We start from the raw sequence: 72,089 nt of genomic DNA, 5'->3' as shown, positions 1-72,089 counted from the left end.
GTTCGAAGGACTAAGGCAACCACCACCACGGTCCTAACATTTTGGGAACTGTTTTAGGGAACAAGTCTGAATCTTCTTACATTGCTCAGATCCAAATTCATGGCTCAATCTTGTAGCTATAGCTTACTCTTTATGCATTTCTAGTTCTATTTCTATCACTTTTACCCTAGTTTCAACAATTCAACTTACAAAAGAGGTTTTTATTAATTCATATCATCAAAACTCTAATCCAATTATAATTCTCACTCCTAATCATTTTTAGTTCATGACTAGATCTATTTGATTGCAATTCTCTTTTGAATGAAATGGTCTTCAAGCAATAATATTAGCAGTTTCTTCCTTTTATGGTGGAAACCTTAATTTTTCACCATTATAGAAACCCACAAAAAAACCAAAACAATCACCTAATAAAGGCATAAAGAGATGGCCAACTACATTGGGAAATTTTAATTTTTCCAATCCTAGAACAAACTTAATACTTCATCCAAAAGGGAGATTTTTTTGCAAGAACCAATCCCACAGCCAGATGACACCTAGGCAGGATCAGGGGTGGATTTAACCAGAGGATTTGTGGGGCTTGAACTTGGAATCGAGGCCACTGTGCATTTATGTTTCTTCTCCCTTTTTTTGTTCATCTTGGTCTAGATAGTTTGGATATCCTGCAAGAAGGCATTATGCATATTGACCATATTCCTACAAGGAAGGTGAGCCTCCTCAATTTTCTTTTTGAGGGCCACCTGGGATCTCTTAATTTCTTCATTAATATGTATAGTTTTTGCTATGTGTTAAAAAAAAGGTAGTAATAGTTTCTTATTATGATGCACATATTCTAACTCCATAACTCTTTTACCTCATGACTCATTGATGGATTAATTAATACACTTTAGGATCCCAATGTATCTATTGGTGTAAACTATGTCCCATAATTACACTTTACTTAAGTTGACTTAGGATAATGCATCTCATAGTAGTTTGGATATGAGACACTTAGGGAAGTGTGCACATAGGGAAGTTGCTTGTAGTTGAAATTCTATCTTTTGTGGTTTTATCTTGTTGTTACATTCCACCTTCGGTGGGACATCCACCTCTTGTGGAATACTTTATTATTTCTCCTATGTACGCTCACCATCCTTATTTCTCATTGAGCCACATATCATGGTTGTGTGCTCACATATTCATAAGGTCTTTCCTTTATAAGTAGGCTCATCTTCATTGTATGTAATTTCAATGATCGAATTGATCTTATTTTGCATCTTGATTAGAATACATTTAATCTTATCAATATTTTTTCTCTCTTGTTGTACTATTCATTGAGCCTTCAATCTCAGCTATATTTGAGAAATTCTTGCATGGTATCATAAAGATTGCAGCTTCATTGAGTAGTCTATTTGGAGACATTTTCGAGCATTTGTTTTTCAGATCTAAAGAGCTGCACATTTTGGGGGCAGCGTTTGACGATTTCAACCTCATCATTGAGTCTGGAGGTTGTTTCTGCAAAAAATGTTAACTTTCAATTATTTTTTTATAAATATTCGTAGTGTTTTTCTATATTTAATAAGTTTTTATTTTAAAAATTATCAAAAATTCTCAAAAAAAATTATTTTACGGGGGGTTTTCACCCACACTAAAATTGTATTGTAGCCTTAGCTACTCTGTAGGGAGTACACTATGTCACACCTCCATCAAGTCCTTTTCTGACAACCTTGAGTGTCATTCTAGCTATATTCTAGCACTATCGCTTTAACCCTTCACCCCATCCGCCACCATTACTAGCTCTCGACGTAGACCCTCTCATCCTTGATGCCCAGAAACCACCTTTCTTCTCAATCACCTCCTTTCTTGGCACACTAGCTCCTCTTCTTAGCGCTTCACTCTATTCTCTAGCACTACCATTCAACTGCGCTTATTTCTTATCTGACAACTATCATTAGCAACTTCATCTTTTCGACCTACCCCACCAATAGCAACCGGTGCTCTCAAGCTACCCATTGGTCCACGCGATAGTGAATGAGACCCTTTTCCTCAGGCCACCACATGACAGGCGATTACTAGTCCATGTAGAGCACAGTCGGCAATAGATCACCAAACACGTGGTAAGCATTCATTCATTGAACCATTCACAACAGGGGACACATGGCATAATTTTATTAGCTAATGGTGCATAGTCAAACCACCACCTCATCTGCCACATAGACTAGGTGTACGACACACGACAGTATTTTATTGGACTATACCTACCACATAATCTACCATGTAGCATATAGTCATTATAAAACTACCAACTCAACATTCTACGTCACTTGATATGTCATATTTCCATACAACCAATTGAATCTGTATATCCACATGTCATCATTTTATTTGGCCATGACATCATCTATACTATATGAACATGCCATGCAACAGGGAGTATTTTTTGCCATGACGGCTAGATGGAAATCAAATTTAAGCCATATGATGCTGACATAAGCACCACATCAGGCCAAATTTGAAGATTTTCTGCCCCTCACCAATGAGATTTTTGGTTTCTTAGTCCAACTTTGGAGGCTCGTAACTTCATCATTTTGAGGCCTTTTTGAGTTCAATTTCTTTTTGATTTGGGGTAATTTTTCATGCTCTCCGCAGTGGTGTTTTTTTATTTTGTGGACAAATTTTTTAGATTTTTTGTTTTTTAGAAGTGTATTTGTCTAATCCTTGATTTTGCAACTTCAGAGGCTTTGTTCGGGCTCATACGACATCCTTTTTAGGTGCCATTTGTTTTAAAATGTATATTTTTTTATCTACTTTCACATGGTGCTATCAAATTTACATCATTTTTTAGTAGAAATTGTACTTTCAATATTTCATCATTTTTTACCTATTTGGTACTTATAATTTGCTTAGATCTTATTTTAGATCTCTTGTAATATTGGTTTGAGTCTTGTATAGCCCATTTGAGGCAAATGTATTTTGAAATCAGAAATCCACTTTTCCCTTCTTTGCAAGTGGCCCATCGTATATGCACTAAGTATAAAGTGTTAAATCATCTCTTTTTTTTTTTTGGGGGGGGGGGGTCTTTGATTAAGTGAAATTAGGGGATATATTGTGTGATTATGCCTCATTTTTCTTTGTGCTCTTTCATTTTTTTCTATGGGTTCTCTTAAATTTCCACTTTTTACTCCACATAACTATCTCTCATGGAAAATTGATGTATGGAGTAAGCTAATGGAAAATGGATTAACTCATTATATTGATGGAATTATCACTACACCAACTAATCCTAATGTGCACATGAAATGGCTCACTAAAAAAATTATGACTATTGGAGCATTGAGGTAGTATATATCAAAGGATCTCATATTTCACATTGAAAAGTGTAAAATAGTTAAGGATGCATGGGATATCTTGGGAAAGTTGTATGGTGAAATTAATGAGATTAGGGGCTACCAACTTTATAATGATGTCACAATGTTTGATCCCAAGAACTTTAATACAATCGAAGACTATGTCACTAAGACAAAAGAGCTAAGAGCGCAACTTAAGGATTGTGGCATTAACAAGAAGGATGCACAATTGGTCTACAACTTGTTGGAAAACCTTCCATCAAAATATGCATAAGTTGTTTGTAGCTTCCAAACTCATCATTTGACAGTGGGTAGTTCTTTCACTATGCCTTCATTTGATGCATTCATAGAGATGTTGATGTTAGAGAAAGTCAAGTTGTTGAGCATGGGGATTCTGAAGCCTTCACAATCCATGGCTTTGGTGGCTGATCAAGGGAATCAAGGAAAGGTCTCTAACAAGAAGCAGAAGTAGTTCAAGCCTAAGACACAACAAGATAGAGCACAATCTTCCTCTCACAACAAAATGATTCTACATCCTCACCTGAGGGAAAACCATATAATGAGAGGATTTATTTTTCATATTGTAAAAGAGTTAGTCATGATGAGCATCGTTGTCACACTAAGAAAATAGATGAGTTGAAAAACATCATCAAGGAGAACAATATTGATTTGCCATCTACTTACAAGAAGAAGGATTCATCTCTTTCCCTTCCTCGTTGTCACAAGGAAAGGGAAAAGCTTTTTGTGCTATGTTACAAGTCATGATTTAGGGAGATGGATTCTAGACTCATGAGCTTCTCATCATATGACATCTTCACAATCTATGATCTCTTCATTTGAGACTTGCAACATGTGCCACCTATTTTCATGGCCAATAATACATATATGAATGTTATTGGGAAAGGATCTATTACTATTGGGTATAAAACCTTCAATAATGTGTTGTGTGTACCTTACTTGACAATATTCTTTCCATCTATCAAATCACTCATGGGGCAATAGGGAAAACTGTGGAGTTCACACCCAATTCAGTTATCATTAGAGACTTGGAGACTAGAGCTATTATTGCTATAGGGGTGGTCGATCATAAATTTGAGTTGTACTCCTTTGTATATTTTGTTCCACTTGATGAGATTGATTCTTCACATGATAATCACACTTATTGTGTGGATTTCAATATCGAGGAGAGCTTTGGTTACTTGAACTTGGGTGTTCTTACATGTCATTCAGTTCTTCTGAATAGCATTTCATCTCGTCCTCTTGATATCACATCTACTCTTGCACCTGATGATGCAAATGTTGCTATAGTTTTGTCTCCTTGTGATTCAGTGTAGCAAGGTATACCTTGTCTTCCAGATTCAATTTCTTGGGATGATTACTTGATAGACATTGCAAGTTTGTTTATGGAGTCCTACATTGCAAATTTGGGAAACATCACTATTGACATTCATCTTCTCTTTGATGAAGATTATCCCTCTTTACTTGTTGCAAGGGAAAACTCTGACCCTCTTGTTCATTCTCTAGATGATCATTCTTTCAAGGTTGACATGATTGTGTATTCTTATGTACAACACTTGGAGAATTTCTCTTTTTCCTTAGAGGAGACATTTGAGTCTTTGGATCATGTTGTACATTCATCTTCCTTAGATCTTGGAGTATCCTTTTTAATAGTGTGGTCCAATACACCTTATTTGGAGGGGGGAAATTTTATCATCGACATGGGGACACTTGAGTAGTTTTTAAGGACTCCATACATTTTGAGGTTTCTTCCTACATTTTCACTTCATGATTTGGGAGACTTCATGGATACACCTTTGGTTTTGTTTCTTCCTATGGGGAGGAACATTGTTCAATAATTATGGAATATCTTCTTCATTTATTTTTGGGCTTCTACCATTTGTGCACATTCTAAATTGAGAGGGGGATACTTGGTCTCTCATCTTCTCTCTTATGGGGGGGACTTTTTCCTCACATGGGGTTTTTTCCTTCTCATTCTTCTTTGAGAGTTATTTGGTACTTTCATCTCTCTTTTTGAGGAGAGTTTTTTCCCATAAGTTTTTTCTCTCTTTCTCTATTTGTGAGAGATTGCATTGCATTTGTACATGGGTACTTAACATGGCCTTGCATATGGGACCCATCTTGCATTGTTAGCTTGAGTCTACTTTCCCTTAAGCTGCACTTAAAGGCAAGTGTTGGTGTAAATTATGTCTCATAATTATACTTTACTTAAGTTGATTTATAATAATGCATCTCTTAGTAGTTTGGATATGAGACACTTAGGGAAGTTTGCATAGGGAAGTTGCTTGTAGGAGAAATTCGACCTTTTGTGGTCTTGTTGTTACATTCCACCTTCGCTGGGTGATCCACCTCTTGTGGAAGACTTTATTATTTCTCTTACCTACCCTCACCTACTCTTGTTTCACATTAGATGACATGTCGTGATTGTGTAATCACAAATCCATATGGCCTTGCCTTTATATACAAGCTCATCTTCATTGTATGTAATTTTAATGATCCAGTTGATCATATTTTGCATCTTTATTAGAATAGAGTTTATTCTTATCAATATTTTGTCTCTCTTGTTATACTATTCATTGAGCCAATGATCTTGGCTATAATTAACAAATTCTTACAATATCTATCTACACTTTGGGTATTATTTAAATTAAAATACAAAGAAATCATGTCTTTGGATAGCAACACATGCATTACTGCAAAAATATTGTGAAGGGGGATTCAAATTTGAAGACACTAATACATTTAAATCAATATTATTTTTTTGAGTTATCTCTTTTGGTTGTCTCCTTGGTCCATATTCATTAAGATATTAGGCATTAGACATGATTTTTATGTTCTTATAAAAAAAAATATTTGTTGCAAGTTAGAATTTGTTTCTAGATGTGATGTGAGGTGTTGGGAACAATGCGACAAACTGGGGGGGTGGTGAATCAACTTGCTCACAAACTCTACACAACTCAAACTTAAATTCAAGTATGATGATTAACAATGAAAGCAAAAATCAACACCACATCAATAACACACATAACACCAAGATTTTTGACGTGGAAAACCTATTTAAGGGAAAAATCATGATGGGAACCTACCCGCAATGAGATAATACCATTTTAGGAGAACAAAATATTATAATGGGCAATGTAGATGCATTCAGGAACACTGCCTATAGAACCTTGTTTAAATCACAAAATAAGAAGGCCAACAACCTTAAGGAAGACTCACTATCTTACAAAAATATATGGATTACATTCGGAGAATCATGAACTGGTGAAATAGCATCTCCTCATGCATGGTTATAATTTCGGTTAAGCACACTATCTGATCTTCTCTACCACACACTTCTTCAAACTTCAAAAGGATCAAAACACTTTCTTGCACACTTATTTTATCACACACACTCGCAGATACCACAAAGATACATGTATCAAATGAATATTACATTTATTTATACAAATCATCAACCTATATCTCAAGGTCAGCTAAAACCTCAACACAAATAACAACAATATAACCACACACGCTACAAAAACACATGCAGACCAAAACAATGTCATCCAAGACATAGTATGGACCTAAATCACCACTGCAAACAAGAAACACCTCCAAGAATTATGCCTCAAACATCTACAATGCGCTACATAACCATGAATGTCGCATAGCATGAACAACACCACTGGATCAAGAAAATGATCAAATAATGCACACAATGATCAATGCAGACCATCAACATAGATAGAAAATGATCTAGAAACATCCACAAGCAACATGAATTACCACATCAATGATCGCAACATCACCACTTACTAGAATCTCCATTATCATTATATCGAACCTCAAGAACACACACTGAACTAACTGACAAATTGAAAGATTCATTTGTGGAAATCCAAATCATGGACCATATAAATTGAAGATACATATGAACGTACCAAATACTCTACCAAATCCACAAACCAAGATATAGCAATTCCTGAACAATACAGAGTACAAACTAGAACATTGAACAACATGAACAACTGAAATACCAACCATAATACTGGACCTGAAAAAATTGATCAAATTATCATGTAGACCACTGACACTTTCACTGAAACAACTAAATATACGTATCTCAGAACCCATTAAACCACAATAGCTCATCTGCAACACAGTAGCCAAACTAACTCAATCAGTCTAACTACAATACTAAAATACACAAGAATATGTTGGCATCAACGACAACAACACATTCTAGCAAACTTCTCAACCATATCCAACAATCTCCCTCTTTGGTGTAGATGACAACATATGAGTGTGAAAAATATTAATGCAAAGAAAGAAATGATCAACAACCAACAATCTTCCCCTAAGATCATGGACACAACTCAACATAGAACTCTCCACCAAAGGTTTTTCACATGACTCTCTCCCCCTTTGACATCAATGCTAAAGGAACATATGACACAAATCTTTCTCAAACACTCTCTCCCATTAAACTAGCAAATCTAAACATCTAAACCACCACACTAACTACTCCTCTTGAGTAGCAACCACCTCATTATTTCAGATCACATGATAGAACTGTGAAGTCCACCAGACTAATGCAACTCAATTCATCTTAGTTCTTATTAGGATGCGCAATCAACTCAATGCATCTTAGTTCTCTCTGAGATACTCAAAAGTATCCTTAGGAAAAGGCTTCATGAAGATATCTGCAATCTGTTCTTTTATAGGCACATACTCCAATCTGACTTCCTTCTCATTCATCTTCTCTCTCAAGAGATGAAACTTGATTGATATATGCTTAGTCTTAGAATGTGGTAACAAATTATTAGAAATATTGATAGCACTTGAATTATCACAATATATAACAATAGGCTCATAAAAAATAACTTTGATATCCTTCAACATCTACTTCATCCAAATCACCTTAGTACAGTTTTTGATCAAGTGAAAAGAAGGTTTTGAAGGGGCCCCGAAACCCTTTACAACAGGTTAGAAAATAGATAAAACATTAAAGGTCTAGCTAGATAGAACATAACAAGAAATGGAAAAAGCTGGCAAAAACAAAAAGTCAGCAAGAGCACCAAAAGTGACAAAAGGACAAAACAGTAACACCTAAGAGACAACCAAGAGCACAAAAAAATAGAACTAAGAAAAATTCTTGAGAAGCTCCACTACTTCTTTCTCCAGTTGGATGATTGAGGTAACAACACTCTTAAGATCATCCAACTCTTTAGCTTGCTGAGCCATCTTCCTCATACTTGCCTGGGTTCTTTTACCATGTCGAGTAGCCACACCCTCAAGGGTCAGAACCTTATCCTAATAAATATCTATCATTTTCTTTTCTAGCTAAATCTTTTCTAGTTTACTAATCATCACACTAAAGTTGTCGACTGAGGCTTTCAGATTTTTTTGGCATTGTTCTCCAATTTTCTTCAGCGTATTCTCATGGTTGAGAACCCTCTTTTCCAACTCATTGAACCTAGCCTCCATAGCCTTAAATTGAGAGCCATAAGCTCTAGTAATAACCTCCACATTACTGATAGCTTTTTGTTAATTCATTTAGATAATTAGGCAAGGAGTAGAGATTACATGTCCCGACAACTTCTAAAGTGTCCACTTTCCTGGAAGAGTCCGTCTATTTAGTCTTAAAATTTTCAATCTCTGACTAGACCCGTTCTATGATCTTATAAAACTCCATCACCCCATTCTTCACAGTATAAAGCATACCAATAGGAGAATCGCTACTATCTTTGTTGAAATCTGGAAAGACAACATTATTCTCCAGGGTCTCCACATTAGCATCTATGACTATCATTTGGAGATAGAGTCTCACCTTCCCCCACCTTCTTCTCTTCTTTCTCAACACCACAAGTTTGTCTATTAGGGTCCAAAGGGGTAGAATGGGTCTTTGAGGTACCATCCTCCTTCTCCGAGCTGATTTCAGTAATAACAGGACTACACTTGGTTTTTTTCTTGGGTGGTGGGGTAGCATTTTCACTTTTAGTCTACATACCATAGTCATCCTCATCATCTTCTTCAAACCAATTGTCTTCCTCCTGCACCTTTTTCCTATTTCTTTTAACCCCTTTACCAACAGTCTTTCTGCCTGACATAGAAGCCATATCTTTATCCTTCCCCTTTCTAGTTCCTTTAGTGGAGGTATCCTTGTTAAAATCATCTTCCAACTCCATATGTGACCCCTCATCTTCACTATCATCTGAGTTTTTAGACTCCTCTTTAGAGCTTGAAAGCTCAGTGATAGAATGCTAAAAAGGGGAGGCCTTGACATTGTTGTATAAAAGCAACATTACTGCTTCATGCATGGGAGGATTGCTATTCAGGTTAGCCCTAAAATCCTTTATACTAGTGTTTAAGGAACTATACAGGTAGAAAGGAACTGGCACCATATCTTTATGATGGAAGTGATTCAAGACCACAAAATGATATCCATAAACATAAGAGTATCTACCATCAAGAGTGACATATTGCATCACAACAAACAAAACCCATCACCATACCTTTTAATCACCTTCGGCGAGTAGTAGGTCTTGCTAGATTTCACCAATTTGGCTTTCTCAAAGTCTTCCTTCAAGAATCGCATAATAGGAGCCTCTGTGAGCTTTCTATACCTGTAATTTTTTTGCCCTCCATTGGCATCCCAGTAACTTCAACAATCATTCCTTCATTGATTTCCACCTTTCTCCCGCCTATGGTGATTTTGTCCTCCTTCTAATTCTTCTTGAATAATCTAGTAATAGTAGGGTTTTTGCCTAGAATTCACTCCATATACCCTATCTTTTTTAGCATTTTCCAAGATAGCCCACGCTTTCAACTTCTTCTTCCATTCATCACAAGTAAGCGACTTAATCCTTTTCCTATTGCCTCCCATAGTATCAACGACATAATTTCTCACTCCCTTCACAATGCAAAATAAGGCAAAAATAGAGGCCAACATTAAGAGCATAGAAAGCCTCAAAAAATAAATGGGCACCCAAAAAGCATGCAGGGTCTTGTCCGCATTAAATGCTAACTCGTCCTTCAAGCACTGCTCTTTTTGATTCATTATGGAAGCTTTCATTGATAAGTATTTTTTAATCATCACTTATTACTCCCTCTTTTCCATGCACTCTATCATAAATGAGGATGACATGAGCCTCATGAGGAAGATCCAACTCACCTCTCCAGTTTATCATTTGATCGGCACATACAACCATGTTGGCAACCTAGTCAGCCATGGCATTGGTCTCTCTATAACTATGTGAGATAATACATTGCTTGAAGGACTTAATTATATCCTTGGCTTGAGATATAAATTTTTTGATGGTCCATGATGAGGGGGAAAGACCCTTTAGGCATCTTATGATGTTATTTGAATCTCCTTTGAGCCAAACTTTATTAAATCCCAAAGATTTAGCAAGGGCAAGAGCTTGGTAAGATGACATGGCTTCAGTTAAGTGGTTGGTCTAAGATCCCATGGGGATTGCCACCACCACAATATAATAGCCAGCTTCATTTCTTATCACTCCCCCACATCCAACTGACCCCAGGTTCCCCTTTGCCACCCCATCAAAATTAACTTTGATCCAACCCATTGAAAAAAAAGACCACTTACTATTCTCTCTCTTATCCTTTTTTTCATTCCTATCTAAAGAGACATAAAAATTCCAATTATTGAATAGATCCAATTCATCCTTGTTCCTAAAAAGAAGAGGCTTACCATCAGCTTTCAAATTTTCAAAAATGGTCTGCTTGATTTAGTAAAAAACATTTCTAGAGAGGAGTAGCAATCTCTGAATATTTTGTTGTTCCTCTCTTTTGAAATTCCCCATACCACATGAGGAAGAATGAAATCCTATAATTGTTTGATATAATTGTTCATGGAGAGGCATCTCGAACCAATGAAGCACTCTTGAAGAGAAGCAGGAAAGACCTAGTTCAGATTCCATAGCTGCAAGATCTGTGACCAAATAGTATGGGAGAAGGAACAATGAAGAGAGATATGGTTAACATTCTCTTCCTCATTTAGGCAAAGGTAACACCTATTGGGGAGATGGAAGCCTCCTCTTTTGCAGAGATTATCATTGGTGAGGATTGTATTTTGTAGAAGGGTCCAAAAAGGTATATTGATCTTGGGAATTAGGCCATGAAACCAAGCTTTAGACCAGCAAGGGGATGGCTCTTGAGAATGGGATAGAAAGAGAACAATATAAACCTCTGAGAAACTACCAGAAGAGGTACCAGCCCATACAATCCTATCCTCAAGTATAGGCTCTACCAATACAAAATTAAACAATAACATCATAGGGTTAAGGGTTGGGTCTATGGAATTCGGATTCACCCACTAGTTATCCTTGCAATAATCAGCCACCTTATATCCAAATCTGGCCTTGCACACAAAGATAAAAGGAGAAAAACAATCCTTGCTAGAGAGAGGGGTGTCCAACAACCAAATATCCTCCCAGAAGTGGAATTTTCTGCTGTTACCAATAGTCCATCTTTTACCAATTCCAACAACAATTTTAGATTGAGCAACATTATTCCAAATCTTCGAACCAGAAGGGGCTTCAAAGGATGTAATAAACTCTGCAAGAGACGTCATCAACAATGTATTCATCTTCTATAGTAGATAAAGAAATAGCATTCTACTTCTTACTCGTTCATGAAACCAATCTCTTACCTAACAAAAATGCACCACCACTAGTACTCTTTCTGTCATCAACATCACCTTCCCAATCAACATCAGTAAAAGAACTCAAAGTAAAGTCATCATCTCTAGGATACCACAAACCATAATCAACTATTCCTTTCAAATATCTGAATTTTTTTTTAACAACAACAACATGAGATTCTATAGGATTAGCTTGAAAGCAAGCAACAAGAAAACAAACATTCATAATATCAAGTCTAGTTTGAGTCAAATACATGAATCCACCAATCATAGATCTGTATCTAGTCTGATTTTCTTTGGGAGAGTCATCATCCTTTGTCAACTTACATTTGGTCACCATAGGTATACCAACAAGCTTTTAATCATTAAAGACAAACTTCTTCAACAATTTGTTCACATATTTAGACTGAAATATAAAAATACCTTTATCCAAATGATTAATTTGCAATCCCAAAAAGAATTTCATCTCACCAATCATAGATATCTCAAACTCATTCAACATATCATCACCAAAATTCTTGCACAAACCATCATTTTCTCCAAAAATAATATCATCAAGAAAAACTTCAACAATTAAGATGTTATCATTATCAATCTTGAAGTACAGATTACTATTAGCAACACCTTTATTGAATTCAAACTTCATCAAATACTTATCCAATCTATCATACCAATCTCTTGGGGCTTGCTTCAATCCATAGAGTGCTTTCTTCAATCTGCAAACCATATCTTTATAATTTGTCAACTGAAAACCATCTGGTTGCTCAATGTAGACTTCTTCTTCCAACTCACCATTAAGAAAAGTTGACTTGACATCCATCTAATACACTTTCAAATCTTTTTAAGATGCATAAGAAATAAATAATCTAATAGCTTCAATTCTAGCTACCAGAGAAAATGTCTCCTCAAAATCAATACCTTCCAACTGACAATAACCCTTACAAACAAGTCTTTCTTTATTCCTAAGAACTTCACCTTGCTCCTTCAACTTATTCCAGAACACACATTTAGTTCCAACAACATTCTTATCCTTAGGTCTCGGAACAAGAATCCATGTATTATTCTTTTCAATCTAATTCAATTCTTCTTCCATAGCTTTAACCCAATTTTCATCTTTGCATGCTTCATCAACATCTTTAGGTTCAATATTAGAAATCAAGCAATAATATTTAACAATTCTTCTCCTACTCATCACACCTTTATTCTTATCACCTATTATATGATTCTCTTAATGATTTAACCTTACATACCTGGGAGTCTTAGGATTTTTTCTGATTTTTACTCTTGAGCTCTTTCTTCTGCACTAGCACTTGTAACTTCTCCTTCACTCTCAGGCTTTTCCGAAGCAATCTGAACTTGATTTTGGGTCTGCACTTGCTTTCCTTTATCTGAACTGACATCTCGATAATATGAATCATATCTGGAGCATCTATGTTGATACTCATTTCCTTCATCAACTTTTATATTAGAACTCTCAACTATCTTTCTCAATCTCTTATTACAACACTGGTAGGCCTTGCTCTTAGTAGAATAACAAAGAAAAGTTCCTTCATCACTTCTACCATAAAAACTTTCCTAGATCTTCATATCTTTTGATATAGCATTTACTTCCAAAAATTCTAAAATATCTAATTGTAGGAACATGACCAAATCATAACTCATAAGGAGTCTTACCGGTATCACCTTTGATATTCACCTAATTAAAAGTGTAAAAAAAAGTACTCACAACTTATCTCCAATAGATATACAGAATATTTCCTTCAATCATCATCATCCTAGTAGCTTCCTAAATTGTCCATTCTTCATCTCCACAACACCATTCTATTGAAGCATCCACAAAGCAAATAACTGTCTCTTCACCCCATGCTCTTCACAAAAAGAATTGAAATCACTGGAAGTAAATTCACTACCTCTATCAAATCTCAAACACTTCAACTTCAGTCTAGTCTCTGTCTCAAACATAGCTTTGAAAATATTGAACTTCTTCAATGCTTCAAACTTCTCCCTTAAGAAAGTAACCCACATCAGATGTCCTTGAATAGTCATCAATGAGCTACATGAAGTCCCTGCCACCTTGCAAGCTTCTCACTCTAGAAGGACCACATAAATCAGTATGCACAAGATCTTATATTCCATTTGAAGTATATTGTTTCCTTTTGAAAGTAACTCTTGTCTTCTTCCCTAATTGACATTCCTTACATACCAAATTAGTAGGCTTTACCAACTTAGGAAGATCTCTCACTGCTTGAGTGGAACTTATCTTAACCATGCAATCAAAATTTATATGACACATCCTTCTATACCATAACCAACTTTCATCAACCCAAGAAATCAAAAAACTTTTACTAGCATCATTCAAGTGAAAGATATTACCTTTAGTCTTTATACCTGATGCAATCTCAATTCTAGAGCTACTTAAGATCTTACATTTTCCATTTTTGAATTGCAATTCATATATTGCCTTATAAACCATCTGTCCAATGCTCAAAAGATTATGCTTTAGACCTTCAACATACACGAAATCATCAGTGTAATCCTTACCATCAAGAGAAAGAGAACCTCTACCACAAATTATATCATCTTTGTCATCTCCAAATCTTACTACACCACCATCATACTTTTCCATACTCACAAACTTACTCTTATCACCTATCATATGATGAGATAAACCATAGTCAATAACCCATTCATCTTTCTCTTCAACCTTAGCAGCCAAAAGCTTTCTCCTCATTAATGCAGCTAGCAGAATCAACAGGCACTAGATCATCTTCCTTGATAGCAATAAATACCTCCTCATCTCCTAATTTCCCTTTTTAGATTAATCAGTTGTCACACCTTCATCGACAACATAATAACAAGTCTTCTTCTGATATTTAGGCTTATATGACTTTGATGGCTTCTTAGAAACACTTTTAGGACACCTTGAGGAAAAATGTCATATCTTACTACATGAAAAACATTTAAGAGGTGACTTTCCTTCATACTTTCGGGCTCCTTTTGACAATCTTCTAGAAATTAGGGCTTCAATCTCTTCAAGCTCTCTTTCTTATTCTTCAAGCTCTCTCATCTCCTTCTCATATCTGGACATACTTGTAGAGTTTTTGCCCTGATCATATTTCTACTTCCCAGATAAAATAGCTTTAAATACAAATTAAGACCTAGGAAGAGATTCACCAAACTCTCTCAACTCAAAAACAACAATATTTACAATCAGCGTGTCTTTAGTCACATTTGTCATCATCCAGATCTCCTCAATAGCAGCAAACTTATTCTTGTAAATAGGAGGCAAGGATATCAACACTTTAGCTACAATCTCTAATTCTTCCAACACTCCACCGACACATTTGATATTCAACACAAGCTCATTCACTTTGTACAGAAAGGAGGTAATGTTCTCACCTTCTCCCACCTTAAGTATCTCATACTTTCCCTTCAAGCTCTACAACTTAGCAACTTTCACATTACTATAACCTTCGTACAAATTATCTTTCTTCTTCTAGATCTCATGAGCAGTCTGCAAATCCATCACATTAGTCATCTCAGAATCATTCAAGGCATTCAGCAATACTTCCTTACCTCTAATATTAAATTCACCTTCCTTTATCTCATCCAGAGATGAAGGACCATTCAAAGGGACATTATACACATTATTAGTAATCTTCCAATAATCTTTATTGATGCATCTCCAATGACATTCCATCAGGTTCTTCCATAAAGCATAATTTATTCCATCAAATCTTGGACTATCCTTTTTAAAATCAAAGTTTTCCATCCCGGACCACCTCAAGCGGTCAAGCTTCTTCTAGAGGATCTAGATTTGATACCAATTGTTGCCAACAATGCAACAAACTAAGAGGGGGGGGGGGTGTGAATAAGTTTTCTCAGAAACTCTACATAAGTAAAACTGAAATTTAGATCTGATAATTAACAATAAAAGAATAAATCAACATAACACCAATATTTTTTATGTGGAAAACCTAGTTAAGGGAAAAAACCACGATGGGAACCTACCCACAATGAGATAATACCCTATTAGGAGTAAATGAGATATTACAATTGGGAATGCACACACATTCAGGCACATTGCCTAGAGATAACTACTCAAATCACAAAATAATCAGGGCTAAAACCTTGAGGAAGACTCACTATCTTACAAAAACATTCGAATTACATCCGAAGAATCACAAATTGATGAAATAGTGTCTCCTCATGCCTAGTTATAGTTTCAGTTAAGCACACTATCTCATATCCTTTGCCACACACTTATTCACACTTTTGAAGGATCAAAACACTTGCTTGCACACTTATTCAATCACACACACTCGCAGATACCACATAGATACATCTCTCAAATGAATATTACATTTATTTATATAAATCATCAACCTATATCTCAAGGTTGGCTCAATACTCAAACACAAATAACAAGATTATAACCACAAATGCTACAACAACACATTTAGACCAAAACAAAGTTGTCCAATACATAACATGGACCTAAATCACCACCACAAACAAAAAACACCTCCAAGAATTATGCCTCGAACATCTGCAACATGCTACAATCACCTTGGATATTGCATAGCATGAAGAACACCACCAGATAAAGAAAATGATCAATAACACACACAATGGTCAATGCGGACCATGAACACAAATAAAACACAATCTAGGAACATCCACAAGCAACATAAATTACCACAGCAACAACTATAACATCACCACTTACTAGATCTCCATTATCTTTATATCAACCCTCAAGAACACACACTGAACTGACTGACAAGCTCAAAAATTCACTTGTGGAACTCCAAATCATGAACCATCTGAATTGAGGACAAATATGAACGTCCCAAACACTCTCCCAAATCTGCAAACCAAGATATAGCAATTCCAGAGAAATACAAAACAAAAGTAAAAACACTAAACAACATGAACAACCAACCACGATATCAAACCTAAAAATTCAATCAAATCATCATGCAGACCACTGAAACTTTAGCTAAAACAACTAAACATACATATCTCAAAACCCATTAAACTACAACAACTCATCTGCAACACACATGCCAAACCAACTCAATCAATCTGACCGTAACACTAAATCACACAGGAGTATGTTGACATCAATGACAACAACACATTCCAACAAAGTTCTCAACAATATCCAACATGAGAAATGTTTGAATTTCTTGGAATTTTTCTTGGAGGGAACTTTCCTACTGAAAGTTGCTACAAAATATAGGCTATCATTTAACTATCTACTCTATCTCATTCCAAATGGCATAACTAATTTTTTGGGGACATGAATATGGTTGAACAATGAGTAAATCTTTCTTTTAGGTGTAAGATAGGTTTGCTAACTAATTGTGTACTTGCAAGTCCACTTAAAGAAAATCATATTAAACAATTATGAAAAAGATCTAACTATAATGACAATTACAAAATATTAATGTTTTAGAAGGCATACCAATAATTAATTGATTAATTACAATCTTAAATATCAAGACAAAAAAATCATCATACCTATCTTGATATGATAAAGCATTTTGTTGTCAAAACTAGTTTTGAAAAGTGTTGGTGTAAATAATTATTCATCATAGATATTATTACACTATACTTAAGTTTACTTAGGAAATGCATTTCATAGTAGTTTGGGTATGAGACACTTGGGTGTTTGTGCCACATTGGGATAGTGTGTGTAGGAGAATTTCCACCTTTCATGGTGTTGATCTTGTTGTTACACTCCACATTTAGTGGGTGATCCACCTCATGTGGAATATTATATTGTTTCTCCTACCTACCCACACCTATTTCCTACCTACCCTTGTTTCTTATTGAGCCACATGTCATGTTTGTGTGCTCACATATCCATATAGCCTTGCCTATATAAGTAGGCTCATATTCATTGTATGTAACGAATGCTTAATGATCCAGTTGATCATATTTTTCATCTTGATAGAATATAGTTTATTTCTATCATCTATTGCAGCGAGTGATTCATCGTCATCGACTTGGTACCTAGTTTTGTCACACTTTGACATTATTGGTGCAGCATTGGCTCTCTTTCTTCCTTATGGGGAGGTATTTTGGTCATCATCATTGGACCATCTTTGCAGGAGATTCAACATTGACGGGGGGCTTCATGGTCTCTTCTTGTCTCTTATGGGGGGGACAAAGTTTGTTCTTCTCATTCATCATTGAGAGCATTGTGTGCTTTCATCATCTCTCTTTTGGGGGAAGGGTTTTTCCCATTGGGTTTTTCTCTCTTTCCCCACTTTGTGAGAGATTTCATTGCATTGGTTTTCATGCATTTGCATTTGTACATGGGTACCTAACATGGCCTAGTAGCCGGGACCCATCTTGCATTGCTTAGTTGCATTGTAGACTTAAGTGCATTCCCCTAAGTTGCACTTAAGGGGGGGTGTTGGTGTAAATAGTTATTCATCATGGATATTATTACAATATACTTAAGTTTACTTAGGAAATGCATTTCATAGTAGTCTGGGTATGAGACACTTGGGTGTTTGTGCCACATTGGGATAGTGTGTGTAGGAGAATTTCCACCTTTCATGGTGTTGATCTTGTTGTTACACTCCACATTTAGTGGGTGATCCACCTCATGTGGAATATTATATTGTTTCTCCTGCCTACGCACACCTATTTCCTACCTACCCTTGTTTCTTAATGAGCCACATGTCATGTTTGTGTGCTCACATATCCATATAGCCTTGCCTATATAAGCAGGCTCATATTCACTGTATGTAACCAATGCTTAATGATCCAGTTGATCATATTTTTCATCTTGATAGAATATAGTTTATTTCTATCATCTATTTTGTTCTCTCTTATTTATGCTTTCCATTGCCTCTTGATCTTGGCAAAATCTCTCAAAAAGCATGAATATTGATATGGCTTTAACCCACTCTCAAACCTTAAGTGAAATTTTATTATTACATCTCACTTAAATTATGATTTTGGAGCTTCTCTTAAGTTATTTATGTATAGTATACCTATCTAGAACAATGGAAAAAAAATCATTTTAAGAGGGACAAGTATGATAAGAACAAAAGAAAAGATCAAACATCTTTGCAATCTAAATGTGAAAGAAATGCAATGGTTGGAGAAGGGTATGAGGAGGCAACAACTTTTTCATAAGATGGCAGATCATCATGATAGTCTTCTTATGGATATAATCAATTTTAAACCTCATACTAAACAACCAAAAGTTGACTCCTTAGTACACTATCTTCTAAGACTAGAGGGATTTTTCAAATTGGAAAAGAAGTAAAAATAGGCTAGAATATCCTACCTTCAATAAGTAGGAAGCTACCTTGACTATTGCTAATTTATTTTTTTCTCCCAATTCATATATTCTCCACAATGAAGAAATATTTCAAATGTATGAAAGTTGTGAGGATTTCCTCAACAATCCCCTATGAATTTATTAAATATAGGTTAGATTGCCTCCAAGGCACTTAATTAGACTTCCAAAGTTCAATCCCCATGGATTGGATGCAAATAATTAGTATGAAGTCTTGTTCACCACATGGTTAATAACAACTAATGGTAAACAATCATGAAACCAGTAAAAGAAATTGAAACAATACTTCAAGGATAACAAATAATTTATATATTTAAATTCTTCTAAAATCCTCCAAGTTGTTGTCTTCTACAAGTATTATCACTAATATTATGATTATCATATCCAAAATAATTTTTATGGAAATGCATGAATTCTCTCTATATGAAATCAATTGTGTTGCAGGAAAAAACATAATTACAAATAACCTTCTAAAGACTAAAACTAAAACATCAAAATAAAAATGATTATAAATAACCTTATAAAGACTAAAATCGAAACATAAAAAGAAAACTGTAGAATTCTTAATTTTGGTTTCGACCTTTTAGCATATACCATATTCAAAAATAATTCACAAGTCTAAACTTGAGTTTAATAATAATATTTTATAAATAGAAGAATGTTGTTGTACATGATCAAATTTAACCATTGATTACTCTTATTTAATTAATTTAGCAAAGTAATTAGAGTTATAGAGACACAGTAAAAGTGGCAGGAATGTCATGCAAGTATCATATGTAGGTGCTACAATCAACATTACCAAGACACCTAATAATTGAATCTTAAAGTATCCAATACCATTTGTCACCACACCAAACAACTCCCAAAAATATACATGGATGTAGATCTATGCACTCATAACTTACTGACCAAAAACTAAGGAGAGAAAAGAGGATGTATATAAAATAGAAGGCATAAGCTACCAAGCTTCACTGTTGGTTGGCATAAGGTATAAATGCTCGTAACAAAGTTGTGCATGTCCTTGTGCACCAGATGATTGTCACTCCTACCATGATTAATGTAGCAATTCTTGTAGTGTGAGGGATTATCAAGAGTAGAGAAAAAAATATGTGCAATACTAGAAAGTAGTAGCCCACCAACAAAAGCATATGTAGAGGTCGTATATGTCTATATTTTCTATCTTAGCAATTCTATTGAGGTGGTTTGTGGGGAGCCATTGGTCCCTTGGTTGTGTAAACAAGATGAAGATTTTTAGTGGGGAGTTTAATAGAGAATTCCCCTAAGACTATGTCTAGTGTCTTAAAGGCTTTTGTGGTAGGTCTTGCTTTGTGGGTTGACTAAAATGAGGGGGCTCTTGTTGACTTTGTAACCTTAGTATGCACTCATACATAGTGTACCGAGGTAAATTTTGTTAAGAGTTTTTCACTGGTACTAGCCTTATTGAGGTGGATTTCATTTTGGGATTTGGTGTGGTTTGGCATTTGCATTGGAAGGAGATGGTTGGAAGATCTTATTTTGTCAAAGATCTTTACATAAGGGTTGTCTTGGCTTAAGGATTCAGTTTTGTGGAAGTAAGTCTATTATCTTTTTGGCAAGATGTGTCTTTTTTGTTTTCTTCCTTCTTTTATTGTCTCGATAAATGCTTTCTTTTGTCTTTTTATTTTCTTAGGAGTTCTTCTTGGTTCTTTGTTGGTCCTAACTTTTGTTATTATGTTATAGTTCAAGGTGTTTTCTTTGGTAATGGGTTTTGGGTTTCCTTTCAAAATCCAATGTTTTATCCATAGTTTTAATAGAAAAGTTTAAGTTTTAGGTTGGGACCCTTGTTTCCCTTTGGCTTGTTGCTTCAGTATAAAGCTTCTGGTTAGTCTCACTCCTTATGAGACTCATTACTCAATCCTTTTGATTGTTTGGCTTCTAACACGGTTTATTTTCACCTTAATGATTGTTCTATAAGTGTTTTGAGCCCTCTCCCACTTAATCAAAATATTATTAACAACTTTAATTTTTATTAGAACATTGATAAAATAATGTGAAACTTAAAGCTGATAGCTTGTACTAACGCAAATTATAATTAATAAAAAGTAAAGTGAAAACAATTGTTTATCTACCAAAAACAAGAGAGTAATGATAAATTGAAAACTGACATCAACTGATACACCGAACATATCAAACAAATCTATAATGTTTTAAATTAAAAGGCGTGGAAAATATCAAAGAATAGCTTTGGCGGCATACTTATTTCAGAAGTTTAAATCCATTAAAAAAATAATAATTCGTGTTTATGTTGATTTCAGATTTGCTCGGAACCTTACACAGACAGGACTTCAGCTTGCATGTCGTTTCCATCACTGGCAAACAGTTTTTTTCTATCTAATTGACACGTGTAAGACATAGACTGGCTTAAACATTGTGATTTCCAATAACTAATTATTTGATTACTTTCAACCGACTTTCTCTTTACTGCGATAAGATTGAATATTTGGAACTATCTTGAAGCTCAAGGCAAGGCAAAATTGTCTTGTTTGTACTCAGCAGTGTCCTACTCTGCTTGGAATTTCGCCCTAGCAGTTAACTGCTTTACACGAATTGCAATTCACTCCAGTAGCTCTCCCTGATCCCTGAAATATACACAATAAATCTTCTCTAAAAAGACTATTTCAGATGCTCAATTTCATTTAAACATTAATGTCCGTTGAGTAAACAAGAATGAGAAAACAAATGAAGACAGAATAAGAGAACAAGTGAATGGTTTTCTTTTACCCCTCAAAAATATAGCCCTTGATATATGAAACCTCACAAAGTGACTTCTTCCATTCCTCAAGTACATGGCTCTCAAACCTTTCAGTGTGCTTATGAAATGTCCGAGCATACAAACCCTCTTCGTTCTTCATTCGAAGCTCGGAAGGCTGAACTTTATAAAACACAGGAATGATGGGAGCCCCTGTTTTGAGTATGAGCTGGAGTTCCTTCAAGCACCAAACTGACTCTGCATAATTAGACGAAAAGATGACAATATGAACCGAGGCTGAGTGAATGGCTTCCTCTATTGATCGAGGTACGTTTTCCCCGGCTTGTATTGAGTTCTTGTCGAAAAAGACCTTCAATCCTTTGTTTTGAAGGTTATGAAAAATGAGACTGCCTACACTTTCCTTAACATCTGCTCCTCTGTGGTTAAGAAATACGTCATATCTAGTTGCAGTGGGAAGCCATGAATAATGCACGGAGGATTGATTGATTCCAATCACATCTGCTCCTGTATGGTTAAGAAATGGTTCAACCTTGGTGAGAAGCCCTGAAGAAAACGATTGATTCATTCCCATTACATTTGCTCCTCGATGGTTAAGAAATTCGCCAGTCTTGGGGAGAAGCCTGAATGAATGCACAGAGGAATAGGATTGGTTGATTCTCATCATTTCTGACTTGGCAGAAAGCCATGAATGCTGCACAGAGAATTGATTTTTTCTCATCACATCTTCTCCTCGGTGGTTAAGAAATGTGTCATATTCAGTTTTGGCAAGAAGCCATGAAGAATGAACAGAGGATAGCTTGTTCCCCATAGATAGAAAGCCAAAGGCACCGGCAAAACCCAATTCTTTGTTCTTTCGCCACTGGTAAACTGAACGAGCACAAACAAAACGGGCAAATAGTGGCAGAAAAATGAACAAGAAATGGGAGCTTCGTATCTCGCAACACCAAAGAATTGAATTAGGGGGAAACCTAGAAACGAGCTTTTCAATTACAGAGGAGTGGGGCAGTGCACATGTGGATATCAGTATGTATATTTTGCCTTTTATAATGTGTGGATATCAATCACACTGACGTCCAGGAGGATGCATAATCCACACAATATGATGGGGAAAGTGCTTATTGATATATGCTAGAAGAAATGTAAATTAATAATTGTTTTGGTCAAATTTATACTGAGATTCCAAGGTTCCATAACACAATTTTGGTGTTAGAATCGGTGTTAGAAAAGCGATTCCTGCCTGCGAGAAATTCTTTCCGCCATAACCAATTCCTATTGTTGTTCTTAGGTTTTGTTGCCATGGTGCGGGTCCGACTTGTATATACAAACCATATTATATGCTCAGGGATTCCATCCAAGTGAGTAATCGAGGTGGAATGGAGAACAAATAATTGTTAGTACGCAATTACCTGCCGCCCACTGGATTATACGGATGCTGAGAGAAATTATTATTGGTATGCAATTAGTTGATTATAGTTCTTAATGGTTATGGTATATTCTTTTATTATGCCATCATTCAAACTTTTAAGAGGTGTGATTAATAAGGGATTGAATTAAAGTTCATATCGTGGATAAATTTGGTAAAATAGATGTCTTTTAATTTTTATCTTAGAGTTAAAAGAAAATGATTATTCATACAATCTAGGTTCACTCTTGCAATATCAATAGACTGTGATAGAACTTCTAAATAAGAACATAACACAAAATAAAATGTATATTTGATATTATGAGATAATTCAATAGTTATAACAAATTGTTGGTTTCATTGATCTTATTAAAAATTCATTTTGTTTCATTTCAATATAATTGATAGATTCATTACTAGTACATGAATTTATAATATGCTCGAGTTATTGACTTTCATTTATAGGAGGCAAAACATATTTTAATGAGATGTTCGATAAAATAAATAGTTTGTACAGTTAAATTGATCAGTTTAGTAGTTTTCAAGTTGAATCACGATCTATATAGAGTTTGATCAATTATCATTGCTAATAATTTAGGATTGCATGTCTCATGAAAGGTCATTCTATTCAGTTAGACATGTAACAAGGAATACAATTAGGAGATTATGCTTTTGAACTACTAATTTGTGCAGTGTGTCTACCACTAAATGTTATGAACATGTCCCAACTGAAAGAGCTTTAATGTAGTAAGAAGAATGGATTTTCCTATAAACTGAAACAATTTAGATCACAATATTTTTCCAAATAAAGAAAAATGGAAATTGATTTTATTGGCTTTAAAATATAGAGTAAAATATTGAGTACAATGTTAAAAGAGGGAAAAGTCCCTTCCAATAAGACAGGAAGGGGAAGTCAGCTGACCCACCTTGATGAAATGTCTCGCATCTTGAAGAGAGCTTTAAATTGATGATACTTACTCTAAGTGAAGGGTTTGGTGAATATGTCTGCAACATGCTCCGCTATAGGACAATACTCCAAATCAATGACCTACTCCTGAATCAGCTCCCTGATGTAGTGCATGTGGATTTTGATATGTTTGGTCTGCTAATGTTGAAATGGGTTCTTCGAGATTGTAATAACTCTCTGGTTGTCACAATGAAAAACTGTTGGCTATAGAGTGGTGAACCCAAACTCTATGAGGATATGTTGAAGCCAAATAGCCTTTGTTGTTGCATTAATAGCCCTTGGAAACTCAATTGAGCAATCAAAGAGAGAGAAACAACATGTTGATTCTTTCTCTGCCAACAAATGGGGCCCAAACCAAGATGGAAGTTGTAACCTGAGGTAGACTTACGATCATCAAGATCACTAGCACAATCTAAGTCCGAGTAACCAACCAAGCAAAGTCCTATGCTTGCTGCATAGTGAATCCCATAATGATGTGTACCCTAGATATAGTGTAAGATGAGTTTGGCTTCTTTCCAATGAAGCTCATGGGGTTCCTACAAAAAGCAGGAAACCATGCCATCAGCAAACGAAATGTTAGAGCACGTGTGATTCAAGTAGATGAGACTACCCACAAGTTGATGATATAATGTGGCATCAATAAGTGGAGTGGAACACTTTGCCTCAAGCTTGACTCCTGAAAGAAATGGAGTCAGGGCAGGCTTAAATCAGCCACGTCGAAGTGTGCAGGTAGATCAAGAGCATACTTGGGCTGCGAAAGTGTAATCTCAAAAGATGACTACAAAATATCTATCTCGAGAAAGTAGTGTAAAAGACACAAGTCGGTCATGACAAATCTATCATGCAAAGAAAAAATTTGACACTTCCAATGATGGATGAGATGCTCCCTATAATTATAAAGTCATCAACATAGAGCACAAGTATCAAGTGTGAGTCATCCTATCACAAAATGTAGTCATTTAGATTGGAATGACACCTAGTGAATCCTGCTAAGAGAAGAAATGAATCCCTCTTGGCATACCAAGCCCTAGGGGCCTACTTAAGGCCATAGATAGATTTCCTCAGTCAGCAAACCAATGAAGAATCCTGGATGAATCCCCATGGATACTCCTTATAAATCTCCTCATCAGGATCCCCATGAAGAAAAGCACTCTTCATGTCCATCTAATGTACAACCCGACCATGACCAATGACAATAGCAAGTGTCAAGTGAATGGAGTTCATCTTGGCTATGGGTGCAAAGGTCTTAGTATAGTAAACACCTGGCACCTATGAGAAACCTTTCATAACAAGTCCAGCCTTATACTTATTACCACTTCCATCCACTCCAAACTTGGTCAGATAGATCCACTTACATCAAACCATCTTTCTCCCCTTAAGGAGAGGTACTAACTCCCAAGTGTTGTTCCTTGTCAAGGAACTATACTCTTCCTCCATAGATAGGTCCCACTCGGGAATCCCTGATGCTTCATGAAATGTTTATGGATTGAAAGAGATAACAATATATGCATGTATAATCTCCTGATGCTATGATCAAGTCCTTCGTGTATTTGAAGGATCCCTAAAGAGAGAACCCACTGACTTAAGTGTTTGTCGAGCCCAATGAAGTCTAGGTGGAGATGGAGGATGAGGCTCCTCAACTACAAGTAGACTCTATAGAGATGTAACCCTATGAGTCAAATTTGAAGGAGTCTCATCATCTGAATCACTCTCATCACTATCTGCAAAGGAGGAAGTTGGGAGGAGGAAGTAAGGCCAAGATAGGAGATCTTTCCTCAAAGTGAACACTCCTCTCAATAAACACCTCATGTGTCTCTGGATCTATCAAGCGATATGCCTGAACAACCTCAAGATATGCAATAAATATGCAAGGCCTAATCTGAGGTTCCAAAGCCTTGCATTTATACGGAGGAATGTGAGTCCATGCTGGACACCCAAAGATTGTAAAATGTCTCATAATTAGTTTTCTCCCAACCCAAGCCTCAAAATAAGTGATATCCTTCAAATCTTTGTGAGGAACCCAATTTTGGATGTGTGTGGCACAACTAATAGCCTCTTCCCAAACGGTTAGATCAAGAGAACATGCATGTATCATACAACTAGCCATGTCCTTGAGAGTTCCATTCTTTCTTTTCACTACTCCATTCTGCTATGGAGTGTAGGCAATTGAATGTTGAAGATAAATCCCCTCAAGTGTACAATACTCCTCAATTCTATTGTTCAAATATTCCCTTCCATTATCGATGCGAAGGGTCTTGATCACTTTCCCTATTTGCTTCTCCACATGAGCCTTGAAGGCTAGAAATTTATCAAACACTTCACTCTTGTGAACAAGAAAGTAGACCCAAGTGAAGAGAGAGTAGCCATCAATGAAGGTCATGGAAATGGACCTGCTACATCACTATGAATAAGTTGAAGAAATTCCAAAGCTCTCCATGATTTCCCCTTATCAAACTTCTCTTCATGATGCTAAGTTGCTAAAGATAGAGGTAGTTGAGGTGACCAAACCGCTCATGCCATAGCTTACTTTGTAAATTTGAATGAGTAAGCAAGACCATAGAAGGATATCTTGGCCCAAAGTGGGAGTTGTGATTGGCTTCTCCCACTGCTACCAAGGCATCATTATCACGTTATTTTACCACAACTAAATCAGGTGTGAACTCAACTTTCTTCCCATTCCCATAATGAGTAATTTGGTAGATAGAGAGAAGATTGGTGGTCAAGTTAGGAACATAAAGAACATTCTCAAATGTTCCATCATCCCTGGCATCCAAACCTTTCCCTTCAACCTCAACTTGTGTATCATCACCTATGTAAATGTCAGGTACCTTGGATGGCTCCATTAAAGAAAACTACTCCTTTGTATAACCCATATGATAAGAGGCACCTAAGTCAAGTATTCAGTATTGTGACGAACTTGATTTAGCCACAAATGCTTTCCCTTTTCTCTTTGACTGTGAGGAAGTGGAAGTAGAGGATTCCTTCTTCTTGTAGGCAGATGTCAAATTGATGTTGATCTTCTTAAGGAGATTTGTCAACTCATCAATCTGCTTAGTGTGGAAATGATGCTCATCATGACCATTCTTGTTTCAATAAGCACAAGTTGGTTGCTCGTTCTTAGGTGTATTCCTCTTCTTGGAAGAGGAGGAAAAATTTCCTTATTGTGGAGAGGATAATTTTTCTTTATTCTGTTGTATTTTTGGCTTGAACTACTTCTGTTTCTTGTTGGAACCTTTGCCATTCCCTTGATTAGTCACCAAATCCTTGGACTTTGAAGACTTGAGAATCCCCATGCTCAACAACTTTGATTGCTCCAAAATCAACATCTCTATGAATGAATGAAATGAGAGCATAGTGAAAGAACTACCCACTGTCAAGAGATCAGTGTGGAAACTAGAAAAAAATGTTGCATATTTGGATGGAATATTTTCCAATAGGTTGTAGACCAATTGTGCATCCTTCTTATCAATCCCACAATCCTTCAACTATTCACTTAGCTCATTTGCCCTGGTGACATAATCTTGGATTGTATCAATGTTCTTGGGATCCAACATGGTGAGATCATTATTGAGGATCCCCTAATCTCATCAATTTGACCACACAATTTTCCCAAGACATCCCATGCATCCTTAACTATTTTACACTTTTCAATGTGAAAGATGAGATCCTTTGATATATGTATTTCCTCAATGTGCCAATTTACATAATGTTTTTAGTGAGCCATTTCATGTGAGCTTTAGCATCAGTTGGTGTAGTTATAGTTCCATAAATATAATTAGTTAATCAATTTTCCATTAGTTTACTTCATACATCAATTTTCCCTGAAGCGTAGTTATGTGGAGTTAAAAGTGGAAAAATTTTCATTATCTTACTTCATACATCAATTTTCTATTAACTTTTGATTTTGTTGGTATCGGAAATAAGCCACACCCAGACTGACGATGGACTGGTTCAAGAGGGGTCAGTAGCTCAATGGTAGAGCACTCATGCAGTGTATGGAAGGTCCTAGGTTTGAGTCCTAGCTGGTCAATGTATCAACATGGTATTAGAGTTAGGTCCAGGCTAGGAGCCCCAAGAACATGAGAGGTGTGGCTTAAGGGGGAGTGTTGGTGTTGGAAATAAGCCACACCCAGACCGACGATGGATTTGTCCAAGAGGGGCCAATAGCTCAGTGGTAGAGCACTCTAGCAGCATATGGAAGGTCCTAGGTTCGAGTCCTATCTGGTCCATGTCTAAACATATTTCAACTTTAAAGCTGCCTCAAATGGGCTATAATAGACTCCAAATGATAATGCAACAGATCTAAACTAAGATCCAATAAAATTACAAGTACCAAGTAGGACAAAAGGACCAAATTTTGAAAGTACAATTTCTACTCAATTTGGTGAAAAACTGATAGCACCACATGAAAGTAGATAAAAAATTATGCACTTTGAAAAAAAAATGGCACCTAAAAAGGAGGTTGTATGAGCCCAAATGAAGCCTTTGAAGTTGCAAAATTGAGGATTGGATAATACAGTTGTGAAAAATTTGTCCATCAAAATTAAAAAATAACCACATTGGAGAGCATGAAAAAATAGCCTAAATTAAAAAAAATGCACTGAAAAGGGCCTCAAAATGACCAAGTTATGAACCTTTAAAGTTGGATTGCAAATTCAAATGGAGGGGGGGTCTAAATTTTTTTAAAAGGTGTTGATGTCATCACTTCACTATGTTAAATTTGATAGTAGTTTGACCGTCACCAAGCCATCACACCCCCCTTGTATACTTGTATGGATCCTGACGTGTCACTATACGGCTATACAGAAAAATCTGATGTGGCAGTTGGCGTGTTGGTTGATGGCAGTTGGTGTATTGGCTGACTTGACTGTATAATCCATGATGTGGCTAGATGAATGGATCCGTTATATGTTGAGTTGGCCAATGATGTGGCACTTACTGTGTGCTAACATTGTTGATGAGTTGGCTAGATGAGTGGAAAAAATAACTAATAGCAGTGTGACGCATGTCCTCTGTCAGCAAATTTAAAGAACACCATGTGTTGCACAATCTGTAGTAGCAATCAAATTGTAATGTGCCACATGGCAGTGTGGGCCCACTAGGTCAAGACATCACCCAAAGAAAGAGAAGAACTGGCGAAAAGGACTGTTGGTTAGGGTAGAAAGTGGCTACAATAGGTGGTGGAGGGGGCCATCAGAGGCATCGGTGAATCGGGTTGGATGGCGAGGCAATAGTGCCAAAAGCGATAGAAGGGAGGATGCCGACAAGGTTGTCAACCGCTGGTGGGAGCCTACCAGAAATGATAGCACAGATCTGTGATAGCAAGTACAAGTCATATGCTCAAATGGGCAAAAAATTTCCTTCAAAGCCCGAAATTCACTTTTCACCAAGGGTAGGCAAATTTATATTCGATTTTTATGGTAACCCCTCTTTGATGCAACGATGAGATAAAAATCAATGTACGATGCCCCCAAAATATGTAGCTCCTCAAATCCAAAAATGAATTCCTCTAAAATGTCTCCCAATAAACTACTCAATGAAGCCCTAATGGCTCTGATACCATGTAAGAATTTATTGTAAATAGCCAAGATCTAGAGCACATAATAGCACAAATAAGAGAGACAATAGTTTGAAAAGAATGAGTTGGATTCTCATCAATATGCAAATATGATCAATTGAATTAACCAATACAAAGAAGATGAACCTACTTATATAGGCAAGGCCATTTGGATATTGAGCACACAATCGTGACACGTGGCTCAATGAGATACGAGGGTAGGTAGGAGAAATAAAATATTCCATAAGAGGTGGATCACCCACTGAAGGTGGAATGTAACATCAAAATAATATCACAAAAGGTGAAATTTATCCTACATACATCATCCCTATGTGCACACTACCCTAAGTGTCTCGTATCCAAATTACTATGAACTGCATTATCCTAAGTCAACTCAAGTAAAGTGTAATTATGAGACATAATTTATACCAATAGGTGACATAAAAATATTTATTCAAAAAGACCTATTTTGGTTAAGTGGAAACAAACATGTACAAGTAAATTTAAATATTTTAAAAAATAGAAGAGCTTTGAGAGGCTTCTTATCTTTAAACATAAAAAACAACAAGATAAGGATTGAAGATTTCCAAAAAGAAAATGAATAAGCAAGATGAACAATTTTGTTATAGGAGTGGCAAATTAGGATGATACTCTCAAAGCTATAAATAAGGATTGGGATTCCTTATTCTAGTTCTTGATTCTCCTATATTTAGTTTTGGTTGTGTTATTTTATATGTCTCTCTTTTGTTTTGTGTTTATGTTGAAACATGTTTCCTAGTTTGACCTAGTAGCCACCCAGTGGATTTTATAATTGTTGTTTGGAATTTTTATCTCAATATTTATATGGAAATATTTTTTATGTAACAACCCTTTCCATAATTAAATTAATAACAATAAACTTCTAACATATTTTTTATGGAAGCTAGAGAGAAAGCTAAAGAGAAATGTACAAGAACTATTTTTTGATATAGAATAAATCTGTATCTGGCTTTTGGTGCATTCCAAGGATGCCATATTTAAGAGACTAAATAATATATAAAGTCAATTTAAACTAATACATAGTCAATTTAAACTAATACATAGTTGATGATGAGTAAGAGCAACGACACTAACATTTAGCCGCCACTCTGCTGTCATTTCATTTTTTATGCTATTTAAAAGCGTAATAAGATAAACTGAAATCTATCAACGATAATTTATTGGAAAGACTGTTGGCTTAAAGCAAGACATTAGCTTACTGAGAGTAACATGCTTCACACATATATTACATTAAAAATAATGTAACAGAAGAGGCTTTGTAACTTGGTAAAGTCAGAAATTTAAATCATTTAAAAAAATTAGAATAATATTTATTTTCGATCTCAGATTTGCTGAGAAGGGCCTGTGAGACTAGGTACACATCTTAAAAAACTATAGTTGCCGCTTAGATGCCATTTATATCACTGTCAAACAGCTTATTTCTGTCTTTTTGACCATGTCTACAACATCTCAGAGTTTTACAACACACAGATTGCGATTGCCAACACACATATTGTTTTACAGTTGTTGCAATTTGCTCCAGTCGCTCTCTCCCTGATCACTGAAACATACACAATAATCAGCGCTGAAAAGTTATTTAAAATATTTAAACTTCTGTTAAATATTTTAGATGATGTTTTTTAATAAAATATTATAAGTTAGTCAAAGATTATTTGATTAATATTTTCTTATTTTACTGGATTAACTAAATATAATGAAATTAAATAAAGAAAAAAGAACAGTAAAGAAGAGACCCTGTCAAATAGTAAAGTGTGATTTTAAACGTTGATGATAAAAATTGCGTACATAACAATAATTGAATAGCAAAGAAACTGTTGAAGAAACAATTTACAATGCAGATAATTGACAAGAATTAAATTCAAATGCATGGCACATGCCCATCACGTTAATATGAAGATGGAGGACTTTTCAATCTACATATAATGAATTAATCACCTAAATTTATTGCATAATTACTATTCATAAAATAAGTCATGATTTCTGAAACACAGACAAATGAACATAACCAAATCAATGAACACGTGAAACAAAACAAGAGAAAAGTAAAAGGCCTCTTTTACCCTTCAAACATATAGCCTTTGATATTCGAAACCTCACAAAGCACATTCTTCCATTCGTCAACTACATGGCTCTCAAACTTTCCAGTGTGATTATGAAAGGCTCGAGATTGAAAATAATAAATTATTTTATTTTTTAAATTTTAAATTTCTTTACCAAGTTACAAAGTCTCTTCTGCTCCATGATTTTTAATATAATATTTGTGGGGTGTTACGCAGACTAAGCTAATGTCTTGCTTTAAATCGATTTATAATATTTTAGTTAGTTCAAAAAATATAAATCATTTGATCTTTGAATAGATTATAGGCATATCTGTAATTTGGTTGTTGGTAATCATAATATCCATCACTATTGCAAAAATCTGAGATGTTTTAGACATTCTCTAAGCTGTTTGATAGTGATGTAAATGACATCTAAGCGACAACTATAAAAATTATTAATACCTAGTACTCGACCCACTAGTGGGTCCCAACTCTGATCTTCAATAGATTCTTTCGGAAAATTTAGTTTTAATTTAGCTTTGTTGTGTTGGTTTTAGTTACCTTTTGGGTAACCTTTTTGTTTTGTCCTTCAACATCCTATTGTTATGTTATTCTTTTTCTATTTTGTTATGGGTTGGGGTCATTCCCCATTTACTTTAATAAAAAAACCCAACATAATAAACACATTATAATAATACTATAAGTGTCTCATAAAGTACATCTAAAACTGGTATCAATACAAAAAGAATGGTGATATAAAAAATCTTGAATTGGATATACAGGTACAACAATAAAAATTAGGTCTCAAAATATAAACAACATAATGCAAACATGAGAGGCATTACATCCTCCTCATCTAGGAATAGTGTTATTCCTATAATCCTACAAAAAGATGGGGTAAGAGAAATCTTAATTGCATTGCATCCTCCCAAGTTGCTAAAGACTCACCTTTTTTTGGGTCCCATTAGACCCTTATTCGCTCTATATCTCAACCCCTGAGGGTTAACCTTGGATATTGGAGAATATGTGTGGGCTCCATAGAAAGTTTCCTACCCTCCTTGACTTGTAAACAATCCCAATCAAGAACATGGGTCACATTAGGAATATATTGCCTAAATATAGAATTCCTCATGGATGCGTGATAGGCTCTGTGGTAAGGCAATGTGCTAGAAAATAGAACCAATTCTTTCAAGGATCTCAAAGGTCTTACAAAACATGATACAATCTTAGATCTTTTCTCATAACGAAAGGGACTCTTCTACAGATGAAATTTCAATCAAACATAATTACCTATTGAGAAGTTTCGCTAAAACTTGTATGAATTAGCATACTTCTTTTGATGGTCCTAGGATGTCACCAAGTGCTTGCCAAATTGAACTACCTTGTACTCCATCTCCTAAGTATTCGCGGACCCAAGATAACTTGATCATCTAAACAATCCTAACTCAAATGTGTATGAAAATGCTAACCATACATGGCCTAAAAAGGTGTCATGCCAAGAGAAATATGGTACCCATTATTATAACAAAACTCTACTACATATAAATAGTCCTCCCACCTCAACTATTGGTTCATAAATTACATCTGAAGCATATCCTCAAGAACCTAGTTCACGCTCTCCATCTATTTGTCAATCTAAGAATGGTAGGTTGGACTGAAATTAAGTTGGGCACCCAAGGAAGACTATAAGGAAGTCCACAATATGGATGTAAACACTAGGTCCCAATCTTAAATGATCGTATGAGGTAATTTGTTTAAGTGCACAACATCCTCCATAAACACACATGCCATAGATGCAACACATTTCAAAGATTAATGGGTGAAAAGTGAGCCAACTTCAACCAATTGTTCACCTTAATCATGATAGCATCATTATGACAACAAAACATGTGTAGCCCAATAATGAAATCAAGAGAAATCATATCCCATTTCCACTCCAGAATGACATGTATTTGCAAGAGACCTATTGGATGATGATGTTTGACCTTCACCCTTTGACACGCAAGGCATCTAGCCACAAAAGTAAGTTTTTTCTTTATTTCAACTCATTAGTAACTTGCTCTCCTATTAATGAATTGATCTACATTTGTGGCAATTTAGTCCAAATGTCCTTGATCCCTAAAATATATACAAAAAATATCCCCTCAAGAGGTTATTTCAAATATTTATTTTAATTTAAATATAAATAATATTTAATCACATTTCAAATCATTTGGAGTCATTTTATATAAAAGACATATTTATCAATATATGTTATTTAGTTAAATAATTTTAAATCTATAAGTTTAATTATGTAAATCTATTCAAAGTCTTCAATTTGAATGGTTAATACATTTTTACATATCTATCTTTTTATCTCTTGTGAAGCATAGATATATTCCAACACTGTAAAGATAGAATCTCTAAAGCATGAAAAACCTTTTCTTATATCAAGTGTTACTAATTTCTCTCACTTGCACATTTTTTTGTTTCTAGTGTTTTGTTTTATTTCTAATAATGCAAGTTTTGCATGATAAGTTTCTAGAAGTGTTTGGATGCATATAAGACCTCTATGTAATAAAAAAATTGTAATTCATTCATTATCAATTAATGTAATCTTTGATGACTTGATCAAGAAGCTTTTATAATCTCTTGAATTAATAGAAAAGTTTATATGTATTTTAATTTTGTATTTCTTTCTAAAAATTGATAAATAAAAACCCTCGAATCAAAAAGGTTTGATGTTATGTCCAATAAAATAAAATTAAAAAAGCCATTAACCGCTGTAGAGTTCAAAATTTTAAAAATGAAACAAATTGAACTGGGCTTCAATCAAACTAGTCTCAGGTCGTCTCCCAAGGACATATCATCTGCCCCAACTCTTCCCAAGCTTTCTTAGCCATTTAATGGGATCAGCTTTATAAGTTTGAAGTGAATTCATTATTCTTTGATCATGTACAATTCTAACATTTCTAACATTTTATAAATTGATGTCTAATGGAAACTTAAATGTAAACTGTATTCTGTGCTTTGGCACGTGATGGGGTTGAATTTACTATTGAAGCAACCTACCTCTCTGATAATAGGGGTTCCATTTTTTATGAGCCCCTCAAATCTCTCTTTGTTTTTACCATATCTAGTTTCTTGTGTAAAGCTCGCTCTTTTTCTTTTCTTTTTTTTGTTAACTCTTAGACATCTGTAGTAATAATGGTAAAATATTATGATAGATGTTAGAAATCTAGAACTTATGGTTGATTGAAATAATTTAGATTTATAAATTTTGGAATCGTAGAAGTTATTTGATTGATTATGTATCATGAAATAGATCTAGTGTTGATAATGCATCATGAAGTCAACCAGGATTCACATAATTTTTATGATTACTTTATTTTTTAAGTGAACAATATAAATATAAAGATTTGAACATATATATCTTTTAATTTCTATAAGTAAACATCTTTTTTTTCTTCAATTTCATGTATTGTAATAAATTCATCCAAAAAAGTCATTCACCATACAATACATTGAAGAATTCTATTTTTCCATGTTTTGTTGAAGACAAACATATCTTTTTCTAGGATGATATCTCATAGAGGCATAATGCCAAATAATTAAAGGTCTATGTTTATGGTTCTAAAAATGTTTTCCATCCATATCCACCAGGGAAATTGCATGTCTCACATTAATAAATAAGCCCTATTTTATTCTTCAATAAATAACATACCTCATTCTAAAACACTTGTTTTGACACAGCCAAGGAGATAGCAAACAAATTTTGTTGAGGCTAACTTTATATACTTCAATTGTAATTTTTTAAAAGTTAAAAAAACTTTTCAAAAAACCTATTTTGTGCATATTCTAGAAAAATACTTATAAACAAGACCATGTTTATTGGGAATTTTATCAAAAAACTTGCATACCTTGAAAAAAAACTCAATAAGGGAATTTTCTTGAGGGAAGCCTACCCTCCACCTTTGCCCCTTTTCATGAAGGCATGTTATATGGTAAGATTAAAGGTTAGGATAAAATAATTTGCACACCATTAGGATCATCAATTGGTTAATATCTTTGATATTCCAAAAAATTGTTTATATTGTTTTCAAGATCAACAACATCGGCATTCCCCATCGATTCTATTTTTTTCCAATCCTTGTGTGTATCTCTACACCACTAATTCCCCATACCGGATCAAGTTGAGAAATGAAATAGTGGGGAGAACGTAATAAAATTTGGCTAATTATGTCTTGTATCCATATAAGTTGTGTGATCATGCTATCAATTGATCAACCCTCTATTGTTATTCTATGTAGTACATCCATCATATATACATGGTAGGCTATGTTAAGATCATTTTTTATGCATCAGCTATAAAGGACTTCATCCATCATTTTATGGAAAGAAGTAATGAATTTTTATAACATGAAATATGTGCTACTTATATTGGAATTAGAAAATGTTGTCAATCTAAATTAATGGGTGGTACTTTGAGTAAAGTCAAAGTGATCAAAATTTATATGTCAATGATTCAAGGTTGCCACATTTTTATAAGATACATTGAATGTGGAACATCGTCAATATAATGGTCTAGCAATGACACTATTTGTAAAGGTATAATGATTTTACTTATAAATCTAAAGGTAGTGCACAAACTCCCTTCTCTTAAAATTGTGAGTTTAGAGGAAAATTCGAAATTGCTTTAAGTCGACACAATCTTAGGTACAAAAGAACAATAGTAGGAAAAAATGATTAGAATAAACACACAACCACTAAGAAACCACAATGAGAAATAAAAAAAATACTTAATTTTGGTTAATCGGTGTTGTAATTGATATTACAAATACATAGAAACAATAAAAATCATTGAAAAATAACTTAGTAAAGCAATCATTAAGCATAGTGATGTTATCACATAATAGTTTCATTTGCAACTCCATCTTTCGAAGTGATTATGCAAACATTGCTTTAAAAAAATTAAAAGTTCAGTTCGACATGAATTATCCCTTTGTAATATGTTTTGATCTCTCAAATGTCCTTTACCTTCAAAAAGATAAGAGGTTTAAGACACTAAAGCATGGTGGATATGTGGCTCTAAAAAATCAATATCAGGATGTATATTACCATTGGACCAAAAATTTATCAAAAGATATAGCTACAATACTAAGTGCCAACTTATATCAACATCCTTGTTAATTTGTTGTCTATTAATTCATCTTTTTTTAGGCCAAAAAAACATAAAGATTTGAAACCTACACTACTTAAAGTGAAATTAAACAGTTTACACATTACAAATGTACATCTAACTGGTTGCAATTGACACACAAATTTAATCATTTTTTTATAAATAATAGAAAAAAGAAAGAGATTGATAAATAGAATGAGGGGTTGATAAAGAAAGTCAAAGACAGGTAGGTAGGCAGACACATACACAGAGAGGAACTTTTTATATAATATGTCGATTTTACATATTACTTAAAAGTATAGATTTTTCTTCTTTTTTAAATATTGTAAATTGACCATTCACAATTCTTAAGCATATTCATTGCACAGATCAAAAGCAACTTTCAAAGGATAATCATCATCAACCGAGGCCGACCGTCACATCTAGCCCTACCTGCCACTCTATTCTCATTTAAAATGGTAGTAAGATAGACCAAATTCTGTGAATCATGTTTTCTTTTGGGAAAGACGGGTGGCTTAAAGCAAGACATTACCTTATATTAAATATCACGGAATAGAAGAGACTTTGTAGCTTAGTAAAGTCAGAAATTTAAATCAATTAAAAATAATAAAATAATTTTTATTTTCGATCTCAGATTTACTCAGAAGGGCTAATGGGAGAGGGACAGATCTTACAAAAACATAGCTGCCGCTTACATGCCGTTTACATCACTGCTTATTTCTCTCTACTTGACAATGTCTAAAACATATCAGATTTTCGAAATACTAACTGATATTGTGATTGTGAACAATCAAATTATATGCACGCCTAAGTAACTGACAACTGGTTTTTTCTGTACTGCAATGAGATTCCATATTCGAATTAGGCTGAAGATCAAGGCAAGTCAAAATTTCCTTGTTCCAACTTGGCAGTGTTTCGCTTTGCTTGGAATCTCCTCCTGTTAATGCAATGTTTTACAGACGTTGCAATTTGCTCCAGTAGCTCTCCTTGATCCCTGAAACATACACAATAAATCTCCGCTCAAAAAGATTGTTTCAAATACTTAGTTTCGTTTAAAAATTAATTTCCCGTTAAGTAACCAAGACTGGCTAATGAAGTTGTAAGCGGGTATTTTACCCTTCAAACATATGAGCATGAGAACAAGTAAACGGGTTTCTTTACCCTTCAAACATATAGCCTTTGATATATGAAACCTGACAAAGAACTTTCTTCCATTCCTCAAGTAAATGGCTCTCAAACTTTCCGGTGTGCTTATGAAAGGCTCGAGCATACACACCCTCTTCTTCCTTCATTCGAAGTTGGGAAGGCTGAATTCCACAAAACAGAGGAATGATGGGAGCTCCTGTTTTGACGATGAGTTGGAGCTCCTTCAAGCACCAAGCTGACTCTGCATAATTGGGCGAAAAAATGAGGAGATGAACACATGCGGACTGAATAGCTACTTCTATTGATTCAGCTATGTTGTCCCCAACTTGGATGGAATTCTTGTCGAAAAAGACATTAAATCCTTTGTTTCGAAGATTATGAAAGATAAGGCTGCCTACACTTTCCTTGACATCTGCTCCTCTGTGATTTAGAAATACATCATATTTAGTTATAGTGGGAAGGCATGAAGAATGCAGAGAGGATTGCTTGTTTCCCATGGGTAAAGAGCCCAAGGCAATGGCAAAACCGAACTCTTGCTCTTGAGGCACTGGCAGAACTCAGCTCTTGTTAATTTGTTATAAATCTAAAGACGACAAAACTTTATTATGCTATGTCCCCGTTGGTTGTTACCAGTTCATGGACAGTTAAGATTCTCCGCTTCCCGCGTACATTGAGTAAAGATATTGCAAGACACCAGTCCAACACCCATGTCCATGTGCGGTCCAGTCTTACGTGGAAAATCGATTAAACCAATCGTTAACGATCCTTTTATTTGTGGTAAATGCACTCACATCACACGTGATTCATACTTTGCATTAAAAAAAAATTGTTAGCTATTCTCATGATGTTTCTCACTACGAACATCGTCAGCATCTGACTCGATTCATTCTCATTTGGAAGAATTTAGGACCACTTTGATTCGTGGGAAAGAGCTTTTTATTTTAGTTAAATTAATAAAACAAGGACTATGATTAGCAACTTTATTTATTGTGTAATAGGCATGTTGATAAGTATGAATATGGAATTTAAAAGAAAAAAATGAAGATTTGGTAATTGAAAGCAAGATAAAGAGGAATCATGTCAAACATATTTAAAATATTTAGTTATAATAGGTTGTGAGCGCATTAAGATGTTATTTTGACATTAAGGCATGACAAGAAAAAGAATGAGTGAAAAGAGTAGAGGATAAAGGGTTAGGAGTTCTAATATTTCCTAGAACCATAAGAACCCTCAACAAAGTTCCTAGTTCCCAATAAACCTCCAACACTAACAAAAGTAAGACCAAGGAATAGAAAGTTAGTTAGTCATGGAAAGGTAAAGAGGAAAATAGTACAAGAAGCATTAAAGCAACTCATGGTTCTCAAAACCATGGCAAACTCAAATTGGTTCCTATTCCTTGGTTTCTACTCAACAAGAAAGTGAAAGAGGCCAAGGCCATTTGAAGTAGTTCAACAACAAAATGTTAACATAAAGGAGAGCCAAAAAAAGATAATTTGGAAAGTCCCAATGCTTTCAGTGATTTCTAGAACCATAAGAACCTTTGATGGTTCTCGGTTCTCAATGAACTTCTAACAAGATTCCACATTATTGCCCAAACTTCAATAAAAGTAGTACCACTAAATAAAAGGTTGAAACTTCTACCTAAAGGTGCCAAGAAAGAATGGAAATAAGAGAAAGTGATAAGAGGAACCAAAGGTTACAAGAAACATTGGGACCCACATGACATGTTTTTAATGCCCAAAAGATCTAATGGCTAAGGAAAATGAGAGGGACTAAGTAAAAGTAAAAGCAATGCAAAGTGTTCTTCAAGAGTTCCCTTGGTTGTCAAAACCATGAGAACCTCTAATTAGTTCCTAGTTCTAGTCTAGGTATTGACATATGGAAAAGATAATGTGCTAGGTATTTTCAACAATTCTCAACGTTCTCAAAACCACAATAACCTCTATTTAGTTCTTGGTAGCAATGAGCCTCTAACCCTTAATGAAGGTAAGTTAAGTAGCCATTAGTGAAAGAACTACATAAGGTTAGGTAAGGCCAACAGTTAAAAGAAAGAAGAAACGATGAAGAAGGTAGGGTGTTAAGAGTTCCTTTATTTCTAAGAATAAGTGCAACCTTATGTTACTTCTCATTACTAGGGAACCTCTTACACATGAAAAGGTCAAAACAAAAGAAGATGATAAGGTTTCAAAGCTTCTTTTGGTTACTAGCATCACAAGAACCTTTGATGGTTCTTGATTCTATGTGAAAAATTAAACAAGAAGATAAGAAGGTAGAAAAGTAATATTTAAACAAAGGAATACAAATCTAGGAGGCTAAGGAAAGATAAAGAAAATATAGATTGGAGCTTCTAATAGTTATCAAATCCATAGGTACCTTTGATAAGTTTTGACTCCCATCTCGTAAAGAAGAAGAAAATAAAATATTGGAACTTCTCATGATTTCTAAAACAATGGGTACTTTTGGTAAGTTTTGATCTAATCTCCCTCGCTAACAAATATAGATAGAGAGGATACAAAATGGAAAAAGGAAAGTAAGAGAATTTGATAATTCTAACGGTTATCAAAACCATGGAATCTTTGAAATTTTGGGAATATCTAGGTGTTTGAGATATTGTTAAATTTTTTAAAATTGTCAGGATATTTCCATATCATGGCCCGTTTTTCCTTCTCAACATATTGAGACTATTGAAACAACATTCTCTTGTTCTGTTGATAGGGTATTGGTGGGTGTATACTTTCTTGCTGGTACATATTCGTCTTGGGTGGTTGTTTTGTTTATATTTATAAATTGTGATGTAGTATCGTGCAATTCATGTGGTATTTTGGTTTTAGCCCAATTATAGTTGGTGTCAAATTCACATTGGCCTAGTAATTCAAGTTCGTCCAAATTGTTGTTGATTGTATGCCTCATTCTTGAAAGTAGTTCCCACTCGTTCATCTTTGATGTGGTAGTTTTATTCGTTTCATCTTTGTTGTTTTCATCTTCTTGGGGGCTAGTATTTTCTTTGATGTGTTGGATGATATGCCATACATCATATTTTCTTACATGCATTTGATGCCAATTGGTGATTATTGTTTCCTTGGTAACTCCTATATCAGTCGTAATATTTCAAAATTGTTTATATAGGAGTAATTCACTCCAGCAAAATGTTTCAAAATGTTCTGACTCTTCGTTGGGTATATTATGGAATTTTGGGTAAACATTAACAATGGCTTGTAGTGTTCTCTCTTTCCATTTTCATGATTTACGACTTGGAATGTAGGTGTAAGATCTTGCAGATTCAAGTAATGTGATTGTCTCTAGTTCTAGAGGGTGGCCCATATAGGAGCGTATCTAACTGTTTTCTACGATAGTCTCATTTTGTGTTTTAGTTAATCAGTGTAGCACTTTCCGTCCAACATTTAAAGTTGTAAATGGTTTGTTACAAACAACAAGGGGTAATTTTTGTAGCATATGGCAAGTTTCTTGTGCGCCAATGTCACATTCTGCTACAATCTCTGTCATGAATCTCCGATATGCTACTACTGCTGGGTCATCTCTTTTTTGAGTTGTGGATATTCTTGTTAGCATAGCAATACAGCTTTCAGATGTTCTCTCTGCTTTTGATGCATATTTGGCAATGTATTTCAGTACAAGTGCACGTGATATGACAGGTTGGCAATCGATATTAGCTCTCCATATTGAAATCATTTCTGGGTTGTGGATGTTGAGTCTATCATCGTTTCTTGTAGGTTCATATTTCTTTGCACCCGTTTCATCGCAAAATAAGATAGAGGTATGTTGTTCTTTCCATGGAGCTTTATATCGGCATTCTAGTTTTCTACCATTCTTTCGTAAGCATGTGCTCTCTCTGCATTTTGTGTGTCTTTGCACATGGTTCACTAGCTCTTCATAATCATTCAATGGATTAGTGGCTAATATATCTATTGTGTTTAGGAGACATGGATCGTCACATGAAGATCGGTATATCTAGTTGTTCCCATGTGTTGCTTCACGAGGGTTCCAAGCGCTTACGTACTTATCAAAATAATTTTTTTCTTTATCGACATCTTCGTCATTTTCCCAATCTAGCTTGTCCATGTCTAGCACATCTTGGAGCCACAGAAACCCATGAACGTGTGTGGTTCCTTGGTGCTGTCATTCATATCTATACCAATAATCCGTCACACCAAGGAGTTTCTCAATAACTTCTTCACGGAATATGCTGAATCTCTGATGTAGGTATAATGATGTTATATGCGGATTATTAATAACATTTTCAAGGCGGTGCTTATTTGAATACATGGAAAGTTCCATATTATTTGTGAGGAGTTGTTGGAGGTCTGGCCACTTTGTATGGGCTATGCTTAGTGTGAAGAAGAGGGCGGGAGATCCTATTTGGTTTATCATGTTTGTTAATTCTAATCGACACTTATTCCAATATGGCTTAGTTCCTCTCATGGTAGAGCCAAAGTGCAGTAATTCAATAGCTAGTTGTGAGTCAGGGAGTTCTTGCAGGTGTGTGCGTAAATCCTCAATAGTGGTTGGTAAGTGGTCTTCTGCATTTTTTTTCATGAAAACTATTGCAAGAGATTGGCTTCGATGACGCATCATAAGGTTATAGATGTAGTATCGGAATCTTGGATGTTGGCCGAATCTTTGATCATGGAAGCGCATCAAGTGTAGTACATATTCATGCATCTTTATTTCCCTAGTTCTTGGTTGCATTTGTAGTCCAATTCCATTTGGGAAGAGTATTGGAAACGCCATATCGAGTAGGCCCTCAGTATTATATTCATTAATTGGGGTTAAGCCTATTTTTGGCCAGTCAATGATGTTATCTGTGGTGTCCTCAAGGTCTAGTGTTTTCTTAATTATCTATAGTTCACGGTGTTCGTTCGGGAGGTGTAATATAAATGATGACATATTGGTTATCATTCCCTCATTTTGGTCTTCATCAGCGTGTTCACTATTTATTACGATGACATCGTCATTTGCTTCAATGGTATGAAGCATGCTTGATACGTCTGTTCTTACCTCAGGGAGTTGGTTTAGATTGTCATAATTTATTGACACATCTTTATAGTATGGGTCATATTTTACTTTGTATTGCAATGCATCCATAACATGACCCCTACTTACGTAACAATCATAGTGGTTTCCTTGGGCCTGGGGTCTACGAACTATAAGGACATCTATGTCTCCCAATTTACGTGGGAGCACAGCTGTAATGTTTTGTATGTCTTGTGGGAAGCTAATTGTATGGCCACTATATTTATATTGGCCTCCAATAGTATGGGTAACCTGTAATATCAGGTTCACTCTAGCAATGAGCATTTCTTCTACTTGTGTCAATATCTTCAGCATAATAGGTTGATCCCTTGGGTCCATGTTATTGTGTAGTGAGACTCGGTGCACACCCTTTTCATTAATGCATCTCCTACACATAGAGGTTTGGCATGATGAGTGTGAAAGCATACCTCGGTATGACTTTGCATATGTTACATATTTCCAAGTTAGAAAGCCCATCTATTTTACTACAAAAGCTTTTCATTGTTGTTATGAATCTAGCATTAGCATTCAACCCCATTTTTTGCTTTGTTTGATATTGTTCATGTACTTGTAGTTTTGGGTGGGCGTGAGGATTTGTCACATTTGCATATTTTTTGTTCAGAGGGTGAGTTTCGTTTTGTTTTTTAATTCTCAAATGCCTACGTATAGTAATTTGCTCCTTATGATTGGCATAATATGTTCGACTTCTTTTTTGGTTTTGTTCTTTTTGATCTTGCATTTGTTTAAGGTGATTGGTGGTTTCTTGACCGCTTGAGTCAGCTATCTGATTGCAATATTCAGTGGGAAAAGGATGGTTAGGGTGATTGGTCTTCCCTTGAACACTGGAGGTAGCCATCCGATTGCAATATTCAGTGGATAAAAAATAAAGACCTTCACAAGAAGGCTTTGCACCAAATAGGAACATTACAATATAATATGAATGGAACATTGCATATTTGAATGGACAAAGAAATTGAGCTTAGAATACAAAAGGAAGGAAGCATGTATTGAAGAACATGGAAACAGTGCTGAAAGTCAATTGCAATTCAATGTACTGAAATTGGACAAAGAAATTGAGCTCAGAATACAAAAAGAAGGAAGCATGTATTGAAGAACACAGAAACAGTGCTAAAAGTAAATTGCAATTCAACGTACTCGAATTATAATAAGATAAAGTCTATTTGACAATCAAAAACGTAAATGGAAGTCTTTTAACCCGAAGACACATAAACCATCTAAATGCATGCCTTTTGAATTAAAGTCTCACTGTTAATAAATTAGACAGCAGTTGACATACTGGTCAATATTTTGGTATTAGTTATAATGCATGGCATTCTAATTGACGGAATGTTCTTTTTGTGTTATGATGTGCACAAGTGAAAGCTGTATATATATTAAGTTGGGCATATGCTGCTGGTTGTTGGGTGGCATATCTTGAAGCTTCTGTTAAACTGAAAGTCATGTATGCTACAGGAGGGAAGCATACATGGAAAAGAAAGTGAAGGCCTATGCCATTGAAAAACTTTTATTCCTATTCTAAATACATATTTGCATTAAAGCATGATGATGTACAAGTCGTCATAATGTTGGGAGAGTTACTTTTCCTAGTCAAAGTGTGTGTTGTATTTCTGTAGTTTTTTTACTGAATTGTATCCTGTATTTCCACCTTGTTTTGGTTTCTTTGTAAGCAATAGGGATATCATGGTTTTTGGTGCATGTTGGATCTGAATTCCAAAACATTGATCAAAATTCATCAATGCTTATGGTTTTCTATTAATTCTTTGCTAGATAATGATTTAGTTGTAATTGTAACTTTCAATACAAATGATTACTTTTGTTGTCATTTGACTGATTGTAGAGGGAGGTCTGTCGGCTTGTCCCATCCCATCCATTGGAGATGACAATAGTAATGGGGTACAAATACTTTCTCACATTAAATATGTGCATTCAGTACAATGTTCAGTCTTTACCTCTATGTTTCTTTTTCTCAATCAAATTCTTTAAGGCCTAGATGTTTGTTTTTGGATTGAAAAGTTGTGAACAATTTAACACGTTTAAATGGATTCAAGGTTTGCACATTAGTTTTATTTGCTTGTATTTTACAGTTCTTAATAGCAGAATATATAATTCTAATTTCTTTAGGCACTATCTCAGAAATGAAATGTAATATAGCCGTTAGGTGAAAATAGGTTCACACTTGAATAATTATTTAGAATTCCATTTTGTAAATTTGAAGAGAATTATCTTGATTAGTTGTCTATTTGTGATGTGTGCAATATAACTGACAAGAAAGTCTTGATGACATGGTATGGTAACATAGCCTACATGTGAAAATGTTTATGAACATAATAACATGCAGTACCTACTTGTGATAGAGCAGATAATATATAAAGATGTATAGTATTCAGAACTTGTCATTGAGTTCATTTACAAGATTCTTCCAATAATCAGTAACCTCATTTTGCTTTCTATTGGATCTAATCATTTGTTGATGTGCACTTGGAAAGCTGAAATAGAAAGATTTTTGTTTTTACTTGAACTGCTGTCAAAGCATTGAACTATAACAAGTCATTCTCTGTTGGCAAGTATAAGAAGTGGTTTGTTCTAATTTGCTATGTTGGTGGCAAACGGTGGTTAGCAATACATATATTCTATATAAATAATGGATATCTAATGTATGTGCTCCCATGTAAAGCAATATTAATTTGCATTCTTTAGATCTTCTGTGCTATTTGAAGAAATGAAATTATTAAAGTCCAGATATTCAGTTGACATACAATAAAGAAATATTAATTTACAGTGCATACACATCGTGAGACAAACATAAGTGCGTGCACATACAGTAAATTACATTTTCACACTGCTTACAACTGTACACTGATTCTCATTGTCTATATTTACAACTGTCTGTATTTACAAGTGGCTGTATTTACAACTGTGTGATGCCCTTAAGGCTAGAGACTTGCATCAGTACACATTTCTTTTATTTTGTCCAGGAGTATACTGTTCTCTGAGGCAAAATCTAGCTGCGTTGCATTGGGGATGACAACCTTCAATCGTTCTTCATGATTGTAAGTTTCATTTCTACATGTTAGGTTAAAGAGGAACTGATTATACATTATACTTTTTATGACATCTGTGGTGCTTCGCTCAGCATTGTCATCAGATTGAAGCATGTATAATGTTTCTACAAGCATGCCCATGAGTTCTATTGCCCCTTCATCAAATGCAATTGCCCACATTGTATCTATGTGATCTTGCAGGTTTGTCTGGAGAATGTATCTATAGTTACATTCAGACAAGGTCATATTACATTTCGAACAATACCAAGTTCCTTCTTCAGTCTCATCTAATTGTTTCTTACATGGTTTTCCATTTACTTGGGTGGGACAGGCTTGGTAGCAAAATGACCTAGATTTTATCCGCTATATCGTTGCCTTTAGAATGCAATAGAATGATTGCTCTGAATTTGATGCATGTGCTCTAATTTCACTAATCGTCATTCTTGGAGGGGCGGGAGCTGGTGCAGCAAGTTGATGCAAAACTCCTCGTTCAGTGTGAACATTTTGGTTGTACCAATCGTTTAGTTGAGCCAATTCATCTATCAAAGGGTCTATGGTGAGGCTTGTATTAAATGTTGTACCTATTACCTTTCCATTGAATTCACATACACGACCATTCTTGATAGCAAGAGTAGTCATTTCTTGTAAATAATCCCTTCGTTCAAGTTCAGTACCTTCCTTTTCTACCATTGCGCCCCATAATGTAACATCGATGGTTGATCGAGTCATGTCAACTAACTTAATGGAATGCATAGGAACCTCTGTACCATCTCTTTTACGTATTGTTGAGCTTGAATCAACACTAATGACAATTCCAATAATGTCAATGGTTGAGTTGTTATTTCTGGTAGCCACTTGATCAAGAGCTGTGAAGGCGTATCTATGCTTGGGTATAGAGGAGTCATCATTGTAGGCAATAACCTTCGAATCATCTACCAATGTTATTTCTAATCCACTGTTGAGTTTGTTGTAAATTTTATTGCCTGGCTTGATTGCTCCTCGAGATAATGTATATGTCACTCCAACTTCGATGTTATCATAATGGGTTTTTGCAAGTTCATTGAAACACGTAACACGTGTTTCAGTACCTTCTCTATCTACAATGTCAAAGCTAAAAACATCACCACTTGCTTTTGTTGTATTATAGTGATAGATGTCCTTCTTCACTAGGACACAACCCTTGATGGACCAGTTTGGTTGGTAGGGATTTAATTTTTTTATGGGAGAAATCGTCATAGGTGCGCTACCCACATTTTGAGGTGTCCTGACCCCAAACAATGATCTATGTCGCTTAGAACCCTAACATTTTGTGGATGTACTTGGCTCGGTACCTACATCACATAGAGAAGGTGTAGTTTGCACTACAACGTCTTCTTGTTTTACACAAAGGAAGATTGGCTCTCCAACTGTAGCATGTGTTGTACATATAATCTCTAAGTCCAGAATAACAATCCACCTACACAATTAAACAATCGGAAACGAAATATTTTAAGCAATGCATTTTGTTAAATGTAACGGTTATATAAACTTTGTTGGAGAAACAGTAGGCTTATTGACTCACCGAGAGCCATGCGAATTCGGGAAGATATATTTTTTTAGTTGTAGAATGGAGCCAATCATGAGTCATTTGGATTCTATGTCATTGTTATACATTTTTGGCAAGGATGCCTTTTGTTTGTGAATGGCATCTGAAAGATCAACTCTATAACGATTTCCATGCTCAGGTCCATCCCCAAAGCTAGATATAGTAGATATTTGGAGACGTGGAGCCACAAGGACGGACCCATCATACATAAGCTAAATAGTGTTTCTAGTTAGCACATCCATGAGACAGAGGATTAGGATGTTGCCTGCAAAACCAAGAGCAAGCTACTTAATTGCACTATATGACAGTTCTATAAAAGTTTGGATTTGTTAATGTCAATGCACAGAATATACGATGTGAATTTACCAAGCCTTCAATAACAACATTATACAACACCGCGTATAAGTAGTAATCGTGTTGCAAATTAATGTTTGTGTCATGACTATGACTATGTCTTAGTTGTGAAATAAAAAACATGATATATTTATGCTTGTCAGGTTACAAATTAATGTGTGTGTCTATCTAATGATGTAGAGTGTAGGATAGATTTAAAGTTTTATGGTAGCTTGAAAAGGCAGTAGAGTTCACAACATCAATATAGTATAATACACAATCAGAAGCAGTTTAAGCATTGTACCAAAATAGGTATCGCATGTTTCACTTGGAAGTAGAAATTTATATAGGTTGTTGTTCTAACATGATTGTTGACATTATAGTTCATTAGTGCCCTTTAGTTTGCACAATGTGGAGCCTCCTCTTGCACACGATGCAATGAAAATTCTGGGTTACAAAATGTAGAAAATTGCATCTAACAAGTGAAACATGGGCACCTGTTCATGGGTTTGCTTCTACATTTACTGTTTGCATTTAGTGTTTACTGAGAATAACCCTGTTATATGATGTGTATGTATCAAGCCTTACATAACAACACTATACAACATCGAGTAGAAGCAGCAACCATGTTGCAAATTAAGGTTTGTGTTTTTCTAACGATGACTATGACTATGACTATGACTATGTCTTAGTTGTGAAATAAATAGCATGATATATTTATGCTTGTTAGGTTACAAATTAATGTTTGTGTTTGTGTTTATAAAAAAAAATGTATTCAATTATTACGATTGAAATAGTGATGTTAACATCGCCTTTGCAGGTACCAACACGCCTTTCTATTCTATGATAACCATTCCACTCTTTTTGGAATGGATATAAGAACCATGGTTGTGCTGCACTGAGGGAGCAAGGCATTTCTACTTTCTATACATGATACGTGCTATGAGTTGAAATGGGTGGTTGTGGACTATATCTCTCTGAGTAGATGTATCAAGAGAATGAGAAGAACCATGGTTGTGTTGCACTGAGGGAGCAAGGCATTTCTACTTTCTATACATGATACGTGTTGTGAGCTGAAATGGGTGGCTGTGGACTATATCTCTGAGTAGATGTATCAAGAGAATGCAGTGGCTGTGGCTAAAGCTACGATGGGCATTTTCTACTCTACTGGGTAGTCAAAATTAACTCTTATATGCAAAACAGAGGAATAAATATAGTTTCATAAGTGCTCACCTAGCCTGTCAAGCAAGACACCAATTTCAAGTGTGAGACATTCACATATGATCTAGGTTGTAATTTCTACCAAAACGCACAACTACAGGAGCACATAGGAGTAAATGATCTTTGGTTATGTGTCAAACAATTTATAGCCAAGGAAAACTATATTTAAAGCCATACACAGAACCATAGAAGGCCAAGGTTAATTAAAAAATCTTAGCTAATTAATAGGAAAAACAAGAGCCAGCTTACCATCATCCAGATTCATTATAATCCTAAGACTTTCTAATCAATCACATTTCTATCTTATTTATTTTTTTCCCTCTTTGTAGCTTTGATGGATGAGGAAAATAAATCTCATGATATAAAGCCCTGTTTTCACTTATTGAAATTTTTGTTATCTTAACTACCTTATGATTGTTTTTGTGCACTACAGCTGTCACATTGCACAATGAGTTTTGAGTAAACCTACACAATATATGATCTCACATACAATTGCCACATTGCATGACAGGAAATGAGATATATTCTCAAGTGAGCGATCCTAAATTAGATTCAATTTCATTGGGGGAACCTCCAACTATAGAATTGGAATGAAATGATCCATCCTTATTTTGAACCCGCAAAGAGGGGAAGTTCAAGAAAGACTAATTATCTAAAGAAGAAACCGACGACTATCTATCTAGCCAGTTAGATATTGATTCTATTGGCTGGCCCTTCCAAAGGTAGGTGTTTTGGTCATGCTTGGGATTAGTCACGATAGTTGCTTATGAAATGTGGAGGGATTGATTGCAAGACCATATGGGTGGAAATTAGCCAATTGATGAAAAAGTATATTAAAAATTGAAAAATGCCCTGGTTATGTTACCAAGTATTTCTTTGACCATCTTATTTATTTTGATTGGGCTAATAAAACCAGGGACCTCCATTATGTCTTTTCTTTTCTTTTCTATTTGAAGAAAACATTTTAAAATTTTAAAATCTACAAATTTTGCAATTCTTGCAGATTGGTCAACTACATTATGAACTCAGTGGATATAGTGACATGATATGTGCATTTCCCCAAGGGTGCCCCAAAGTCCCTCCACCGAACTGTAATACGGAATCATCCCCAAAGATCTCGGTCAGAGTAGGCATATGCCAAACGTGAATACCTCCTGAAGCTATAGGCAGAACACCCAGCTACTAGTCAGGATCGAAGAGCAGCTACAGGTGAAAAAGTAGCAGTAGTTCCAAAATGGAGTTGGAAAACAACAGCTCAAGTGAGTGATACCTGTTATGGGTAATCTAATAACTTTGTAGATATGTAATTTACATATAGGCAAATAGATTATGTGGAAATTAGCCAATTGATTAAAGCTATATTTAAAGCTAGACACAGAACCATAGAAGGCCAAGGTGAATTAAAGAATCGTTGTTAATTAATACGAAAAACAGGGGCAAAAAAATTAGATTGGTGATAAACGCAATGAAGAGAATCTTTATTACAAGGGTTTATATCAAAAGTTGGACAATTAAAGGAAGCTCCAAAAGCAGTACCAATGGATATCTAATGTATTTGCTCCCATATAAAGCAATATTAATATGCATTCTTCAGATCTTCTGTGCTGTTTGAAGAAAGGAAATTATTATACCAGATCATGTTGCAGTATTGTTTGAATGGTCAAAGGTATATAAAGCTGAGGCATTTCCTTATAAAATATCATGAACTCTCAGTACATAATGAAAACCATTGGTAACAATCTCAAGAAAAAGAAGTATGTATTCTAATGGAAGGAGGTAGTAACCTTGACCAGCTATGGAGGTATTCTAATGCAAAAAAAGCATAGTGACTAACAGCAGGGAGACAGAGAGATTGCAGCATTCAAGGTGCATGTGTAGTAATATACAATATGTCATATATACAACATGCCAATATAGTATCATATTCTTGCTTAGTTCATATATAGAGTATCCATGATTTATCGATTTATAGATAGTAAAAAGAAACTCGAACTATAAAACATACTTATTAACTGTGAGTAAACAGACTAAGCAAGCCTTCTTAGGCAAATAAACTTATACTATTTGATGCTATGTCCTCAAAATTTGTCATTACAACTAAGGAAAGCTATATTTAAAGCCAGACACAGAACCATAGAAGGCCAAGGTGAATTAAAAAATCGTTGCTAATTAATAGGAAAAACATGGGCAAGCTTACCATCATCCAGATTCATTATAATCCTATTTCCCTCTTTCTAGCTTTGATGGATGAGGCAAATAAATCTCATGATCTACAACCCTATTTTTGCTTATTGAAATTTCTGTTATGGGTCTTGTATATTGAGGCTCAAAGTGGGCAAAACTCTTAACCTATACGATATTAATGATTGTTGATTGCAACAACAAAGAACAAATAGACCTTACAGACAATCCCAAATGGAGATGGAAAACAAAAGCGACAGGTGTTTTAAGGCAGAAACCTGGAAGAGTCTGATATGGACTTTGTGCTTTGTCTCGTCCTTTGCACGTCGTTCTACAACAATGGAGTCCGATGCATCAGAATAATTCCCTAAAATTTCCACCCAAAGATGAAGCTGCACACATGCAATACTCGATGGATGCCAAAGAAGACAGAGGTAGATAGTTGCTCATCCGAGGAAAAATAGATTGGTTGCAAAATAAACCCTAGATGTCTCGCCCCTAGCCTATATCCAAATGATTCAAGCAGTTGTCACCAGCAACACGACTTGGGATGAAAATGCAGCCCGCATGCAGGCAACCACGCCAATCTATGCCCCAGGTGGAATGTAAACCCTAACCACGCGTTGCATGAGCTTTAGCCTATCAGAAAAAAATTAACCGGCAACGAAAAATTTGCGTTTTGGTGGCATGAGACAATTCCGGTGGGGCCCAACCCCACAAGGAATTGCCTATCGGAAAATTAATGTGTTTAATCTTTGTATAAAGATTTCATAATAGATTTATATAATTAATAAGTTTGGTTGATATATTAATTATTAACATGGATAGAAGATCTTTATGTTGAGAATTAATAATTTGATTACAATCTATCAATTTTTTTAAAGATAACGGTAAAATTGAGAGGAGTCAATGAGTTTGACACAAAAATTATACCTTAAATTTTCATTGTAATCTCATAATCATTATTTTTATTATTTGAAACACTTTTACACTAAATAGTCTTTATTTCATAGTTTTTTAATTTATAATTATGTATAAAGTCATTTTAATTGATTTAAAAGAAGATAACATTCACAATCATAAATATAATAATTAGTAAAGGTATGCTAAATAAATCTGTAAGACGTCAATATAACAATCTCAAGGCATTTATCTTACTTATGTCACATACTTAATATCAATATCTCAAGGTTGATATTTAAAAGCATCTTTTAGATTGATATATCTAAGTTATTTATTCTAAGATCTACATAACTATGAGAGAGAATAAAATCTTAAGGTAGTTATTTAAATTATTATGACAAATGAGTATAACCTAAGATAAAGAGTTGCGACTCGTATTTGAAAATATGATCAATTTTATAATTTATGTTAATATTGAATATTCTATAAAAGATATTTAATGCATAATCAAATGAACAAAATTTGATCACAAATGTCAGTAAATGATATGCCACTTCAAGAAATCATTTGAATCTATCAAATGATAACCTCAAAATAATATATTTTTCTAGTAATTATCTAGTTGAGAGTTGCACCTACAAATCTAATCTCCTTACATTTGGAAGTGGGCTTTGCACCTATAGAAGAATTTGATATATATATATATATATATAATTCTAATGATTTAAAATTATTGTGATATGATAATACACATCCATTTCAAAAAATGTTATTAATACACTATTTGGAAGTTTGATAGTAATGGATTTAATCTCCTTTAATTAAAACTTGAGGCCATTCAATTCAATGGTAACAAACAAGGACCAAAGATAATAGACAATCATGTAATATATTAATAGGACATTGATGCAATGTTGAAATAGCAATTTTTCTTAGTTTCAAATTTATTTTGAGATATTCTCAAGAGATTCTTAGATGATACCCTAGAGGATCTAAATGAAAGTGTTGATTATTAAATAAACCATCCTAAAATGTGATTTGAATTTTATTTTATTTTATTTCACTCATAGTAGCTAGTAAAGGAGTGGCACATGGAATTGTTTTTTCAGAAACCCGAATTAAGGATTTGCATTTATGAATGTAGAAGTGGCTTGGGTCAATTTCACACCCATAGGTAGAAAATTATAGATTAATTAATTGAGTCTATATTTTTTATATGTTCAAAGTTGGATAAGAGGTAGAATAAAGTTATTTTCTAATTTTTAACATAAAATTATGTAATATTACACATTTGTCAATGCATTTGTATGCCATTATCATTGCAGGCCCAAAACATAAGAAAAATAAACATGATTGGAAAATTTTCACAATATAATAATTGATAAATATATTAAATATTAATTCATATCACTTTGTATAATTTCTAATTACATCATTATATTTAAGTAGAATAAGCTTTTAATGAATAATATCTCTTGACATATTTTCTATAAAAAAATTTATGGTGGAAGTTAAAGTTCCCCTTCTTTCTTTAATGCTTTGTTTACTTAAATTGAAAGAATTTACTATAAACCACGCCTTTAGAGAAATCAACATGGATGCTAACTTTATCACCAACTCTATAGTGGAAATGCCTACTATTTTTTTTATTTTATTTTGCCACCAATGCAATCTTTTCCTAGTAGTTATGATGTAATGAATGATCATTATTTTGGTTAGTTTGGTGTAGCTATTTTAAAAATTATTATAGTTCAAGTGATGCAATCACTTATATTCTAGTTATGAATTTGATGTAGGGAAACTATATAATTTTGAGAAACCCTTTCATTAATTCTATTTATTTACCCTTATTACATATCACCATGTACTTTGTCACAATTTGATTTATTTATTTTTTTGTTCATTTCAACCATCACTTACCTACTCCCAAAAATATTAATGAGCAACAATATCGAAAGATGATGTGCTAGTAGACTAAGAAGGATTTTTGAATTGAAAGAAGTTGTAAGAATTTATTATTGAAACATTGAATGTTGCACCTAGTTTAAGTAGGATTTTGGGTAAGGTTCTAGATTGGTGGATAAAAAATTTTGAGGAAAAAAAATAAGGAAGAAAAGAAGATAAAAAGGAAAGAGAGGATAAGAGGAGGGTAGTAGTTAGAAAAACCCAAAAATAGAGAAGAGGAAGATACAAAGGAATAGAGGATCATGTGACAAAAAAAAATCAAGAAAGAGTCTCCTCTTGCAGCTCCTTTAGTGGTTGCTTCTATGGGTTTATCAAGTTTTGGTTTCATGTTGTCCTTAGTTCCTAATGCTTTATCCCTAGACAATAGAATTCCTTGTTCAAATTTGGCAGCCCGTCTAGGTGATTCATCTGCCATGTTTTATGGTTCCTTTGACCCTACTTCATTGTGTTCTCTTGACAAGGATTTTTCCGCTTGGATTGTTTTTCACCGCAAAAAAAGGGCCAGTCTCTTCTTCTTCAAAATATGAAAATCATCCAATTAGGCCTACTGGTGGGTCCCAATTCATATTTTCAATGAAGACAGTTTTTCTACATTATCTTGCTCTATGAATAATTCTAGTTTGTCTCACCTCTACTATGGTTGGTTTGCAGTCCTATTTGATTGGTAGCTAATTGATTGTTTCTACTCTTAGCTTTGGTTACCTACTGGGTAATCTATGTTCTATCTTTTAATAGCCTATTATTTTGATGGTTTGTTTCTAATTTGTAATGGGTTGGAGGCCCTTACGCCACTAATTTTAATCAAAAACATCAAGGAAGAGAAAAATAGTGGAATATCATATTTTGGTCTAGTACTCTATAAAGGATGTATAAATGACTAGAAAAGGTTGCATTTCTTATTTTAATGTAATAAAATAATACTCTTTTAAAAATATTGTCTTTTGTACTATGCAATTTCTTCTTAAGGGTAATTTTTTGAGTTTGTTGCTTAAAAAGGGGTTATTTTCTTGTGTTTGAATATCTAAGTATTTTGTGAGTTTTTTATGAAGGGATAAACCCCTATGGTATATATTTTTTATCGTGTCGCATTTAATTCTAATATTCTTATAGCTTTTGATTGTTATTTGTAGTTCAATTTTTATTTCTACTATTCTTGTAGCTTTTAATTTTTAATTGCAACTTAGTTTTTGTTCCTATAGCTTCTAACTAAATGTCTACAAAACCATTTCTATAATTGTGGAATGGAAGTATTATCTACAACATATTTTTATTTCATGTACCTTTTTTTTTACCTACAACAAAAGAATTAGCCTCTATAGAATTTACTAGCTCCAATTTGGGTAGGTTTTGGGCACCTACAATAGGGTAGATTCCATCAATGTGGTCTTAAAGTACATATATAACTCTTGGAAGGAATATAGTGAATTTTAATAGGTTTTGTTTTTAATTTGTTTAGTAGCGAAATTGGTTAGATGAGAAATCAATACCGTAATCTCACATTTTCATGTTAGAGATAGACTAAATGTTAGCTAGTACATATGATTTTACTGATCATGGAATAAATCAATCAAGCATCCAATCCTTCAATTTGCATGCATAAACACTATTAGAAAAGATAATTCCATTTTTTTTCAAATGGCACTATCTACCGTGTGTATGTCATTTATGACTTGTGTAATAAGTAGTAAGATAATCATGTGGCATTATAAGATGCATAATATATCTTATGGCGATTCTATGATATTTAAGAGAATGTGACAGGGAGGTTACCTATGGAAATATTTTCTTTCCCAACTTATGATGTGTAAGTATGATGTAAGGAATTTTTGAATGAAAATAATGGAGAAAAAATTGAATTTCTAACTTTGTCTTGGGTATGAGAGAACAAGGTTGTTGAATGATCCTTTTAGGAGAAAAAATCTAAGTATTTATTCTATAGAATTTTGGCCAACTTAAGGTTTAATTTTTTTATCATTTCCCACACTATTTCCACTCTCAAAAACTTGTTCTAAAAAGGTGATTTCCTAGTTCCAACACCCCCTACATATTTCAGTTTGCAAATTTTGTCTTAAAAAATAAGTTAGAAATTCTTGTCTTTAAATATGTTCCAATAGAACCATGACATTTTATTATTGAGAAAGTACATTATTTATTTTGGCATTTTCAAATATGACAGGAGGAAGATACAAATAGTTGAGACAACCACCCTAAGAATTAGAATATTTCTCAAAGAGGATATTTATTTCCCATTCGAAGAGGATATTTTATTACTACATGAAGTAAGAAAAGGGTCCCAAAGTCTTGTCTTTCCAACTCTAGAATATAATGGAATACCAAGACATTTCTAAGTATTCTAATATTAAGGTTCAGAATTGTAGCTATATCTCTTCTCTTTTCTATATTTTTTATTAAAGTAAGTGGGGAAGGTCCCCAACCCTTTATACATAAGAAATAAAGATTAATAAAAAATGTTTGGAGAGCAAGCCAACAAACCATCATACCAAACACCAAAATAACAAAACAAGGCAACAAGCTAAGAACAAAAATGTTGGAACTATTAAAAGTACTACCACAAAAGAAATGAAGCAAAGGGGCTATTAAAAAAAATCTAAACAACAAGTTTCCTAAACATCTAGGTTTGGAACAAATAGTGGGCCCAACAGAACAATTTGAGTGATCTAAATAGTTTAGACTGGCTCTTCTACTTATGGTGAACACTAGACGATGAGTAGGCATCTTTGTCAAGATAAATGAGTAGAGAAGTATTGGAGGAACAATCAAAGGAAAAAGATTAGTGACCTTGATGGGATACCAAATTTGGAGAAGGAACTTGGTAGTTCAAGGATAGAGAGTCCAAAACCATGGCTAGAACTTAGAAGACCAATAAATAAGGCCATAAGAGGGGCCACCTATGTAGAGAAAGGACCCAAGCCATTGAAATAGAAAAACCAAGAGGATAAGGCAGTGTCGAATCTACCAAATACCAAAAATCGAGAATCTAAAGCAATAGGAAAAAATGTGAGATGGTGGTAGTCAACATCCTTCTACCAAGTGGAAGGAGAATATTGATGATAACCACGAGGGAAAAAAGAGGCCAAATGGCCTATAGAAAAAAAGAATCTACAATGCAAAGGAATCCCTTTCTAGTCCAATATCTATTTCCATGACAGGTGACCCACCTTTAGGGAGATCTCAATAGGAAGTGGTTTTGAAAGGTCCAAGTCCACCAAAATGTTAGTTTATGAGTATGAAGGAAAAATCTAACATTATGGTCATCTTTAAGAAAATTACCTAGCACATTATCAATAGCTTCTTAGGAATTGTTGCACCAAAAATGGAGGGAAAGGGAACAAAGCCTTACCTAGACAGGGTAAATAATTATAGCTTCAACCAGAGGGTTGAAAGAGGGCATCCATAGACATAGGGACAAGGTATGAGATCCGCATTTCCAGATACCCATCAACATAATAACATCTCAATCCTTAGTAGAGTCAAAACAAATAACAAAGAATTCACAAGAACAAGGATAAATCTCAACCTTACATGAGACCATCAGGTTACAGTGCTCGTAAATCTAGGAAAATTTCTCAAGAAGTGAAGGCCACAAATGATTAAACCTACAAATATGTCTCGTCCTTTCAAAGTAAGATATTTTGTCCAACACCTCTTCACCAAGTGCCACCTCTGGAACATATGAGACATAGGGGAGGAATTTTGTAGTGGTAAGAGATGAGCCCTTTGGGAGTTTGTAGAAAAAACCAAGAAAAGATTTCTTGAGTGGAGAATTCACCTAAACCTCAGGGATAGCTAGAATACTAGCAACAACTGGTAGATTTTTTGCATAAGGAGAAATAGAGGTCGTATTGGATATGTCAACCACCAAATTATAGGTGGAAGATCTGTTAACCCCTATGGTGTTGTGTAAGAGATAGGAATTTGAAAGTGAAGAGTGAGACGCCATAATGGGAGACTAGAGAAAGTTGTTAAAAATCACCCTTGTGGATGATTTTTTTGTGTTTTTATGTTATGAGTAAAAAATATTTGTAATTTAAATGTATATTCCTAATTTGACTAGACGCCTTACGATAGCACTATAATATATCTTTCATAATCACAACTTTTCTTCATTGGCCAACTGAAATATGAGTGTCATAAGAAAATTCTACACAAGGCTCTGCATCACTAAAAAAACCTTTGCAAAAAGACCTCCCAATTGTATCCACTTTTTCATAGTTTTGATTGGTTCTACCTTCCTCAATTTAATATATGAGATTATAAATAGATTACAATTAATTGTACCAATTGTCTTTCAAGCAAGTGACTCTTGTTAGAAACATTTAACCCCTTAACATGTCATGTTATGAGTCCCATAACTCATTGAGAAGGGTAATCTTCTTCTTAGATCTCAACTTTCTTTGACTCTTTAATGCACTAGTTATAACTAATGTTTTCTCAATTAAAACAAATTTCTCTACATATGTTTCCCATCCTTCAATTTCTTTACTTTTGATATAATATTTTAGAGAGAAAAAATATTTTTAAAGCAATAACTGTGTTTTTCTTTATATCAATGAGTACCTTGTTTGTGGTGTATATGAATAATAATCAGACTTTCTAAACTAAACATCACAAGACTCGGCCCTAATAACTTATGTGCAAACTTACATGTAATTTCATTCGCTCAGCTTCAACTTGAAGCTTAAAGGTACAAGTTACATATGTCAAAGCTTTCCCTCGTGCTTATAAAGATCAATATAAATAGAAATATATATAATGTGATACATTACACATCAGTGAGTTAAAAACTCTTTATCGTCATGTTGCAGCACAAGGCATGAGTAAGTAAACGGGTCTCTCAACGTAACAAACAGGATTCGGACACGGATGGTTATGAATTCCCTCATATCTTACAACCAGTACTTCATCCTCCAAAGCCTTTCGCTCTACCCTTTTCTTCACGCTGCATTTCTTGTCTGAGCATTTGTAATAACACCTGAAAAATTCACACATCATTTTTTGTATTATTTCCCAATCCATCCTCCAGAGTTAAAATTTCCTCTTACAGATCAAAAGTGCTCTAAGTTATAAATGAATCTACCTTGGCATTGTGTAATTTGGCATTGATTTCTCTCCGTATTTGCGCCATTTGTAACCGTCGTCCAAAGGCTCTTCACTTCTCACTTGACTAATAATTATCTGGCTTGATTTCCCATCAACATTCTTCAGGCTGAAAAACATATCACGTTACATATATTTATTATTTTTAAACAGCAATTTACTCTATCATTAAAAACCAAATCAAGCGATTCTATCTACTCCCAAACACACACTTCAACAATCAGTCTGTCCCCTATAGACGTATTACAAATATTTAATTGTTGGTATATACAATAGAGTTAGTTGCTCATAACTACAGCAAAGCTATTTACCATAATATTAAACTTAAACCATTTGCAATTTCTTACCGTTTGTTCTTGCACTGCAACTCATGGTCATCACCATCCAGTCTCTTCATTCCACTGTGATTATATAATGAATCATCTGATTGTTCGCCTTCAAAATTTACAAGTTCATCATATTCAGCAGATTTCTGTGAAAGGAATGAGCAGCTCTCAACATAATCCGAAGAAGAAACAGATTGAGATGGGTATGATTTTTGATAAGAATAGGCAAGCGGTTGTTCAATAACATCCAAAACAGATAAATGGGTGTTGTTCTTCGGCATACTAAAGTCTATTCCATCTGAATTATTGAAGAACTGTAATTCGGGGGAAGAAATTTCTCCATCGTCAAAATGGAAAGGACCGTAAAATCCAGTATCTGCCATGACACAACACAAATAAGGATCTATCCTAAAAAAATATAGCTGCAAATAATTTGACTTAGAAATGCGCAGAGTTAAGATGCTTGACAAGAGGATACTAAAATCTGACTGAAATCTGTCGGTGTGAAGTGGCTCATGGGATCGACTGTAGATTTTATAGCCACGCATTTATGAAGGGGTATCAAAATACTGGATTGCTGGAAAAGAATAAAAATAAAAAAGAGCATGTGACGATCTTCAATTATTGATCAAAGATAGGTGGTAGCTGAGTCATCCAGTTTTCGTCCAAATCAATCCACATGTTGATTTAGCATGTTTTTCTCATTTACAGGCATGGAATGAGATTCTCGTTGTGATCAGCTCTCAATATTATATGCCTATCAATTTGACACGTAGCAATAAAATAAATTTGTTAGACCAAAGAAAACATAGTTAAGGAATGATTTAGATGATGATGCCATCAGTATTGTGAGTTGGTCAATCTCCTCGAGGCTTATGCTGTTGCGTGCATTCCTATCAATTATGAGTTTGATGTAATCATTCAACTTCATTAAGAGTCAAAAAAGAAATTGTTTATATGGTCAGAGTGTTGTGATCAATGCATTATTATTAGTGTGGGTTTTGTCTTTATATTTATCTAATTAATATGTTTAGTTGATGTATCAATTATTACTGTGGATTGCAGATCTAAGATCTCAATATTTTTTTAGAATAAGTGTTAATATTCTATTTTTGAATATGTGATCTTTATATTAAAAAATAATATGTTGATTATAATATATCAATTTTTTTGAAACATTAAAAAGATTTAAATCATTTTTAAATCATTTGGAACACTTTCATATTATATCATCTTTATTTTGTAATTTTTTAATTTGATATTTATATATAAAGTCATTTTCAATGATTTATCTTAAGATAACATTTCACAATAATGAAAATAATAATTAGTATAAATATGTTAATGCATTTGCCTATAAGATATCAAGATATTAATCTTAAGGTATTAATGTTACTTATGTCACATATATAATACATGTATCTTAAGATCAATAATTGAAAAGATCGTTTAGATAAATATATTTAAAATATTTGTTAACTAATTAAATTCTACATAATTATGAGAAATGATATCTTATATAAATATTTTAAAGTAATTATTTAAATCACAATGATAAGTAAATATAGCCTAAGACCAATATTGCAATTAATGTGAAAATTAACTAAAAATATAAAAGATACTTAATGCTTAATCTAATGAAGGAAAGTTGGTCAAGATGTCATTAAATGATAAGGCCGCTTCAAGAAATGATTTAAAAATATCAAATGATGACCTCAAAATAGTAAAATTTTCCGGTAATTATCTAGTTGAGGATTGCACCTACAGATGCAATCTCTTTTCTTGTACAAGTGGACTTTGCACCTATAGAAGCAATGTTGTTGCATGAATATGGAATTTTATTGAAAATTTCATCTTGTATAACTCTAATGACTAAAGTGTGTTTCTTTTGGTCGTCGACTTGTTATGGTAAGATCCTCGCTCTTGACAATCTCAAAAAACATGGTTTCCAATTTGTCAACAGATGTGTGATGTGCGAAAATGAAGAAGAGAGTATCAATCACATATTTTTTCATTGTAAATTTCCTTGGAAAGTCGGACAAAGGATATCTAACCTTTTTCTTGTTAGTTGGATCTAGACTGGATATATTAAAGATTGTGTGTCCAGTTGGTCTCTCCCTCAAATCATCCCCTTATTAAAGATCTTTGGTGGCAGACATATTTCCATTTTGGTTGGAGTTTGTGGAAAGAAAGGAATAATAGAAATTTTAGGGATCTAAAGAGTGCTTGGGAGGTGATCGTTGCTTCCATAATATCTAATATTAATGAAAATTTGAATTGGTTTCAAAAAAGTAAGAACACGAGTCCTCCTTCAACACTAGATTGGAGGGTGGCTAAAAATTAGGGTTTATCTGACTCTTTGGCTATATTTATAGTCCCACCTATAGGCTTCAAAAATTCAATCAAATGCCCTCCCCCCTCTCGTCTCTGGTTCGTTGAACTTAAACTTCGATGGCTCGTCCAAAGGGAACCTAGGTTAGGCAGGTGGGGGTGGTGTGGTTTGCAATCATAGGGGTAATTTGGTCATCGCTTACGAGGTCAACTTGGGCTCATAAACATCAAGTTTGATGGAAGTGGCAACAATCTACTATAGTCTAATTATTATAAAGGAAAGGAAGTACAATTGTATAATTATAAAAGCTGATTTGAAGAATACTATTTTCTTCCTTAAGAATAAAGTGACACCAGACTAGAAAGGTGAACACATGATGGCCAAGTGTAAGTCTCTCATTTGGGGAATAAGCCACATAAATCTATGTCACATGAGAAGGGAAGGCAAAAAATTTGCAAAAAGGATGGCATAGGTCAATTTTCCAAGGATTTAAAACTCTAGACAAATATCTATAATTTACCAAATTTGGTTCATAAAACAATCTTTGAGGACAAAAAGGTTAATGATGGAGCATAATTCAAAAATCACCTTTATCACTTTTTTAGCCATCCTTTTGGCTAGTCATTTTCTCCTAAGGTGGTAGACATCTTTCTCAAAAAGGAATATCACTAGCCTTCCTCAAAAGAATTGTTATGTTTAAATAAATTATTTTTGGATTTCCTACTAGGTTTATTGTCCAAAGCTCTATGTGTTTGAGATGGGGGGACTTAACTCAAACAAAAGCTAATACTTGCAAAGAATTCAAAAGCAAGCCAAAGCTTTGGCAAAAGGTAGTTAAAGGTAATCTTGACATCTATGTCAAAGGCATACATGGATTCAAACTGAATCTTTCAAAGAGCATTACTCAAGCTTGGAAAAAAGGGGAGGTGAAGATAGGAAAGGTTGCCTTCAAAGTCACCCCAAACATGGTTGCCATCATTACTGGGATTTCGGAAGGTGGTCTAACCTTCCCTAACAAGTTGAAGGGATCTTATAAAGAGGAATTCAAATGATTCTTCAAGCGAGTGAAGGCATGTCAAGACTACAAAGTGGATATAATCAGGAGGAGCTCCCTCACAAGTAGAAGGATGTGGCCCTGTTGTTAATGAAATATTTCACTTTGGATGGGTGCTTCAAAAGATTTCATACCCAGATTTTCTCTATGCTAAACCACCTAAGGTATGGTATTTGAGTGAACTTTTCTTAATGAGCTTGCTCTTCTTTATCTCAACCTGTGGCTATGACTAATGTCAAAATCCCCTTCATCAGCATTTGATTCGTAGGGTGTATAATTTTTACCTTGCCTTAACCTCTCCTAGTGTGTCCCTACCAAATCTTCCTAACCCTCTATCAGACCCAAATATAGTGATTGAGATTTATGGGGCCCTCATAGCTAAAAATAACTCTATTTTTGGTTCATATTATAAACCAAAGCTTGTCCCCACCCTCTTTAATCCCATAAGAGAAAGGAAGAAAAAGCCTTCTACTCCACTTCCAAAGAAGGTGGAGGTTCTAGAGACAAGTGATAAGGAGGAGGTAGAGGATTTGAAGTCTTCTTATGAATTAAAATCTAAATTGTCCCCAAAGGCTTCTAAGGAGACTTCTCCCTTTTTCCCAAACTAGGAGATTCTTGATCATGAAAAGAGTCCCATTAACCTAGAGTATGTTGCCTTAAAGCTAGTAGAGAATGTGGAATGGCAATAATTGGTTATTAAGTGGATTATTTCATAGTTAGATGTGGCTACTAGGAAAATTAATAGACTCAAGGCTATGGTAGAGGCAAGGGCTAGAGTGGATAAATGGGTCATGGACTTACAAGATGAACGTGTATGGAAAGCAGCAAGCAATATGACAAAGAAGTTAGAAAATTAGGAGAAGTTGGAAGGGAAGATTAAGGAGCTCTCAGAAAAGGTGTTGCAAAAGAATGAGGATAGGATGGTTTTGGCTTTAAAGTAAAATCAGGAGATCCTAAAAGGAAAAATTGAGGAAATGTACAATTGAAGCCAGGAGACGGTCCTAAAAAATATGACTATCGTGAAGGCCATACAAGAGAAGATTGACTGCAGGAAAGACAAATGCAAGAGACATTCTCTTCGCCCTTCTTTGCCTATGGAGCCCCCTATTTCCATGGTTAAAGATACTCCTGATTTGGGCATCCCAATTTTTGCTAATGATTCCAATAAAAAAAAAATTCAATAAAGTTCTTAATTTATGTAAGGATTGGAAAGAAAGTAATGCCACTAACCAATAGGCCATCTCTTTGTGTCTATGGTAGTTTGTTGGTTTTGGTATAGTTCCAGGTTTTCTACTATTGCTTGTCTTTGGTCCTTTTTTATGTTTAGTGGTCTTTTGTTGTTGTCAATTTTTTGACTCTTTTACCAGGTGTGCACTTCTCATGTGTCTTAGGTGGAACTTTCTAATGAATATGTAATGGAATAGGCCTAACATAATTTGTATTAATCAAAATTATAATGACTAAAAATAGATTGTCATAATATAATACACCTATATTTCAAAAATAAGTATTGATAGACACTAATTGGTTGTTTGATAGGAATGAATTTAATCATCTTTACTTAAAACTTTAAGCTAACGAATTAAATGACAACAAACAAAGATCTAGGATATCAGATAGTCATTTGATATGTTACTAGGATGGCGATGCAATTTTTTTTATTAGGATAAAATAGGTTTTGAGTGGGCCTTGAAACCCTTACAATCAAAGACATAGCATCGAGAAATAGAATAGACTATTTGGTAGCGAACCACAGGTTTCAGAAAGGACCTGAACCCTTATAGACTTACAAACATGCAGATCCCAAAACAAAGGCTACAAAAGATATAAAGAAAATAACACAACAACCAAAACACACCAAACACCATCCAAACATCAGGTCTAAAACATTACAAACTAGGTTGGCTGAAATAGACAGTCTAAGGTAGCAAACAATAAACCTCAAAAAACATAGATCGAGGGTTATTAGGAACCCTCAACAAACAAGAAGGGTTTTTCAGGAATTCATACCCAATAAAAACATTTCCAAGTCACATCAAGCCAAGCCTGGACCTGACCAAAAACAAAAACTAGCCAAACTAGGCCCTTCAAAAATGCTAGCATCTAGTCAATCCTTGACAAGAATAAGAGACACAGGGTTTTTCTAGGATCTCTCAACCTTGAGATAAAGTTTTGCAAGGATCCCACAACCTAAAGTAGGGTTTTTCCAGGCTCCCTCAACCTTGAGCGTGGGTTTTACAAGGCTCTCACAACCTGAAATAATTGGTTTTTGAAAGGCTCCCCAAGCCTTGATCTTGATAATGAATAGAGCTGAGCATATTATACCCTCTAAGATCCCCACCTCAATAGGAGAAAAAGGAGGAAAACCAATTAGAAAACCATCCTTTGTTCTCCAACAGGAAAAGAAAAGGGCACCAACAGCTCCCCGCTGGTACTTCTCAACATCAACAACAACACCCAACCTTCAATAGGAGAAGGGTAAACTCCATCACCATTCCCAGACAATATCTCCACCTCGAAAGATAAAGATTCGTCAACCAAAATAATGGGAATAGGCATGGCTCACACCACCATATCCATAAGACTGAACTTGATCTTACCAAACAAGATCTCCACCTCAATAGGAGATACATGGAAGAATACAACACAAACACTAACATCAACTCCCTTATAGAAAAAAATACAGGCTTCATTGGTCCCCAAACAACACTTCCAAGCAAGTGTGATAGCATCCATCTCCAGCCACAATACAAGACAGGACCACCCCCCCATAATAGAAACAAGACCACATCCATATGAAGGACTAGAAAAGCCCAAAAATTTAGAACATGAAGCAAACAAGCCACATCCAAGGAAGCAAGTTGAGAGTGGAAAATAAAACCCTTATCATAGGGACATGAAGGACCCAAGTGATAAAACTAGAAGAAAATAGACCCCATCCACCTAAACCTTCTAAAAAAATAGAGAACACTAAATAGCACTAAAAAATGTACCCTCAAACGCCAACAAAGAGAAGCCAACAGGGAACTTGGCAAGAAGACTCCAAGAGGAGAAAAAGGTACCACCAAAACCACTCAACCAAGTCAATCTCCAAGATGGTAGGATAGTAGGAGGACTAAAGTCAGGTGCAATAAACACATCACCACCAATTGAGATAGAAACAAAGGGATGCCTCTCCTCGAAGCTCCACCCACACACCCCTCTGCACATCCCAAAACAGCCACCAAGTGTCTCCAAACAGGAACTCCAACCACCGCAGAAGCCAAACACAACACATTGGCCAACATCCACACTCATACAAAGGGAGGTGAGATCTTCAGCAAAACAAAACCAACACAAACTTATGCAGAGGGACAGTTCAGAGCACCAATCCTAGGCCAAGAGGCCCACTCCCCCACCATCTACATCACCATCTTCATCTCCATCGCCTGGGGCTTCGTTCATTGAAACCATAGCTTTCCCAGTCCTACCTACTTGCCCATTCCTGCTCATTGTTCTCACCATTCTTTTGATTTGATTGTGATGCAATGTTGATGTAGCCATTTTTATCATGCATTGTAAATTTTAATTTTTAAATATGCTCAAGATATTATCTAATAATTCTCTAGATGATTCAAATGAATTTTAATATTAATTCTTAAATAAACCCTATTAAAATTTATTTGAAAGAATTTACATTTTACTTCACTCACAATAGCTAGTAAGGGAGGAACACATAGAAATTGTTTAAAAATATTTAATTAAAACTTGCACAATTTGTATCTATGAATATAGAAGTGACTAGGGTCAATTTCACACCCATAGATAACAAATAAGAGAATCACCAAGTGAGTCTATAATTTTTATATGTGTGAAGATGGATGAATGGTAGGGTAGTCTATATTTTTTAACTTTCACATAACAATTATGTAATCTTACATATTTTTCAAAGCATAAATACAAACTTATCAGTGTAGGCTTAAAACATTGGGAAAATGTACATGGATTAAAATTTTCACCAATGATTAATATTTATTAATTATTAAATATAATTAATTATTCTTCTATTATACATAAGAAGAATAGGTTTATCAAGAATGATACCCCTTGACACCTTTTATATAAATTTATTTAAGATAGGTATATTAGTTGATAACTAACATATATATAATATTTAAATAAATATATATAGTATTTTAATATTTAAATTAAATTGTGTATATTAATAATGTATTCAAAGAATAAGAACCTTTGTAACTAAAGGGATAAAATTGTTTACTTTAGAATTTTCACAAACACCATTAAAAATTTTGTAATAATAAATTGTTATCCCTTTATAATTTCACACTCCTTTTTGGGCCCTTTCTTTAGTGTAACCTTTCTATAATGTTCTCTATCATATGTCATTTAAAGCCTATTTGTGCACTACCATATCCTACTATTGTCAAATACTCAATTTAGGACCTAATTTGGCATCACAAGACCCAACACTCATGACTCCCCTTTTAAAGGCCTAATTTTTGTAGGACTGTATAAATAATGGGTTCTATTGTTGTTTTTGGGTGTGATGGTCACTTTTGGGTGCCCTAGTCCCTTTGGTTTCCATAGTCCCTTTTTTTTTCCACAATCTCTTTTGGGCACCATAGTCCATTTTAGGAGTCATAGTCCATACGGGTGTCCAACCAAAATTCCCCAAATTTGAGATATTGTTAGTATTGGCCTTCGACTTTTCTAATCCGATCTTAAGTTTTGTATATGATCATTGGATGTTGACCTAAATGTGAAAATACCTTGAGAACCCTATATAAAGACATAATCTCTAATACATTTGATCATATTTCTTAATCTAGCACTTTCATTCACAACTATTCATGTTTCCTTCAAGAGTATATTTGAGTACAAGGAGCTCGTCAAGCTACAACATGTTATCTTCAAGTATATTTTAATGATGGATTTTGTTATAATTTATCATGTTATTGCATCAACACTTGAAGAACTCAACTAAAAAGAATTGCCTCACGACCATTATCAACCTTTAGGTATAATTTTGGCAGTTCAACATTTTATTTTAGATTTAGCCTCTACCCTAACAAAGGTGAGCTTTGTTTTCTAATCAATCATTGTTGTTATGGAGGATAATTCCTACTTGAGGTTTGAATTAGGAAATCTCCTATACAACACAATATTTTCCCTCTTTAATGGCAAGAGGGAGCGGGACGAGGGCTAGGGTTTCCTCTGGTGAAGACGCAATAGGGGAGGCCGATGGGGAGGATGGAGATGGATTTGATGATGAGGTGGGCATGGCTGTGGAAGATGCTAGTCTGCCATAGGTTTTAGTTGATGTTGAAGGTTCTCTTGGTCCTTGTTTTGTGGGTCATCAGTCTCTGCTTCTTTTTTATCTTTTGGAGTGTGATATTGGAAGCAGTTATGGGTATCTTGGTGTGTTCTTTGGTGTTGATGGAGATGGGGAATCGGCTTTCTTTTCTACTTTGGCTGAAGGCAAGGGGGCTCATGTTGGTGAGTCGATTGGGTTGGATGGGCTCATGTTGGTGAGTCGGTTGGCGTTGATGAGGCTGAGGAATCGAATTTCTCTGCCACTTTGGCTTGGTTAGTTCCTATGTTTGGTGGTGCACCCCTTTCGATTTGGCTACCCACCCTGGTTGGCTGGGTTGCCTTTCTCCTCTCCTCGGTTTCTTCTGTTGTCTCTAGGCATGGTGTGGTATGATCTGTTGCATCTTTCAAAAAGGCCCTCCCTTTAATTTGGGACCCAAGAGGATCTTCTGCATCTGGGATCTTCCTAGGGTTTTTGTGCTCTCCCTTCCCCTTGGGTTGTCTTCTTCCTTTGGGGTGGGATATGTTGTCTGATGTTTCTTTGCTTCTTCTTATGGAGGCACTGCATTTTCTAGAGCCTTGGTTTAAGGTCATGAGGGTGGGGATGGATTTTTTTGCTTCCAATGCCCTTTGCCTCTTTCTTTTGATTGATTTGGCAGACCCTTTGAGGTTTCTTTTAGTTCTTTTGGATTTTGTTCTTCCTTGGAGCTTGGGTCCAATTGTGTTTTTGCTTGTAATATCTCTTGGCCTGTCTTCTCTCTACAACTTGGGTTCTCTTTATTTAGGCTTATTGAGGTGGCCCTTCCTTCTTTGTTGGTGGAGATGGATGGTTTTGGAGTTAACCTCCCTCCTATAGAGGTGGTCTTGGGTGTTGTAGTGTAGCCTGGGTAATTATATCCTATAGAGGTGGATAGATGCTTTGCTATTGGAGGGGCGGTTATCAGATGCTTTGAGGGTGTTGGCATCAGACCTATGGTTTTGGGAGCCACCTGAAAACCCATTTCTAAGGTTAGGGGTGCCTTTCGAAACCCCCATCTTGTGGTTCATTTTTTGGTGGTTTTGCGAGCCATTGTAAAACCCAATTTGAAGGTTAGGGGAGCCTTTCAAATTCCTCTGGCTTATCTTTGGTTGGATGCTGACAATTTTGAAGGGCCCAACTTAGTTTGTGTTTATCTTTGGTTAAGGGTCAAGCTAGCCTTTTCCTACCTGATTTTTTTGAATATGGGTAGGGGATCCCAGAAAATCGCTGATTTTTGGATGTGGGAGTCTATAAAATTCATCTAACTTTTTAGGTTGTGTTGCTAGTAGGTATGGTGCTGGCTTTTTTATGTTTGTGGTTGTGCTAGCTTTTGGCTGGTACTAGCTAGATTTGTTGATTTAGTTTGCTGATTTTATTTCCCTATCTTTCTAGAAGAATTTTCTTTGTAGGTTCCAGATCCTAGCAAAATCTAAGGGTTTCAGGTCCCTTTAAAACCTGGTGTACGGGGTTTCTGGTCCCCTCAAACCCTGTTTTCCCTTAATCAAAAATATTTTCCCTCTTTTATCTGTGTCATCTATAGATTTGATAATGTAAAGTTTTTGAGTTGTAGAGTGTAGATTGAGAACTATAGTTCCAAATTTTGAACATGCAAAATCTCATGGAATAAGTCAATTACCATACTTATCTGACACTTTTTGGCAAAATTTTGGAGGGATTAATCTACATGAAGCATCTTTATCTAGTATTCAAATTGATAACTAGCAGAATCAACTTCAAGACCAGAATGCCTATAACACTAAGCTTGAACACTTTTAGGCTTATATTTCAATGATGAGTTCCTTTGTGTGTCTTGTTTCTAGATATGTACTTTTGGATTTACTTTATGATCTATTTCCATCTATTTATGTTGACTCTTGTCAATTTTTCTGCATTTAACCTAGTTATTGCATCTTCAATTTAATCATATCCAGTCAAAATTCCAAAGAAAATAATCGGTCATAGTGACATCTCTCCAATAGGATTGGAGTTGATCCTAATTTGTTGTTCCCCAATGAAAGAGTTTGAAAATGGTTCCTATTTTTCATTCTTAGGCTAAGATCCCATTTCACATAGTTTCACTTTGGTGAGCCCAACATGAGTTACAGTTACATTAGTTATCAATTTTAATTTTTGTTATTGTAATTAGTACTCTTGGACTTAATATTACTTATGTCATGTTCCTTTAAGGTGTCCCAAGTCATGTGAAAAAACACATGTAATGATTTAGTATTATCCTCACCTATAGGTTTTCTAGGGTTACTCTTTATTTAGCTTTAGGTTTCCTTATGAGGATTCATTGTAGAATTATTATTTATTCAATTGTTAGATAATTGATATGATTCATCTTCCTAGATTAATCATTTTTAAGCCTCCATGATCTTGTTCTTTATCTGATGTGTGATAGGTGTTTGATTGTAGCTGATCTTCAAGAGTTGTGGGATTGACAGATCAAATCTAATATGGTATCAGAGTAAATCTACAATCCCGTATCCACTTTTGAGATACACATTATTTGGAGGTGGTTGATTATTTTAGGTGACTTTCTTTTCTTGTATCACTTTTTATGGTGATTAGCATTCAATTTTTAAAGACCTGGGGCTTTTTTTTAGTTGATTTTCCATTTTTAATCTAGGTGAGAAGCACTCATGGTCACTTTCCTTCATTGCATGGTGTTTTTTTTTCGTTCATGAATTTTTATGGTCTACATGGTGATGTTTCTTTTTGAAAAAAATTTCCACATGGCTTTGATAACCTTAAAGTTTTTCTAACATTGATACTTTTGCATTGGTGACTTCTTTTAGTTGGGGAAATGTTGTTTGAAGTTGGCAAACATTACATGATTTATTTGTGTTTGCATGGCTCTTTGAAGATCGTGGACAATATTTTACATTGCAATCGACTTCTTTTTTCCTAGCTGAAGACTTTTTGACAATTATTTTTGTCAGTCATCTACAAATAATTCACATGCACTCTTTGGGTGAGTAGGCTTTTTTTTCAGATTTCCAAAGGTCTTCTCACATGTTTTTGGTAGATATTATTTATTTTTATTTGTGATCTCTCCTCTACATGTATACAATAGTGATATCTATTAGTTTGGTAGCTACTTTAGTCTCTTTTTTTATACTTTGCATGCAATGTTGTTGAAGTCAATGTGTTAAGAGATTTTTTAGTGAATTTTTGTTTTGGATTGCAATCATTTCTCCTTTCATGAGCAATTTTTTTTCAGTAGTTATACATATTGTCCATGCACAAGTTTGGCAGACAATTTTATTTTAAG

Source organism: Cryptomeria japonica, chromosome 3 (genome assembly GCF_030272615.1).
Source record: "Cryptomeria japonica chromosome 3, Sugi_1.0, whole genome shotgun sequence".
Lineage (NCBI taxonomy): Eukaryota > Viridiplantae > Streptophyta > Pinopsida > Cupressales > Cupressaceae > Cryptomeria > Cryptomeria japonica.
This window is presented reverse-complemented; position numbering follows the sequence as displayed.